General features: G+C 36.7%; 2 protein-coding genes and 2 long non-coding RNA genes across 4 annotated transcripts; all 4 read right to left on the bottom strand.

Annotated features, from left to right (window-relative positions):
• Positions 1-207: 207 nt before the first annotated feature.
• On the bottom strand, positions 208-864 carry LOC147479565 (uncharacterized). Its single transcript, XR_015203913.1, has 3 exons — positions 713-864; positions 438-543; positions 208-278 (listed from the first exon to the last, which is right to left on the bottom strand). It is a non-coding gene; the product is annotated as an uncharacterized LOC147479565 (long non-coding RNA).
• A 14,719-nt stretch (positions 865-15,583) lies between these two features.
• On the bottom strand, positions 15,584-17,448 carry LOC147479564 (uncharacterized). The gene is made up of 3 exons (XR_015203511.1): positions 17,037-17,448; positions 15,839-15,871; positions 15,584-15,637 (listed from the first exon to the last, which is right to left on the bottom strand). It is a non-coding gene; the product is annotated as an uncharacterized LOC147479564 (long non-coding RNA).
• Positions 17,449-17,699: 251 nt separating this feature from the next.
• Positions 17,700-29,729, bottom strand: LOC147479563 (KH domain-containing protein At4g18375-like). Its single transcript, XM_086576335.1, has 8 exons — positions 29,575-29,729; positions 28,171-28,884; positions 25,424-25,849; positions 24,982-25,227; positions 24,645-24,848; positions 21,665-21,720; positions 21,463-21,562; positions 17,700-18,743 (listed from the first exon to the last, which is right to left on the bottom strand). Exons 2-8 carry the CDS (start codon positions 28,828-28,830, stop codon positions 18,111-18,113), a joined length of 2,325 nt encoding a protein of 774 aa, XP_086432461.1. The 5' UTR covers positions 28,831-28,884; positions 29,575-29,729; the 3' UTR covers positions 17,700-18,110.
• Positions 29,730-45,650: 15,921 nt separating this feature from the next.
• On the bottom strand, positions 45,651-48,801 carry LOC147479562 (NADH dehydrogenase [ubiquinone] 1 beta subcomplex subunit 10-B-like). Its single transcript, XM_086577134.1, has 3 exons — positions 48,483-48,801; positions 48,364-48,407; positions 45,651-45,849 (listed from the first exon to the last, which is right to left on the bottom strand). The coding sequence occupies exons 1-2, from the start codon at positions 48,766-48,768 to the stop codon at positions 48,382-48,384; spliced, it is 312 nt and encodes a 103-aa protein (XP_086433260.1). The 5' UTR covers positions 48,769-48,801; the 3' UTR covers positions 45,651-45,849; positions 48,364-48,381.
• Positions 48,802-60,948: the final 12,147 nt, after the last annotated feature.

Raw genomic sequence — 60,948 nt, 5'->3', positions numbered from 1 at the left:
AACAAGTAAGACCTCCATCAATACATCCATGACCTTTAAAAGTTTAAAGTGTTTCAGGTAGGAGGGACATAATTCTGCCTACATCCATGACCTTATGATTTTCTACTAAGGGATACAATTTCCAAGAAAATGATAACACAAAACATTTAGAGAATAATTTATTCAATCAAAGACATGAGAGGTCATTATAAGTGTACGAAAATGCCTACCTCGAAAAAGGTGTCACCGTATCTTGAAAAGTTAAGGTCTGCAGATTCGATGCTCTTGGCTGTAAGTTCCTGTATATAGAATACCGTTGGTCAAACATACGATAACTACTGAATTACAAAATGTGTTTTAAAACCACCCAAAGACAATAATAACAAGCATATGCCCATATCATGCACTAAACCTTAAAAATAGTTATATCAATTAAAATCAGAATAATAGGAACTCACCAAATCACCAGCATTATCCAGATATACCTGGACCACTGCATCTGCAAATGAGGAAGGGTCCAGAGGAGCTGCTATATTCCATTTGCGGGTCTTGATCCGCGTGCCACTAAATATACAAGAAAAAAAAACACAGCAAATCATTACCTAATTTGAAGAACGAAAACATATAAAGAACAACAAAAAAAACATTAATATAGTCACTTCTATCTACTCCGACTCACGCCATAACTCTAACCATGGGACACATCATTCTTGAGAAGCAACAGAAGACTCACCATTAGATGATTCTGAATCTGAAATGCCAACCATCTTCTGTGACAGGTTTAGCACCATTAGATACAATGCTAATCTCGGGCCATTTTCCAGCAAAGGACCATACACTGTAACTCCAAATATCTCCTTGATGATTAAGGAGCTCTCCCTTGAACAGAATTCTGGCAGCTGATCCACAATCCCCAACAAAAGGAATAATTTCAATATGTGATATAAACAGAAGATGCTTTTCAGTTCAATGTCGTCCAAAATAAACTAAATCAAGCAACTCAAATTTGAAGTGTGAGTGTGTTTGTGTATAAGTCAGTTAGTGTGTGCGTGCATGCACCAATGGATGTTCTATAGTCTCTCTACCCCTAGACTCAACTTGAGCTCCAATAAGAAATTCCATTTTTCTCCAAAGCCAACCAAATTTGATGTGTTAGTGTGTTTGTGTATAAGTAAGTTAGTGTGTGCGTGCATGCACCAATGAATCTTCTATAGTCTCTCTACCTCTAGACTCAACTTGAGCTCCAATAAGAAATTCCATTTTTCTCCAAACCCAACCAAATTTCATGTGTGTGAGTTGTTTGTGTATAAGTAAGTTAGTGTGTTGCGTGCATGCGTGATAAGAGATGATCGGATGTGGGCTACTTCATGTTCTAATCTTTGCCATGAAAGGGTGTCTGGGTAACTCAGTGTTTGTATGGAAACAAGTTACGATCTATCATACATTATTATTAGTCATAGACTTATATCCATAAAAAAGATATAGTTATTGGTTTATAGCAGTTCCACAACATCAAGCCATATATACAAGATAGAGAATAGAATCAACTTCCAAATGTATCAAATAGTGATCAATCTATAAAGACTGTGGTAAGCATGAGGTTGGATAATAGAAGTGTCGCCCGACCGATGCTCACAAGCCGGATTAATCACAAATATACAAGGCTCATATATGGCATGGAAGCACGCTCGAGGTTCTACACACAATTGTTTCAGAAGGTGAAGGCGGTGTTGCTGTTATACAAAGAGGCATGTTTCTAAATTTCAGGTGTACAAGCCAAGGTGGAGTCCCATGGTCACCCGGCACTTGGGTTCTCCATGATGTGTGAGGAAACGCAGAAGACTTTATCGACGCAGGTCATCTATCAATTCAAATTTTAATTTTGTAGTTAGAAAGCACTTTTCAATAGAAGATAGTAGAACTTCTCAATGCAGGTAGAGTTGGTGAGCAGGAATTCAAACGACATGGTCGAAGTTAAATACATTGTGACCCTGCATCCAGATGTGTTAAGCTTAGAAGTGGTGATTACAAACTATAGATCTTGAGCTCTAGAGGTGACTGGGTCTTTGTTGAACCATTTAAGCATGAGCAGCCCCGATACAACTTATGCTGTTGGGCTAGAAGGTTCAAATAAATTCAGCAAACCGCCTTTTGTGTCTGATTACACCATCATTCCTCCAAAGATCGAGCGAGAACAACGGGAGCCTTTCAAGGACTATTTTCTAGCGGGGAAAGAAGGATCAAAACAGTTTTCTTTGAACTAAACAAAAACACCGAAAACGAAGAAGAATTGGAAGGGTAAGAAAAAGATAATTATGGATGTACCGACCGAGGAAATGAGCGGGATATACACCCGGTGCACCTCGAAATTCACATTTATTGACAAATTATACTCATCCAATAAATAGGACTTCCCTTGATCATTTCTTATTCAACTTATCTTGGTAGTACACAGGACAAAGAAAAAAAAATTAACCTAATGTGTGTTAGCGATAATGTTCAATATAATCGAGAAAACGGCAAAGACATTTCCATAGTTTATTACTTTGACCCAATTCTTCAACAGAAAACGATGAAAAAAAATTTAACCAATTTACTTTTGGTCTTAGAAGTTCCTTTAATCTGAATACGTTTCATGACTTTCATCTATTATTTATACGATAAAATTTCAAATCGTTTACTTCCTAAAATGTATGTGGCCTGCTATATTAAGAGTTGTCTTTCTACTGTAATACAACAAGGTAGAAGAAACTAAGTTGCAGTGGGGAGTAGTGGGTTTGAAGAACTATACATTTTCAGTCTGGATCAAATTACTTAATTGTATGGTAACTATCGTACACATGCATGTGTCCATCGGCTTTGCTTTGAAACCAATTGTCTTGAATCCTAAAGGTGTATGGAGGGGCTAACACTTTCTACATAATCCAAACCTCTAAATCGTATAAAAGGAGAAAGTCTTGTCGAGACCAAAAGTACATTATCTGTTTCGTTGTTGCAACTCTATCAATTAACCAAAATGTTGATTCTGAGTTATAAATTGCTTCAGAATTAAGAAGGAAAAGAAAAGAAGGACCAGCATGTATTTGACACAAAGAACAAAGTCAAGAGAATCAACAAATAGATTGTATTAAGAACATGAGAACCGTCACAGAAATTGTTAAGCTACATTTCACACACAAATTTGTTGTGCGCATTTACAGTTGAGTAACAGTAACCCAGTTTATAGAGCTGTAAAATTGTTCGTGAAACTGGTACAACATCAACAAACCAATCAAGTAGGAATGAAATGATGTCCTACTTCATAAGTGTCCATCCATGTGATTGACAATAGGACTGCAACTAAGATTATGAAAAACCAGCAAACGAATTTCAGAACCACCTTCATAAAAGTATTTTGTTTGATACAACGACTTCCGACTAGATCCTTACGTCCAAACTCTATGACACTAGAAACTTGATCATTAACATTCGAAACAGAAGCATTCAGTACGTCAGACTTCCATTGAAATTGTTTAATAATGCTTTTTGGATATAGGCATATGTAAGTCGATTTTTATTTTCTAATTTTTAGTACTTGCTTTAAACTTGATTGGCCTTCTTCCTGTTAATAAGACTGAGTTCCCTTTTGTTCTCAGGTACTTACACTTCTAATATTTGGCTTTTGTAGATTATTTATGTGATTGTTGATATGCCAAATAGTTTTTCGCTATAAACATGTTACTTTTTCCTTAGTTGCTATACTCTAGATATCCAACTCATATCCCTATCTGCGCCTGCAAATTCTACTATCAGTATAGACTAGATTTTGGACCCGGGCATACGCCCAGGATCTATTAAATATTTTGTGTGCTAAAAAGGCTTTACAAAATGTCTCACACAAATTTTCGAATAAGAATATATTTTTATTGAAAATAAACCGAAATACGTTAATGAGCAGCGATTATAGTGCATAAGTACTTAGAAACTAAGGGATCAAATTGAGATAGCCTCTTTACTTTGTGGTTTAGAATATTAATCTGTAATTTTCAAATGAAATTATCTTAAACTCAATTTAGCTTGTATAATAGTTTATTAGATTTATGGTGATTTAGCGGTAAATCATCACCGTTCGGCTTACATACTAATGTGTACAAATCACTAAAACAGATTGATTGTTTCTATATCCTCAAAGAATACACTACTCCCACTTAAAAAGATTTATCACATGAACGTGTCCTACGAATGGGTGTCGTTATATTAAATTATTCTAAAAAATATTAGTAACTACGAATAGCTATGAGATATGAAAATTATATTAATTACTCATTTAAATTTCTTTCACCACTCTCTATAAAAAAGAAGCATCAAACCTTGATAAAACTCATCGACTTCCTTTTATTGTTATGTTTAATAATAGAAGTTTGATTGAAGTTTTGTGAGAATGTCCAATGTGGCGAAGATAATATTGAAGCTACTTGAATAGCAATGCATTCTCAATCACAATAAAAGAATTATAATAAACACTATTTGAAATGCAAAACTATATTTGTCGAGACATTTATTCCCCCTACATATAATACAAATATGTTTTAGGGTTATTAGTTCAATGCATTTGCATCAAGTTTATGATTTTCATTAATTATTCTTTGAGGTTAGTTTAATGTATTACGTTGCATCCAGTTTCCAATTTCTCATTAATTATTCTTTGAGGTTAGTTCAATGCAGTTTCATTAAGTTTCCGATTTCTCGTTAATTATTATTTGAGGTTAGTTCAGTGCAATTGCATCCACTTTATGATTTTCCGTTAGTTATTCATTAAGGTTAATTAAGTACAGTTGCATCCAGTTTTTGATGTTTCGTTAATTAATCTTTGAGATTAATTCATTACATTTGCATCCAGGTTCCAATCTTCCGTTAATTACTCTTTGAGGTTAGTTCAATACATCTGCATCCAATTTCTGATTTCATGTTAATTGTTTTTCTAGGTTAGTTCAATAGTTTGCAATTTCTATACAATTTGCATACATGTAAGAGTCTATTTTTATAAACGCACTTTCGTTTTGGGTTCCTAATTACTCGTAATTACTCATGTGAGAAGGCTAAAGAAGTGGACATTTATGCATTTATGTTTTGAGGTCAGTGCGATGCAGTTACATCCGACTTCCGATTTTTAGTTAACTATTTTTTGAGGTTATTTCAATGCATTTGCAACCAATTTCTGATTTCCCATTAGTTAATATATGATTTAAGTTTAATGCAGTTGTATCTAATTTTTGGTTTTCCGTTAATTATTCTTTAAGGTTAGTTCAATGCAGTTGCATCCAATTTCCGATTTTATGTTAATTGTTCTTTGAGGTTAGTTCAATGCATTTGCATCAAGTTTTCGATTTCCTGTTAATTATTTTTTGATGTTAGTTCAATGCAGCTACATCAAATTTATAATTTTCCGTTAATTATTCATTTAAGTTAGTTCAGTACAGTTTCATCCATTTTTAAATGTTTCGTTAATTAGTTTTTGAGATTAGTTCATTGCATTTGGATCCAGTTTCTGATTTTCCATTAATAACTCTTTCAGGTTAGTTCAATATATCAGCATCTAGTTTTTGATTATTTATGCTTTTTGGTTAGTTCGATATACTTATATCCGGTTTCTGATTTCCCGTTAACTATTCTTTGAGGTTATTTCAATACATTTGCATTTAGTTTTTTATTTCTCATTAATTATTCTATGAGGTTAGTTCAATGCAGTTGCATTCGATTTTTGCTTTTCTGTTAAATGCATTTGAATCCAGTTTCCGATTTCCCATTAATTATTATATAAGGTTTCTTTGATGTATTTGCATACCATTTCTAATTTTCCATTAAATATTTTTCAAGGATTTGCATCTAATTTCTAATTTTCCATTAGTAACTCTCTGTCGTTAGTTTAATGCAATTTGCATAAAATTCGATTTTCCGTTAATTACTCTTTGAGCTCAGTTATGTATTTGAATCTAGTTTTCGATTTTCTTATAATTATCCAATGTAGTGTATAATACCAATTTCTACTGATCCATCTGTAGTGTCCTTGCAAACATGACATAAAAAGTAAATTATGTTTAATTTACTATGTGGGATCATCGAAGATTATCCAGTTCCCAATTTCCCGTTAATTATTATTCAAATTATGCATGACTCACTATGTGGAATCTTCAAAGATTATCTACGAACGGATGTTGTTAGATTAATTATTCTAAAAAATATTTGCAAATATACAGAACTATTATATATTAATATTATATTGATCACTCAACCAATTTTTTTATAACGTGAAAACCTCACTGTCTATTAAAAAAAAAGAACTCACTTTTGATAAAACCCTTCAACTTCATTTTGTTGTTTAATAATAGAAGTTTGATTGAAGTTTTGTGAGATTGCCTAATAAGGCGAAGTTCATATATATTAAAGCTACTTGAATAGTAAGGAGTTCCCAATCATACTGAAAGAGATAAGATAAACACCATTTTAAATGTAAAACTATACTTATCGAGACATTCCCACAACATATAACCCAACTATATTTTGAGATTAGTTCAATGCATTTGCATCCAGTTTCTGATTTTCCGTTATTTATATTTTGAGGTTAGCTCAATGCAGTTGCATCTAATTTAATTCCCGTTAGTTATTTTTTGAGATCAGTTCAATGCAGTTGCATCCAGTTTCTGATTTCTCGTTAATTATTCTTTTCGGTTAGTTCAATACATTTTCATCTAGTATCCAATTTCTTGTTGTTAATTGTTATATTATTTGAGGTCAGTTCAATGCATTTGTATCCAGTTTCTGATTTTTCGTTAATTATTCTGTAAGATTAGTTTAATGCATTTGCATCCAGTTTCGGATTTCTCGTTTATTATTTGATAAAGTTGCATTTTCATCTAGTTTCCGATTTCCCATTAATTGTTGTTTGAGGTTAGTTCAATGAGTTTGCATTCAGTTTCCGATTTCCCGTTAATTATTTCTTGAGGTTTTGCATCCAGTTTATTTTTTGAGATTAGTTCAGTGTAGTTGCATCCGGTTTCCAATTTTTCGTTAATTATTTTTTAAGATTAGTTCCACGCATTTGCATTATATTTCCAATTTATAATTAATTTTTCTTTGAGGTTAGTTCAATGTAGTTGTATCCAGTTTCTGATTTTCCGTTAATTTAATCTTTGAGGTAGCTCAATGCATTTGCATCAAGTTTCCGATTTTCCGACAATTATTTTTTTATGTTAGTTTGATATATTTGCATCCAAGTTTTAATTTTATGTTAATTATTCTTTGAGGTTAGTTTAATGCAGTTCTATCCATATTCCGATTTTCTATTAATTACTTTTTAAGATTAGTTTAATGCTTGCATTTGCATCCAGTTTTCGATTTCCCGTTAAATATTATTTGAGGTTAGTTTGATGCATTTGCATCCAGTTTTCGGTTCCCCATTAATTGTTTTTTTACGCTAGTTTCAATCAGTATTATATATTTTTTTAAATATTTGTCATTATTGCTTTGCTGTTATTTTTTTTTCATTTTCTATTATATATTTTGTGATGTTATTTTTTGTATAATTGTTTTAAGTATGTTTTGAGGCCGTGTTAATGATATATTCGAAATAAGTCGGTGCTTTATCATAGACATTAAAATTTTATAATTTGTAATAGGGAATTAGTTTATACAAATCACCTATTTTTTAGCAATATTTTTTATTTGATTAAATATATAAGAATTTGAACACTAAAAGTGTTTGATTCGTAATAGGAAATTACTTTATACAAATCACCTATTTTTTAGCAATTTTTTTTTTATTTGATCAAATATATAAAAATTGAAAATACACTCAAACTCTCTAAATATAAGAATTAGAAATACACTCAAACTGTCCAAAGAGATTCAATGTACGTGGGATTATAAGCTATTAGAAAATATTATCTTTCATATTAAAGTGACACATAGGATAGAGAAAAGGCTAACTCTCATATTAGAATGCCACATAGGAGAGAGAAAATCCTCTTTTAAAAGTCTCTGCTTTAGTATATAGATAGTAGATGACTACAAGAAAGAGTCCCACCATGCTTTAACTTCTAATTGTCAAACAAAAAAAAATTTATAGATATGCTCAAAATTAGAGTCATACTAATACTGGAATTCTAATGAAATAAGAAAACCTTTTCTTATATATATACAAAACATACGATCATATCTCCCCACTCCTAACGATATAAAAAACACAGTAAACTTTTGGTTCTCAATTATTTTTTCTTGATATACATGTTGAATCAAATATTACATATCTAATTGAATTGCTCTAAATTTTTTCATTGTATAGAATAGAAGATATTGAATTAAGGCTACAAAAAGAGTAACACAAACGGTTAAGGTAAACAAATTTTTATTTTTACATCTACTTCAATTTTATTTATTAGTATTAATAAACATGTTTTATTTAATCAATGAATTCAACATCAAAAATATATGTTATTGCCTTCTATTAGTTTGTGTTCAAGTACTACTAGAGTTATTGTGGTTAGTTAAGGTAAAAAAAACATGCACATAAACTAAAACCTAGGACACCAATGCAAATTGATACAAATAAACTGTTAAGCTAAAAGTTGTGTACCTTAAGCCGAGCATGCAAAGTGAGCAAAATATCATTTAGTAGTGTTGAAGCCCAAACTAGATCAGGATGCTCAGATGCGATTATGGATCCCAATTCATCAAAAGATTCATATAAACTTTGCATCCAGCTCCCAAGTTACTATTCCCATCATGTAGTTAGGCAGCTCTACAACAAAGAACGCAGCCTAAACGCCTTAACATAATAAGAATGGCGTACACAAAGTGAGAGAATCCGTAGTCAAATTTCACCATATAATACGTTATTGTCCCTAAAACAACTGAAATCACGACAAGAAAAGGGAAGGACAAAAGGAAGTTGGATATGGTGAATGCACCAACTCCATAGTATCCACTGGGCCTTTCGCGACTAAAGAACTGTATGAAACAGAAACTTCAAGATTTTAACAAGAGCTACAACCTTCAGAATTTGTCTTAAAACTATTTCGCTACGATAGAATGTTGTAATGTTTGCTGTGTCAGCTAAATGCATTAGGCACACTTAGGGTGTGATGCTTCTATAGCTGGATGCCTCATGGGACGTAAATCATCTTAGTAAATTCTGCTTAATTGAACACAAACTGAAACTACGTCAATGTGGGATTTATTCAAGAACTAAAAAGTAATTTAGTGGAACCAGGATTACTGATCAATTTTGATTTTTTCATTCATAAGAAGGGTCTGACTGATTCTTGATACAATCTCAAGAGGAGAGGTCGGAAAAATGGGATAAAGAAAGTGAAGAGTGAAGTAAAGATGCCATTAATGTAAGTATTTGACATATACAAGCTACCTATAAGTTTTCAAAACAAATAAGTTGTCCGACAATAACCAGTCTCCTCAAGAAGTATCATGAAGGATTTGTCCGAGCTTGAAGCTTCCAATCTGATTTTCTACACTACTGAAAAGCATATTTAGGAGGCAACTTACATGTAATCCATTTTATAAAATTGGGTATGGCTCGAGAGGGTTGAGCATTCTATATCTATAACAGATGGAGCATTTCTCATTGAAACACTAAACTTGGCGGGACTAACTATTTACATTATACAACTATTAAAAAGAAAAGATTGTCGAGAAAGACATAAGTAGAGTAAATCAAAAGAACTATGGATAACACACCAAATTTTACCCTGACCACTTCTTAGCCCTCGACTCCAACAAACTCACCACTTTTCAACAACAATATTTTCTAGATGAGTTCCTAGAGAGAGCCTACCACCAAATTTTTGAATTCCCCGACAAGAGAATCAACAACTCCCCACTTCCATGAAGAAAATACTCGAAAGTTAACAACCAAGTTTATACCATTCTACAAACATATCGATAAATGGTGAGACTAGATATCCCAATTGGTTGACAATTTGTAATTGTTCCCGTTTATACTATAAAACATTTTGTTGTCGTTACTATCACATTCCAAATCATTAACTAATTTAATTTTTAAAATGCAGCTCATGGAGTATGAAACCAAACTCAATATTTCACTCAAGACAGCGTTGAGAGAAATTCTCATCAAGGAAAAAATCCAGGGAGAACCAGTTTACATATCAAAGATTGAAAACAACCGATACGCTGCAGATGTCATAATAGATTTGCCGATAATGAGAGAAATCTTCAAAAATCCAAATTATCCTATAAGCCAATCATTTCCGGGAACGTATCAAACTAAGAAAGTGGACTGAAAAAATGCGGCTGCAGGAAACGCTATCCGCTTCTTACAGCAGATATACAAATTTGAGGTTTTAGACATCAACCACAAAGAAGTCATTACTAAACGTGAAGAGCTACATGAAGCAAATACTAGAGAAAAACAACTTCATCAAGATATTGAAAACTTGAGAAAAGAAAATGCCTATTTGAAGTCAATAAATGAAGCATTGCTTATAGGAGGACCAAATTGGGATATGGACTACCTAAGCATCCCAAATAATTCATCGGATGAGGATGAGGATTAGCGTAGTGTTTTTCAAGCTGAATTCTATATTGGATGAGGATTAGCACAGTGTTAGATACATCAAATTTATGTTTTTGTTTTTTCAATTTGAATTATCTATAGTTCATCATAACTTAATGAAATATTTATTTTAGGACATATACAGAGTCGTTCAGAATTTTCTTTTGATGACATTAAGAACCTGTTTTGGCTTGAATCCACATAAGGTCATCTGAAACAAAACCTTTTGCTCCTCACGTGTTAGCCTACCCCCATATGTATGACCCCTAAGTCAGTCTTTGAGATACATGATCTATGTAAATAACAACATTGCCGATCAATTGTCCCTAGCATAAATTAGAACACAATTCGAAACTCTTATGATTTGCCTTTCAAATTAACAATAGATATTTACCGTTTCTATAAAATAGTTACTACATATCTTCAGTTTCATGGGTACTATCTCTATTGTCCGAATTGTCGCTCTATTGCATATAGCTTAGGTTTTTGTATTGAGTTTTCAATTGGTGTGGTATATTAAGCTTCTTTTGGTATTGCAAGACGAGTGGGTATTAGGTGCATCTTCTAAGTGAAATGACACCAAATATTGGTTGTACTCTCAACAACATCATTTGGCACATAGTCAAAATCGACATGAACATAAGTATTTCTCCAAAACTTTAGTTTATTGTTTTGTCCTGATGCTACTAAAAATATATGATGAATAATAACAAATACCTTCCTCGAGACGAAGGAACTACTCCAAATGTCACCCGTATGCCTTGAACAAACAAAGAAAAAGCAATCATCATAGTTACTGAAGCCTCCAGTGTGGTCACTCTACCAAGCAACACACAAACTAGACCTCCAATTGTTTGCACCACCTAGAGGCTCCAGAGCCTACCTCTCATCCCATACCTCTTAGCCATCATATCAGAGATTAATCCTCCACCGTGTCAAGAAATGAAATTCGCTAGACCAAAACTTGCTCGCAATGATTCCGCAGTTTCACCTTTAGATTGAACCCGTCATAAAAGTATTGTGCAATTATGTTGTCCAATCACGATTCCACTCCAAAACAATACCCATAAGTCAAGGCCAAAATCCACCCTCAGAATTGGTGACCCCGTGGTTGAACACCGCGACTATTTATCTTTTGGTCTCTCTCCTCGACTTCCTCGAGCGCAGCTTGAATGCTTAACCGCATGTTCAAAGAATATCCTAGCAGCTGAGGATCCCAAGATCCTCACCTTCACTACAAATCTATCACCACTCGGTAGAGCACAAAACAATGTCGAGAGAGCAGCTTAGCATCGGAATTACGATTCTAACAAAGATGGTATGATGTTTAAAGCATTACTCTTAAGGGTCCAAGAAACTTCAAAGACATTTATGATAATGCCAAAGCGCCGCCATTACAGAATTTGCATCTACGCTTTTGAAAGAAAGCGTGGGAAAAAACAGATAGCGATTTAAATTTGAATTGAATTTTAGATTCAATACCAAGAATTTGTTCGCCCAGCCCAACACTAATAGTATACTTGTGGGTTTCTAAACCCAATAGCTTCTACCTAATTAAAAAAAAAATATATATCTAATTTAAAATAAGGTGATTTAGCTTTAGGGCGTCCCAATAATATGGGTATTTATGTTGGACCCAAAGTTTTACGCTTCGAGCTTTAGGTAACCCTATCGTTAGTTAACGATTCATTTACCAAGTTTGACTGCCTATTGTGGTGTGTCCGGTGTTATGCCATTTCAAAATGCAACAATTACCCCTCACACGCTTTGCACGCGCTGCACACCATAAAACTCAAAAATTATTTAACTAATTATTTCATTCTTCCTCTTCTCTATTATTTACAATTATTTATTGACTTCATTTTATTATGTATATTGCAGATAATGGCGTATGAAAATTACAGTTTATGTAAAAAAAAATGCTAAAGGAAATTCTAGAAGCAGGATTTAACATTCAACAAGATCCAGTCTACAACACAGAATTAGAGAGCAGACGATTCAAAAGCACTGTGACATTAAAGGTACCAAAAGACTTATTCTTTAACAGTGAAGACGTCATAGTTAAAGAAATTGATGGAAGCCCAACATATTCTGTTGCAAAAGCAGAGGATTCAGCAGCTTTTCACGCAATACAGTTTATAAAGGATGAACGTGATATAGAAATTGAAGACTTCAATTTCAAAGAACTTATGAAGAAAAGAATAGAAGTTGAAGAAAAGCAAAATCAACTCGATATCCTCAAAAATATTATGCTAGATTGTTTGGTTGATGATAAACACAACAAAGATAAAATATATTATCTTGAAGAAAAAATTAAAGGAATGAAAGGCATGTAGAGTTTTATAATAAAGAAAAGAAAACCATGAGGATTAGTACTTTAATACCAAAACTTTATTATGTTGGTCACAATATTTTTTTAATGGCCGAGGTTTAACGCTTTTTATTTATGAAAGTTTGTAACTATTGAGTCCGTTAATTTTTAGTTTAAATTTATAATATTAGCTTGCCATTCCTGCATAACAATGTGGTCAATATCTTTGATCACCCATTTCAACATGAACATTGGTTAAATAGCCATTCCTGCTCTTTGTACTCCCTCTACATTGCCCAAAATCCATTTCCACAACCTTGACATTGTCTTCAATCTGTCTATCAATGTACATGCAGAAAAATCATATTGCTGATTAAAGGGTGAATAATTTGTATTTCTTTTATTTATAAGAGAGATTCTCCCATCATAATAGTGGATATGCTCTTAAATAGTACAAACTATTTTCAGTAGGATGCATGTGGTCATTTTATTTATATAGAAATAATTTCATATCTGAGAAACGCCAAAAATAAGTTCATATCTGTGTTATAATTACAAAGCAAATACAAGAGCTTCACCTTCGTTTACAACAACACAGTCCATATCCACATCTGTATTTAATTTAAGAGATTTAGACGTGAAATCAAGTGGTATGTTGAAATAACCCTTTCTCAAGCAAAAGTGATAGACCAGTTGACCGAACCCCAAGCATTCTCATAGCAGATATAGCAGCAATTCCAAAATTTGCTGAAATTTGGGAAACAAGAACTCGAAAAGATCAAGAAATATACCGATCTAACACAAAAAGCTACTTCGGCACAAATTTTCATACATTTAAAGACATCGGTAGGTTAAAAATCCACAAAGAAGTTAAAAATTTAGTTTAACCAAAAAAACACGAAGATATCAATAGATGCCACAGTCTATATAGTCAATCTGAAGTTTTAACCGGGTCAAAAATCGAGTTACCACCGTGAAGATACAAAACTTCAAAACAACACAACTATCCAACCGGAAGTCAAAACCACACCTTAATAAGTTTCTTAGACAAATGAGAAAAAAAATACCATACCTACCTCGATTTGTTTTATTCTCTCCTATAATGCAAACCACTTCAATAAGTTGGTATTGTATTCTCGCACTTCCTAAACTCTCAAGTTGAGAAATCATCCGCTCATTTGCTTGCGACTCTCAATATATTGCTATGAATCAAATGAGTACATAGGTGTAAGACATTTCAATATCTCAATAAGAGGTAGCAACTCAAATTTGAATTGAATTTGAGATACAATACCCGCTTTAAAACATATGTTATACTTAGAGGTTTCTAAACCCAATAGATTCTACCTAATTAAAATAAATAAATAAATCTAATTTAAAATAAAATATGGTTATTTTTACATTTCTTAGCTTTAGGTAATCCTATCGCTAGTTAACCAAAAGTTTGACTTTCAAAAAATCTCCAAATTTCAAATTACCCGACACATCTAAGAAAAAAGGAGAAGCTCGATGTTCCAAAATATCAAAATTTAAAGAGATATACAAACTAAAACCTATGAAAAGTGAACTTCCAATCACTTAGTAAAACATAATCTATTAACCTAAAAAAACAATTTAACTACACATATCCAAAACCGGTGTGTTTTTTACAATTATTTATTGACTTCATTTTATTATGTATATTGCAGATAATGCCGTATGAAAATTACAGCTTATGTAAAAAAAATGCTAAAAGAAATTCTAGAACCAGACTTAACATTCAACAAGATCCAAATCTACAACACGTAATTAGAGAGCGGACGATTCAAAAGCACTTTGTGACATTAAAGGTACCAAAAGACTTATTCTTCAAACAGTGAAGACGTCATAATTAAACAAATTTATGGAAGCCCAACATATTCTCATTTGCATAAGCAGAGGATTCACCAACTTTTCACACAACTTTGAACGTCCATATGGTAATGGCAAGGTTTAACGCTTTTTTATTTATGAAAGTTTGTAACTATTGAGTTTGTTAATTTTTAGTTTAAATTTATGAACATTTCGCTTTCGTTTTATAAGTATTTGGCATTAGGTATTTATTTAGAAAGTTTTAACTATTGAGTTTGTTAATTTTTAGTTTAAATTTATAATATTAGCACACTTGAGTTTGTTAGCTTAAATATATTTCAAGTTATATTGTGTTCACCAAAAAAATTTTTTGTTTTTGTCACCTTCTAAAAGAAATGAGTAATTGTAAATAAGTGGATGCACTGAACATTCAACAATGTAAATACCTAATGCCAAATACGATGAACTTAAAAAAAAAAACACACCATTGGTAGTCTCGAAAAGAATTTAGGCAACAAAGAACATTCTTAGATGTCTAGATTTTTTATTTACATTATTATAAAACTCTCCTAAATCACCAAAATTACCACAAGAGCATAATCGATTATGAAAATGGTGAGCTAGAAAGCATTCTTATTATAATAGCTTTGACCAAAACCGAAAGATACTTAATAAACTTGGATCGGGTTTTGACACACTTAAGTTGTGACAGAACTACTCGCTTCAGTACTCACCAATTATCATCAAAATGTCTACTGCAAGCATTAGGGCTCATCTTTACTAATAACATGTGGCGAGGACAGGTTTGCTTTAGTTCTACATAATAATGTTCTCAATATCTTTGATCTCCCCTTTCAACATGAACATTGGTTAAATAGCCATTCCTCGCTCTTTGTACTCCTCTACATTGCCCAAAATCCATTTCCACAACCTTGACATTGTCTTCAATGTGTCTATCAATGTACATGCAAAAAAAATCATATTGCTGATTAAAGGGTGAATAATTTGTATTTCTTTTATTTATAAGAGAGATTCTCCCATCATAATAGTGGATATGCTCTTAAATAGTGCAAACTTATAATTTCATATCTGAGAAACGACAAAAATAAGTTCATATATGTGTTATAATTACAAAGCAAATACAAGAACTTCACCTTCGTTTACAGCAGCACAGTCCATATCCACATCTGTATTTAATTTAAGAGATTTAGTCGTGAAATCAAGTAGTATGTTGAAATAACCAACCTCAAACATGAAAAATAAAATAAAATCCTCAAGTCTATACGTGAAAAATATAATGGGCTTAAGCCCAAGTTAAATACACCAAACCATATTTGCAACATTAATCGAATAGTACAATTATAGATATACATGAAGTTAGAATAATAAACAAACTAAACTTTTAATCAAATAGGTAACCCTAATCAATTTAAATCTATAAATACTGCGCAGTGAGATAAACTTTGAAGTAGTAGACTATAACTACGAAGAAATAGAACAAATTTGGAACAAACTTAAGATTGCAGAAAAGAACGACATGCTTAGAAATCAGTGCATACAAATTCAGAAAGAAAAAATTCACAATCTGAAAAAAAAAAAATTATCTAAAGGCAATTATGAATAGGGAATGATAGAGTTATGATTCTATCTACATAACCAAAATTCTTTGTTAGTTATCCGAGTTTTGCTTTTATTTTTGTCTGCATAAGCTTTTAGACTATCAAATGGTTAACTATCAAGGTAGTAGATTGAATATTTCTAGAAATTTGTGTTTTTATCAAAATTTAAATTATTATAATATTAAGACATTTCAATATCTCCATAAGAGGTAGCAACTCAAATTTGAATTGAATTTGAGATACAATACCCGCTTATACTTAGAGGTTTCTAAACTACCTATCCTCCCTTACTATTATTACAAACGAATTTAGCAAAATAAGATAACAATTAACAAATATCGATACAAAAATAAGTAAAGAATAATAGGTAATCAGCTATTTCCATACTGCAATAAGTCGATGCCCTGAACATTCTACAATCTAAATACTGGACAGTGTCTTCCAAATATTAATGAGATAGTGAGTTTCTGCTTCAGTATTCTACTGCCAAATACAAGATGATCTTTTAATTTATTGTCTAAGTGAATATAGTTTGGAAGTAAGATTTTTGATAAATAATAATAAAGTGAAAAAAAAAATTATATAAAAACGGTCCCCGTTCGTTGAACGGGTCCAAAAATCTAGTATAACTATATAAGTATATAACTCTGGTATCTCTAATTTATAGATTATTCCATTTAATATACTGAAATTATTCCATCTAATAGACTGAAGAAACCAAGGAGGTCATTACCACAATAGTATTCCATTCTGGTACGGTTGCAGTTGTCCCTTGCCTAAGGAACTAGTAGCCATGGTAGACGATCGCACTGGCTAAAAGAGACCATCGGAAGGGTAAGTTATTCCCTGATTTGATACAGAAGAACATCAACAAGGTTGTGCAAATATTTTACGTACTTGTTTGTGCAAATAAATGGAGTGAAGAATGCGAAGTGTAGTGTGGTAGTTGGTGAATAATCACTTGCCCACGTATCATTACTATTTACTAAATGAATTGGGCTCTCAAATCAATGGATGAAAAGTGAAAAGTGAAAAGTGATAACTGCACCCTCCAAGACTACCCTCTGAAGAATTACTTTTGCTGTTTTCAGAATGATCCGTTCTCAAAATTTTGAATTGACGATCATATATTTTCATACAAGCACAATCTCAGTCCTGAAATACGAACATTGCACGAGAAGCTATCCAAATGGATGTAGTAGAAAATGAAGCCAGGAACAAAGGTTTACCCAATATCAGTCCACCAAAAAAATCTTGTACTGAAAATGAGCATTGAGGGGCTATTTATTAATCTGATTATCTAAAGTTCAAAGTTGCGGCAAAGAGGACATCTGATCAAGATTGCAGTAAATAATCCATGCACAAGAACAAAGACACATATTCTAACAGAATTAGATCTCCAAAGGCTAATAACAACTAAGAAAATACAGAAACAATTGATATGGTTCAAAATACCAACCGCCATGTCATGACTCGTGAGTTCGCCTACAACCACGCATTACATAACCAAACATAAAGGTACATTCAGTTCTGAGCTCGACATCCACAACCTAAATCACATTGCAGATGTACGCAAGGAGATTTAATCATCTAGTAAACCTTGCTTCAACAGTTTAAGAAAATGTAAAAGTTCCTACAAAGGATGATGTTACCAAATCCCTCAAAGCACTGCTATAAAAAGAATCCACAGGAATAGAAGCATGGCACATCAAATATATGGTACCCACAATCCAAATAAATATTCCTCGATAATTACCCACTACCTCATAAATCATGACATTATGTTACAAAAATGTCAAGCATTCAGTTAATATTGATAGGGGACTTGCTGTTGTTGTCCATCGAACGTCTGCTGGACAGGGGCATAGGAGCTTTGCTCCTGTTGCTGTACACTATAGTTCTGTGCAGCAGCAGCATATGGGCTTTGCTGTTGCTGTTGTTGTTGCTGTTGATACATGCTGAAATTCGGTACAGCAGAAGCATAGGGGCTTTGCTGCTGCGGTGCATTATAGTTCTGGACAGCAGATGCATAGGGGCTTTGCTGCTGCTGCTGCTGCTGCACATTATAATGCTGAGCAGCAGATGCATAGGGGCTTTGATGTTGTTGTGGGTTTATACTTGGCATAGCAGATGCATAATGACTTTGATTTTGCTGTGCATTTAAGTTATGCATAGAAGCATAGGGGTTTTGCTGTTGCTGCGTGCTTGAGTTCTGCAAAGCAGAAGCATAAGGATCTGGATCTGGCTGTGCACTGAAGTTCTGGACAGCAGAACTGTGGGGGGGTTGCTGTTGATGTCCGTTAAAATTTTGTACAGATGATGCTACGAAGGTCTGAAGGAGATTCTGTGCTGCATCCATTTGCTCAAAAGAACCATGGATTTCGACCACGCATTCTGAACCACCCTGGGAATCATTCAGCTTCACCTTTGCTCCAGACATCTGAGTAAGAAAAGATTTAGCCAACCTGAGTCAGTAAGATTCCTAGAATAATGCCAAGATTTTATTTTATTTTTTTAAGGGGCATCTTGAACTACATGACAACTGCAAGTCTGCAACCGTAAAACAAAAGATAATATGGGGCCAAAATATTGGGAACATGAAAACCACTAAACCAATACCTTAAATAATGAACAAAGGGGCCCTAAAAAACCTATATATCGTGTCATTTCTGAATATGCGGAGTACCACGATATTTAACACTTAAAAGTACTGTATTTCCTCTATGCCCTATAGAAATTCTGGAGGAGAGTTGAAATTACTTTGGGCGTATTTTGTTAGTTTGTTGAATTGCTCATCAGATTTTGAAAGAGGCCATTAACAAGCCATAGAGAAATTAAAAACTATTTATGCGATAACCACGAATGATAAACTTTTATATTTTGATTTCTCTGTAAACGGAGATAGGCAAACAATGCTTGAAGCAGGGCCATTGTATATAGCTGGAAGACTATTTTTCATTAGGCCATATAACAGAAGTGAAAGCACATAAAAACTCTCCTTGGGTACATTTCTATTATCTACCTAAGAGTTATAATTGGAGATGGTTGTATTATACTTATATCAGGTTATAGCATAGAAAAAATACGCTAATGTTTGCAAAACTACACTATCTTAAAAAGCAAGGATGGAAATGCAAAGCCACTAGTGACTTCCACTTAATGGTTAGGTAAGCGGTATTCCAAAATTGCCCCCCTAACCAAGCGTGCAACATTACATTTTGAGAATCTCATCTTTGCTGAAGTCTCATTATTTTAAAGTATTTTAAGTCTCTTTGTTAAAATGACACGTCTCAATTGTAATCCAAATAAAAATTTCCAACTGAAACTCTAACGCAAGTACATTACCCACCATGGCACCACCCCAACTTTGACATGGGAGAAGTGGAACCTGCTGTGGTGTGGGCAGAATACTATGGAGACCTCAACAATGTGCAGCCGGTAGTGCCTTTGGAGTTTGGATACACAGAGAAGAGGTGTGGAAGAACAAGTCAGATTGAGCATGTTTGGCAGCCTGTAGCAAAGAAGAAAGGCAGCTGACAGGAACAAAGGATTTAGATTGCTAAGCAGAAGAAACAATGTAATCTTGCCAAGGTGGTTAAAGGCGGCCTGAGGCGACCAAATGGTCAAGGCGGCAATTTATAGGGAAAAGAGTTGCAGTTCGTTGTCAAAGGCGTTCCTAAGGCAGGCCCAGACTACCTCGCCCTTGACAACATGACTCTCCAAAACCATTAGCAAAATGCTCGCCTCTAGATTTTTTTTTTTTTAAACTTCTATTCTATGGATAACAACTTTGACTGTCATAGACAAATTGATAAAAACGCTTATTTAGCCAAGAGGCTGCAGATTCAAGATGGCTCAATAGTAATAAAACAACAAATTATCCGGCGGTATTGCAGAGGAGTTTTCCGGTGTATGCCAAATTCCACGAAATACAATGAATTTCGTGATATATGCCGATAGTTTCATGAATCGCATTCAGTTCGTGAAGGTGTCCAGTGGTGTACTGGTCAAAACCTTGGGATGTTGGGCCCAAGGTCTTGGGTTTGATTCCCACCTTCATGGGAAAAGGTATATAACCGGTTATAAAATATAAGTTCGAAGTTCTAACTATCAAAATAATGTTCATGTATCGGCATTGAAATATTTAATGTCGGTACTTTTCAGTGTTACAATATTAAAGGCAGAAAAGTGTGATTCACCAAGAGAAGAAAATCCTGATGACACGGCCATCAAAATTAGAAGGGGATATGCAAAGGGATGTCCATCTTGCCTGAAACCCGCCCAAAACCCAAACAAAATACCCGCACCAAACCCTGCCCAAACCCGAACCCAAACCCAAACCGAAATACATAAGGTAGGGTTTGGTCACACTTTCTAAACCCGGCCCGACCCGAGCCCAACCCGATAATTTAGCCCTAAACCCGTTAAAAGGGCTAAAAAACCCGAAACCAAACCCGGACCGAAATCGAACCCCAAATCCGGTTTCAATTGCATACTACTAATCTCATATAAAAGAATGAGTTAGATAAATATTTGGATTATGATATCATCATGTTTACAATGATGAGTTATTTAATATATTGGATTATGAAAAAATTTATGTGGAGATTTCCAATTTTTTCAGTAATTGCACGTAATCATACGTCTATAGTTCATTCTGAGTCCATCTATTTTTAAATCATATCAAATAATTATGTCCAAGTATAGGTGATAATTACTTTCAAGTTCATTAGAAGTTTTATTTTGTTTAAAAGATTGGTGGATAGCCAAAGAAAGAATAAAATGTAGATATATATTTCAAATATAGTTTCTTATTGTCTTCTTTCTTCATTTATACAGGACTTTATCCTACCCGAACCCGAGCCCGATGGGTACCCGAAATATAAGGTTAGGATAGGGTTTGGTCACACTTCTCAACAAAATACCCGACTCCGAGCCCGACCCGCTGAAAACTGGTTCGATAACCCGATACCCATTCAAAACCCGAAAAGTCGGGTTCAGGCCGGGTACCCGTTTGGACATCCCTCATATGCTGAGATATCAATTTTCAAAATCTCAACAATACCCATACTTTGTTCTGTAGAGAAATTACTTCCAAAAGAAACTGACAACTACATTTTGTCCTATTCCGTAAGATTAAAGATCAACAATAAGCCTACCTGTCCGATATTCGAAATATTGCTTCCACCAGCTCCAAGAACAGAGCTTATTGCACTGTTAGGAATTCTAATCTGCATGGAGCTGCTAATATTTGGAAACCTGGATAAAAGAAAGAGAGAGATGAGAACAGCTTATCAGAAGATAGAAAAATAAATTTTCTGAGGATAGAAGGTTTGTGTAAAGAAACTGAAATGGCTATACCTAGAAGGAGTTGGCTGAGCAGGGTACCTAGGAGCTTGATATTCACGTCCGCCGCCCTTCAAGATGGAAATTATATGTTAGTTAAAAGAAGCATGAGTTTAGGTAAAGAAATAGCTAATAACGACAATCTTCTATAGAATAATAGAAAGGGTCAGAATGGAAAAGATGGACGCATTCGGCAAAAAATAATTAAAGAATGATAAAAATAGTAGCATCGATCAAAACATGTTGCAAGATGTCAACGGTAATATAGTCTATCAACTAAACTGAATTATTCCAATTGCGATTGAGTGATGATTAGGGTAGGAGAGACCTTAGGGTATTCAAGCAAAGGGAGCGGGAATAAAACAATATAGTGGAAGTGGTTAAAGAGGTTTTGTATGATTGGCTAGTCCTTGCCCAAGCTTTTGGGGAGTGGGTTGTAATTGGGATACTCTTGTAATTTGTCGGGTTAGTAGCATCTTGTTGCATAGGATCAGTACTTGTAACTTGTGACATGTTAACTTTAATATTGAGTGGAATCAGTTGAACTTTACTGACTAAAAGACAAAAAAGTGCAATCACATATTCCGTTTTGAAGTTCATAGTCTTCCTAGTACAAATGGTTTTCTACAGGGCGCAGATCAGAATATACATAACCAAGTAACTAACATATGTTCCTACTACAGATAATTTTGAATCAGCAAATTATCTCATAGCCTCAAAAGTTGCAGCTAAGATGAGCTCTGAAACAATCAACATAACTGTATCTAATGTCTGTAATTAATCCAAAAGGCAAAATTGAATATTGCTAAATATATCTTACATCACATATGAGGATACAGTACAAGACAGTTGGCAAACAAAAAATTAACACGCTAGTCCTTATGACGAGCAGTATAAAATTGGCCGTAACAAGATAAGACATTGCCACAGCAGATGAATTTGAGGCTGAGAAGAGGACCTTCCTAGGGTAAGAAATGCGACAAAAGACCAAACATGACTTGAAAACACTATTGTGATTTCACAACGATCCCACTCCCAATATTTCGAATTTTTCCACGCTCAGTACGTGCAATGATGCCTCTTTTGCTTATTCTATTCTTTTCAAATTAACCCTTTTAATAAGTGTGTATTGGATCTATAATATAGTGTGTATTAGTGTATCAGAAATCTGTTTAAAGGAAAAGGAAGGTCTCCTCAGCATCCTAAAATAATGGGAAACCCACCAAGCCTACGTATTTCAACCTATGTCAACAAAATTTCTATATATAATAGAGCAATACAGTGATAGTAAAGTGTAAAAAAAAAATCTGCGATTCTAAGCCAACAAACTTAGAAACCTTAATTTACGTGATCCAGAACGACTTCATGCTTCTGAAATCTTTGGAGCTTTGACCAAACTTTGACCCTATTATGTCAAAATATTAATAGGTCCATCTTGATGAAGAAAGGACTTCATTCCAAAAATAAAATTAATTAATGTGATTTAGCTATTATGTTTTAGGTCTCCATATCCGTTCACAAATCCATTCCAGAACTCCTTTGTAGATGTAGGTGCCCAATTACAGAACCACGTAAAATCACCGCATCCTATTTCTATTTGTTTAACATTATTTATATTTAGTGATAATTTTGATCTAGAAATTAAGCTTTTACATATTGGAGCCACCTGTCTCTCTTAAATCCCATTGTCTTCTCCAGTCTTTTGCCTTGAACTTATAATTTGATGTATTGTTAAATTCTATTTCTTGTATTCAGAACTTATAGCATTTACAAACTTCATAAGGAATATAGCAATATAACAAATCTATATCAGGTGGAGTAATAAAGTGTTAAAATTACCATATTTAAATCATTTTATATCTTGATGCAGCCATCACAGATAGTAAATTAAGGGGAACAACTAAATATCCCTACCTATATCTCCACAGTAGTAGACAACTAATATAGCCATGTAGCAATTACAAAAAGAATAACTAACAAACAAACTAACTCCCATCAAATTACCCATTCGAGTACATCCTAACCAACAAAAGTGAGACAGTAGAGGGTAATGATTTAAGGCTCGGTAAGGCTAAAGAAATTATAAATACTTATGAAGAGGATTCCATGCCTCATGACTAGAGTTGAGTGGATCTTTACGGAACCAGAAGGCACATGTCTATTGAAAAAGGATTCCACGTGCCTTTAAGAGGATTTGAATTCTCCTGCCCTAATACATAACTTCCTTGTGCAAATAGTGGGATTTTTTTAAGCCTATCTGAGTTCTTTATCACCTTGCCTGAATTACTTTGTGGAACAAGAGCAGAGCCATGCCTATTAGTTGAAAATCCTTCATCTCTGGACTGACAGCGATCTACGCGCTGATTATATGAGTAAATATTTGTTGACTTCCTCCTCGCATCTGGACACAGGAAATTTCAGATCTCTAGTCGTACTTTGTGGCAAGCTCCTGGAGGTAAATACAGGAACAAAAGGGACATGTTACAACTCACATCCATTGCCATTCACTATTGTAGCTTCACTCAATTTCTGATCACACCAGAGCGCCTGGTTAAATTGAAGTATCCGAAATAACTTTTACTTGGTTGAGGCAATAAGCATGTGATAGCAACTAGCTGTTTCTACTATACTTCCAAATATCTGTAATCTCCTTAGGTCTAGAACGGTTAGGCTGCTGTCAGCTTAAACCACTGAATTGCACAATACCAAGTTAGCCAGGAAGTCGCGCCATGGAGATATAACTCAGCCATTTCAGGGATCATTGTAGAGTAGTCTTTGTGTTCATAGTGATTTCAGTCTCCTACTTACCTATTTTGTAACAAGCTCAACACCATGCATCGAGTAAAGTAAGTAATCTGATAAGCAGATATAGCGTGAATTGGGTTAAAATTGTCTTTCAAGTTTCAAATGTTTTATTATATTCCTACGTCTTGTAATATTTATTCCACAAGTACATTCAATACATGTATAAAGAGGCTAAAAGCAACAAAAATACCTTCACATGTTCGTAACTACCAGAGTTCCTAGCAATCATGCCAGATGGTGGCATCCTTCTATCAGGGAAACTTTCTGGATGACCAAATCCGCGCATGGGACCCATAGGGCCAGCATCACCATTTACACCTTCAAGACTTCTCATCCGTAGTCTTTGTGCAACTTCTACCAGCGCATCTCTAGCCACATTAACATTTCCAGACACCTATTATCAGAACAAAGAATCAATAGATAGAAATGAACCAGATATCCCAATAATACAGTACTAACACATTATCCAGTAAAATGGAGAGACCAATCCACAGCTGCTGTACAAGTCATGATGCTAACCACATCACCTGCACAAGTTCTTCATCTGCAGATGCATAGTTAGGCTTGCCATCCTTGGAGATAACGCGTATATCTGCTAGAGTTCTCCTTCTCATCTCATTAATTATATGACCTCCCTGTCCAAGGAGGCATCCGACTTTACTTGAGGGTACAAGAAGCCTTGTAGTGATGGTACCCTCCTCAGATATAACATTCGTTTTGACCTGAAGCTGAAGTATCGCCTCAATAGTTGGGGATATTGGGTTCCATGGTGCCTGAATATAAGTTCCACAGTTAAACCAGTTGTTGTCGTAGATATAAACGAAGATTTAATTTCCTAGTAACATTTAAATCCAAAAGCATCAAAAGAGAATTTATGAATATGCATACGGAAACTGTTTACTAGATAGAAATGGGAAATGAAGTAAGGGTGCAGTGCATATTATACACATTTTAAGGTGAAAACTGTACATCTATTGAAGAGACGAGAATCGCACGTTCCTCTGCTTCAGGTGTTGAGTCTTCAACATGAATGTCAGTTCCAGTCTCATGCTGAATCTGTCTCACCGTACTACCTCCCTTGCCAATGACCACACCTATTCTTTCAGCTGGGCACAGAATTTTCATTGCAAATTCACCAGATGCATTCCCAGGAGGAAATCTAGGGAATTCACTCCCATTACCCCCACCCCATGGCATTGGTGGTGGACCACGGAATCCAGAGTTACGTTGAGACATTTGATTTCCTAGTGGTGGCATATTTCCCATTGGAGCAGGTGGATAAAAACCTTGGCCACCATCATGGATAGGATTCTTCATAGGAGGGCGGGGATTCTGGTGCAGAAGAGTAGAAACTTCATACAGAGCCTTCTTAGCAATAGCTGATATTCCAGAAATCTGAAAGGAACCTTTCACACTTAGAGATTATTGTTTCAAGAAAGAGCTCACTAGAAATGAATCTCTAAAGCACATCCTTATTTAAATCTAAAAAGTATACAAACCTAAATTACATTGACACGGATAGGTGTGTCCGTATCGGATACAAAGTGTCTGACACGGCGAACAATAAAAAATTAGAGTATATCACATACAGTATGTGTCTGACACAAATTATTTTCAAAATATGGCGTGTCCATGCAACATAGATGCAAACTAAGAAAATTATGACAGGCAAAAGCATAAATTATGAAAGTTAAAACCACCTTTTAAAGTGTTTTAACTACTATAAGTTGTGTTGCATGGATGTGGGCAGGGATGTCCATCTCGCCAGAAAGCCGGAAAAAAATGGCACTGAACCCAGATCGAAATACATAGGGTAGGGTTTGGGCATACCTCTTCAAACCGTGACCGACCCAAACCCGACCCAAATTTTTTGCCAAAAACCCGTTAGAGAGGGACAAGACCTGGTTACAAGCATCCGAAAAAAAAATGAATAAAAGAAATATTATTAAGTGCTTGTGTTTTGATTTCACATTGTAATCATTCGTAGCATTGTTGCCAAAGCCAACAACATTTTTATCATTTGGTGGCATGTTTATCGTTGACTATGAGTTCGATTGCTATTGTCAATTTCTTTTTCCATAACAATCGGCCAATTGCTACTGACCACTTCTCTTCTTCTCTCTCTATTCGAGCCGCAACACCAAAACCACTTCTCTTCTTCATCTCTCTCTTACCAAAACAAAAAACACCAATCCAACGGGCACCGGCCAAAATACCAAACGTCCAACAATCCAACAGGCATCCACCAACACGTCAACACCCAACAAAAAATACCCACCCCCATTCTCTTCTTCACTCTTCAATTTTTTTTGGTAACTCTCTCTTCATTGATTTGTTCTGCTGATTAAAGTTGCTCTCTCTTTGTCGCCTACTGATAGTCACTGAGTCTGCCTATGGTCACCGAACAGCTATCAGTGAATAAAGTTGATACATGGATCTTCAACGGTGAACAAGAAGTGGTTTCTTTTAAGCCTAGAAATACATGGCTCTGTCCAATTGTGGTGGTGGTGGTGTGTGCGTTTGTGTGTAGGGGGGTTGAAATAAAAATTCAGTTGTGCTAGTAGAAATTGTGGATTCAATCGAGATTTCCTACAGTCCTCTTCCTTCTTTATTTATACTGGGTTTTATCATACCCGAACTGAGACCGATGGGTACCCAAAATATAGGATTTGGTCACATTACCCGAACCCAACCTGCTCAGAACAGGTGTGGTGCCGCTTCGACATCCCTAGGTGTGGGTGAAGGAGTTGGAGTCTGGCATGTGCATGGAAGGTCCAACATGGCACACGTTAGATAATTAAGATTCGGGGACTCACCAAATAATTGTAATAGTTTATATGTTTTACCTTTTAATAACAAAAACTATAAATTTTATCATGAAATTGCATAAAAATGTTGACATCAGTGACAGATTTCAGAATCGGCATGTTTCTCAATTAAGACGACAATTGAAGATGTGTTTCATCTGGGTACACAAAGTATACTATGTTCATGCCTGCTCAACACTTACAGGTTTTTTTCTTTCCAAAAAGAAAGGTTCAAAATATATTATACTTCTGCCCCACTAGTGTTTTTGTTAGATAATTGAGATTTAAATCCATTGTTTCTTTGTCTTCTGAAGGCTGGAAAAATCTCATTGCCTCCATGGAAATGTAGATCAATCTTGCAACAATGATAAAAGAAATGTATGAAAGACAAAATCATATATAAATTTTGTTTTTTCCTCCAAAATCATCTGCTTGTGTGCTGCAAGTTTAGTCTCTGTGAATCTGTTTATTTTATTCCGTCCTAGACGAATCCAAGTGGAAACCTTACACAAAACAACTAAGGACTTGACCATTCTCAGTGTAATCCATGCAACACAGTATAAGTATGTATATCGGTTAATTAGGCACATTGCCAGGCAATTCAATTATACTTATTTAACAAGTGTTTAGTATCATTCATTAAACGGCACAATATAATAAACTTAGATCCAAAAATGAATATCATGCCACAGAACACAGATACTACACTGTAGTAGCCTTCAATGTTCAGTACCAGATCTTATCCTTCAAATGAAAGATGCACCAAGATAAGAAGAGCTATGATTCAAAAAGAAAAAAACTAAATGAATGGTGTACAGTGTACTAACTACTAAGATATAAGCACATCAACAAAAACATACAAACAGGAATATATATAAATATATATATAATAAGTAACTATTTGATTACCTGCACTAATTCATCAGTGCTCATTGCACAAGCAGGAAGATGATCTGCAGGAAGAATACGTATGTTTGCACCAGTCTCAGTTCGCAGACTCTGTATTACATGCCCACCCTTTCCTATGAGACATCCTACTTGATTGCTGGGAACAAGAAGGCGTGCAGTGACTACATCGTCTTCATTATTATCTTCACGTACAGGGCCACCAAAGAGGCCATCATCCTCAGATATTCGTTGATGAACTTTCAAGAGAGCATGCTGGGCAGGACAATGTGGCTGCATTTCGTCATGTTCTTCTTCAGCAGTAACAACATTCTCAGGATTTTCTTCATTTTCATTACTATCAAGTATCTTAGGTTTCTCAGTGGAAGAGCTGAAAATAATGACTACTCTCTCATCTGTTCCAGGAACAGATTCACCCACCTTAATCTTCGAACGTGTCTCTTCTCTCAAGGCCTTGATAATGTCCCCACCTTTCCCGATAACACTACCAATCTTTTTAACAGGACACAGTATGCGATACACAGTTTCATCAGCATTAAAAGCTCCTTCATCACTCTCAAAGTTATTATCTGACCTTTTGCTTTTTTTGAAACTCCCCCTTCTATCAAATTGAACCCGAGAATTCCTCCGGAAAGAAGATTGCCTCTTGTTGTTCTTACCCATATTGCTACTGTAAAAAATATCTTAACACTCACAAAATTGGAGCAAAACAAAAATCTGCAAATAAAAGGAGTGCCATAATCAGTTAAGAACTAATGCACCATAACGCCTAATCTCCTAGTGGAATAGCTTTACAAATGAGAAATGCGTCTGGACTTGTTTGATAGCATATATGATTCAACTCCAATTTAGACTAACATGCATTCATCCAGAATTGCATCTCGTGAGGGACAATTTGGTCCTTTCTCTCTACACAAAATTAAAGGGTAAAACTGACAAACTAGGCTGACATTTCAGCTCAATGCTGAACTCTTCCAACTACCAAAAGCCACTGACAACTACAGATTACAGTGAAACATGCCAAAATTTCGAAACATGTGTCGGTAAATAATCTCATTCTAAATCAATATAAATGCTAGGTACATACAGACAGTAAAAGCAAAACAGACAATACCCAAAACTTAAAAGCTACTAAATGTCAGAAATTTGAGCCTTCGGGTTAAAAAAAAGATAATTCTCATTACTCTAAACTTACTAAACCCCAAAATTTTACTTATTTTTTGTGATTTCTAGTTGTAAGAAGCTCGAAACATAGCAATGTTTAGTTTGTAACTATAAGTTTCACACAGAAGATTTGCGGGATTTTGATTAGGGCTTTTTTTTTAAACATAAAGAGTGGTTTTTGAGTTAGCACAGTAAATGTTTGAGGAAATTGGAATGTAGAGAGATGAAAATTTGAGGACTTACCTTAATTTAAACAAGAATTGTAACGATAAACAGCCAAACCCATGCGGGAGTGTGTGTGGGTTGTTAAAGCTTTCGAGACATTTATTTTAGTTAGGGATTTGTTTTTGTGTTTCTGCGCGTGTAGATTTTAGAAGAGATTCGGGTCTTTTTCGGGTACAAAATGTGGATCACGAATGAATCTCAAGCCCAAGTCCACTAGTGGACTTTATTGGGCCTCTAAAACGGAAAGTAAAAAATTATGCGTATTTGCTAGCATAATCCAGCTTAAATCAGGATAAGTAACCAATTTAGAACATCACTTTGAGGTGATTCTATCCATCCAAAATTGCAACATAGTACAATTTATAAATGCCGACAATGGGGGAAACGAACCAACTTGTTCCTATAAACGATATCCCAATTCCCAAGTTCGGTTTACAAAGTAGCATAACTGATCCTACCATTTGTGAGCAAGCCAGGGAATCGTTTTGAGAATCAAAGAACACAGTGGAGACAAACATAAAGCTCCTAAGGCCGTACAGTGAGTCATGATACCACAAAGCTGTTATCCTGCTAAGTGGGTAAAGGTCATCTAGTATTGTACCATTTCCCTGATCCTAGATTGTAGGTTCCTAGTTCCTAGTTCCTATGTAACACAAAAATGGTACTCTAAATTCTGACATTCAGATGCAAAGGACAAAACTATATGACCGCTCTCATGTGAAATTGTGAATTTGTACATGAAATCGTGTACTTCAGAGTTCAGACAGCACCTATCTTCTGATCAGTTTATAACATATCGAACTTTGGTTTTGGAGATTGTGTATGAAAAGAAAATGGATAATTCATTCTGCATTTTCGATCATCAGAGTTAGGACTAGTGTATGGTCAATCTCTTTTAAAGATTTCATCGTTGTAATGGTTATCTGTTAGATATTGTGAACCTGAAATTTAATAGTCCTACATAGGAGAAAAAATGAGTTTATCATAGGTTGATAAAGTGAAAAGATCACAAACTAGTACTGAGACTTTTTCGGATGAAACCCCACACCCATGGCTCAAGATGTGGCCCACCGCCCAAGTCCAATAGATGGTTAAATGAGCGGTACTAGTTATCCCATGGGTATGGAGGCCCAGGCCTGGAAAGGGTGCCCAGGTCCTATCAATATCTTACCAAGCACAAGTGTGCCCAGAGTCGATCATTCAACTTCATCTACACACTGCAACACTCACAAATCATTACTATTATTACATTTTTAACCGTGCTCTCGTCATCATTACATCTTTAACCACACTTTTTCTATACCTACTCAAACAATATATATAATACCTAGAGTTACCGCGCACACGTGCAACCCGTGAGGACATATCGCTCATTCTAACAACACATATGTTCATACCATCACACATGTCTTACCAACTATTTGCTCACAACCTCTATAAAAGTCACTCCTATAACTACGTTGGTTTGATTCCAATACACTTGACTTCAGTCTCATCCCAAAGTGTTGGATAAATAGGCATCTTCTTATTCATGAAGAGCAGTCATTCCCATCAACTAAAACCATCTTATTTCTTCATATCTAAATTATAGCTAAATCATAAATACTTGGTGTAATGTCCTATTAATCTCTCGAGATAAAAATAGACATTTACAATCGTCCAAAAACAAAAGATGATAAAAGATAGGCACGCACACTTAAAACAGATGATTGAAGTCATTGACTGGAATTTGACTGGAATTTAAATTGATCAAGGGCCTTTGGGTGTGCAAAGACAACAAGGCATTGGCAAATGGTTGGCATAAAATCAAGTTTATTTGCGGAGAACAAACTAAATTTAGCACAAATTTCTTTGGATAATTCAACGAGCTAGATACTACTGGTCTACTATACCGCTACTGGCCTACTGCTGGTTGAAACCTTTGCTGCTGACAACAGTGAGTGGCATTTTTCCCGTGATGGTGGCGTTCGGATGTTAATCGTAGTTAGTCTTATGTATCTAAGTATCACAAATATGCTCAGGTTATGGGTTAAGAAATTAATATATTATAGAAACAAAAAATGAGCTAATTAGATCACGATGATACTTTACAAATAAGGAGGGCAGTGTAAACATTGTAAAAAGCAATGTTATCAGACCCAGCCCGGACCTCGACCTGGCAAGGGACCAGGTCACTGAGTTGGCGGTTCAACCAGTGGGTTGAATTGGGTCAGTTGGTTGAACCGCACAAATATTATTATATATCTACTATCTATATACTAAAGCAGAGACCTCTAATTGAGGATTTTCTCTTTTCTATGTGGCACTCTAATATGAGAGAGTTAGTTTTTTCTCTCTCCTATGTGGCTTTTAATATAAAAGATAGTGCAATAAATTTTACAATCTCACATCGTAGAACCTCTTAGGAGAGTTTGAGTGTATTTCTAATTATTATATTTGGAGAGTTTGAGTGTATTTTCAATTCTTACATATTTTATCAAATAAAAAATTGCTAAAAATAAGTGATTTGTAAAAGGTAATTTCCTATTATGAATCAAACACTTTTAGTGTTCCAATTCTTATATATTTGATCAAATAAAAAAAAATAGGTAATTTGTAGAATTCCTTATTACAAATCATACAATTTTAGTGTCTATGATAAAGCACCGACTTATTTCGAATATATTCTTAACACGGCCTCAAAACATAGTTAAAAACAATTATACAAAAAATAACATCACAAAATATATAATAAAAAATGAAAAAAAATAAATAACGGCAAAACAATAATGACAAATATTTTTAAAATTTGCTAAAAAATAGGTGATTTGTAAAAGTAATTTTCTATTACTTAATCAAACACTTTTAGTGTTCCAATTCTTATATATTTGATCAAATAAAAAAAATTGCTAAAAAAATATGTAATTTGTATAAACTAATTCTTTACTACAAATCATACAATTTTAGTATCTATGATAAAACACCGAATTTATTTGAATATATATCCTTAACATGGCCTCAAAACATAATTAAAACAATTATATAAAAATAACATCACAAAATATATAATAGAAAATTTAAAAAAAAAAAAAAAAAAAAAAAAAAAAAAAAAAAAAAAAAAAAAAAAAAAAAAAAAAGCAATAATGACAAAATATTTTAAAATATATATAATCTTGAATGAAACTAACGTAAAAAAACAATTAATGGGGAACCCGAAACCTGAATGCAAATGTATCGAACTAACCTCAAATAATATTTAACGTAAAATCGAACCTGGATGCAAAATGCAAACATTAAACTAATCTTAAAAAGTAATTAATAGAAAAATTGGAATATATATGGATGGATACAACTGTATTAAACTAACCTCAAAGAATAATTAACAGAAAATCAAAACTTGGATGCAAATACATCAAACTAACATAAAAAATAATTGTTCAAATCGGAAACCGGATGCAAATGCATTGAGCTAACCTCAAAGATTAAATTAATAGAAAATCAAACCTGGATGCAACCACATTGAATTAACATCAAAGAAAAATTAATTATTAATTGGAAACATGATGCAAATCGTGGAACTAATATTAAAAAATAATTAATGGAAAATCGGAAACCGGATGGAACTTCTTGAACTAATCTCAAAATTAAACTTGATGCAAATGCATTGAACTAACCTCAAGAAATAATTAATGGTAAATAGGAAACTGGATGCAAATTCATTGAACTAATCTCAAACAATAATTAATGAGAAATCGGGAACTAGATGCAAATGTAACTTTATCAAATAATAAACGAAAATCGAACCTGGATGCAAATGCATTAAACTAATCTCACGGAATAATTAATGGGAAATCGAAACTGGATGCAAATGTATTGAACTCCGACCTCAAAAAGAACAATTAACAGAGAATTGGAAATTAGATGCAAATGTATTGAACTAATCAAAAGAATAATTAACGGAAAATCGAACCTGGATGTGCATTGAACTGATCTCAAAAAATAAATAACGGGAACTAACCTCAAAATATAAATAACGGAAAATCAGAAACCGGATGCAAATACATTAAACTAACCTCAAAACATAGTTGGGTTATATGTTGTGGGAATGTCTCCTTAAGTATAGTTTTGCATTTAAAATGATGTTTATCTTATCTCTTTCCGTATGATTGGGAACTCTTTGCTATTCAAGTAGCTACAATATATATGAACTTCACCTTATTAGGCAATCTCACAAAACTTCAATCAAACTTCTATTATTAAACAACAAAATGAAGTTGAAGGATTTTATTAAAGGTACATGAGTTATTTTTTTTTAATGGAGAATAAGGTTTTCACGTTATAAGAAATTTGGTTGAGTGATCAATATAATATTAATATATAAAAGTTTTGCATATTTACAAATATTTTTCAAAATAATTAATATAACAACACCCGTTCGTAGATAATCTTTGAAGATTCTACATAGTAAGTCATGCATAATTTAAAGAATAATTAATGGGGAATCGGGAACTGGATAATCTTCAATGATCCCACATAGTAAATCAAACATAATTTACTTTTTATGTCATGTTTGCAAGGACACTACAGATGGATCAGTAGAAGTTGGTATTATACACTACATTGGATAATTAAAAGGAAATCGGAAATTGGATTCAAATGCATAACTGAGCTCAAAGAGTAATTAACGGAAAATTAGAAACTTTATGCAAATGCAATAAACTAAACTAAAAAAGTAATTAACTATAAATTGAAAACTGGGTGCAATTGCATTAAACTAACGTCAGATAATAACTAAAGGGAAATTAGAAATTGTATACAAATCCTTGAAAAATATTTAATGGGAAATCGGAAATAGGCAAATACATCAAACAAACCTCGATAATAATTAATGGGCGAAAAATCGAAACTGGATGCAAATGCATTGAACTAAACTCAAAAATAATTAACATAAAATAAAAACCGAATGCAACCGCATTAAACTAACCTCATAGAATAATTGGTGGGAAATCGGAAACTAAATGCAAATGCATTGAAATAATCTCAAAAATAATTAACGGAAATCGAAACCGGATATAATTGCATCGAACTAACCTCAAAAGCATAAATAATCGGAGACTAGATCTGGATGTATTGAACTAACCTTAAAGACTTATTAACGGAAATCGAAAACTAGATCCAAATGCAATAAACTAATCTCAAAAGACTAATTAACTAAACATTGAAAAATAGATGAAACTACACCTAACTAACCTAAATGAATAATTATCGGAAATTATAATGTGATGTAACCTGCATTGAACTAACCTCAAAAATAATTAACGAGAAATCGAAAACTTGATGCAAATGCATTGAACTAACCTCAAAGAACAATTAACATAAATTGAGGAATTGGATGCAACCGCATTGAACTAACCTCAAAGAATAATTAACAAAAACCAAAAACTAGATGCAAATTGCATTAAACTAAAATAAGATATTAACTAACGGAAATCAGAAATTGGATGCAAATGCATTGAAATATCTTCAAAAATAGTTAATCGAAAATCGAAAAGTCGAATGTAATTGCATCATACCTCAAAGTATAAATGTCGGCTTTTATCCTTCTCACATGAGTAATTCACGGTAATTAGGAACCCAAAATGAAAGTGAATTTAAAAAAAAGGACTCTTTACATGTATGCAAACTGTATAGAAATTGTAAACTATCGAACTAACCTAGAAAAACAATTAACAGGAAATCAGAAATTGGATGCAGATGTATTGAACTAACCTCAAAGAGTAATTAACGAGATATTAGAACCTGGATGCAAATTCAATAAACTAATCTCAAATACTAATTAACGAAACATAAAAAACTGGATGCAACTGTACTGAATTAACCTTAATGAATAAGTAGCTGGATCGAATTATAAAATGGATGCAATTGCACTGAACTAACCTTAAATAATAATTGATGGGAAATCGGAAACTTGATGCAACTGCATTGAACTAACCTCAAAGAATAATTAATGAGAATTTGGAAACTGGATGCAACGTACTACATTAAACTAACCTCAAAGAATAATTCATGAAAAATCATAAACTTGATGCAAATGCATTCAACTAATAACCCTAAAATATATTTGTATTATATGTAAGGGGAATAAATGTCTCGACAAATATAGTTTTGCATTTTAAGTAATGTTTATTATACTTCTTTTATTGTGATTGGGAATGTCTTGCTATTCAAGTAGCTTCAATATTATCTTCACAAAATTGGACATTCTCAAAAAGCTTCAATCAAACTTCTATTGTTAAAACTAACAATGAAAAGAAGTCGATGAGTTTTATCAAAGTTTGATGCTTCCTTTTTATAGAGAGTGGTGCAAGAAATTTAATTGAGTAATTAATATAATTTTCATATCTCATAGCTATGCATAGTTGCTAATATTTTTTAGAATAATTTAATATAACGGCACTCGTTCGTAGGACACGTTCATGTGATAAATCTTTTCAAGTGGGAGTAGTGTATTCTTTGAGGATATGGAAACAATCAATCTATTTTAGTGATTTGTACACATTAGTACGTAAGCTGAGCGGTGATGATTTACCGTTAAATCACCATAAATCTAATAAAACTATTATACAAGCTAGATCGAGTTTAAGATAATTCTATTTGAAAATTACGGATTAATATCCTAAACCACAAAGTGAAGAGGCTATCTCAATTTGATCCCTTAGTTTCCAAGTACTTATACACCATAATCGCTCCTCGGCTATCTCAATTTGATCCCTTAGTTTCCAAGTACTTATGCACCATAATCGCTGCTCATTAACGTATTTCGGTTTATTTTCAATAAAAATATATTTTGATTCGAAAATTTGCTGCTAAATCACCATAAATCTAAAAAAAACTATTATACAAGCTAGATCGAGTTTAAGATAATTTTATTTGAAAATTATGGATTAATATCCTAAACCATAAAATGAAGATGTTATCTCAATTTGATCTCTTAGTTTCTAAGTACTTATGCACCATAATCATTTGCTCATTAACATATTTCGATTTATTTTCAATAAAAATATATTCGATTCAAAATTTGTGTGAGACATTTTATAAAACCTTTTCAGCACACAAAATATTTAATAGATCGAGGTATGCCGAAGGTCCAAAATCTAGTATCTACTATATACTATACTATCACATCTCTATATTAAAGCGAGAGTCCACGAGGTGGCAATTTCTTATAACGAGCTCTCCCACGTAGACTCATCTCTCCACTAAAACTCGAGATAGATAACATCACAATCTATTAAATATTATTAGAACAAATTCTATTAGCAATCGAATCCGTGCGACAAATAGATAACAAATTCTATTAGCAATCGATCGGTTGTCTTTGCTCATCTTCTATATATTAACAATAATTTGTTCATCTGCCCAAGTTATCTCACGATCTATCCAGACTTGAGTCCACCCGAAAAGTATTTGCCTTAATCTCAATTCTTTTGTTAAACTTGAAAATAAATAATGGAACACCTACCGTGTTTAATATATGCCACCGTGTTTAATAGATAAAAATAGTTGCTAACACCCACCGTGTAGATCAACATGGATAGCTTGGACTGGCAGTAACTTCACCATCAGTCGATAAGAGGTTCACCTTAACCTATATACACAACATTGGTCGATAAGTCATTAAGTCAGACACACATATATAATGAACAACCATGGTGTACAATTAAGAATCAAAGAACCAAAGTTTTAATAAGGGTCCTTTGTAGTCTTTCCAAGGAAAGTTGTTCCCCAACATGATGGAATGCAACAAGACAACGAAACTAGCATAAACACGAAAAAGCATTAAAACTTATATCTACAGGCACAACAAAATCACTACACATAGAGCGTAAAACATCTAACATTTTTAAAGTGATTCAAATGTATATACACGGAATCTCCAAGCTTACGATTGTAATATGACTCGGAATACTTCAACGAAATAGCAAGATTCAAATTCGATTAGGAGCAACAACACGATCCTACATATTTTTCAAGTTCAATATTCTCTTTACAATTCAAGCCACATGACGCTTTGGGCAAGACATGATGATGGAAATAATACTCTTGGTATAATCGAAGTTAAGGTTATCGATATGTGAATCTGTTTCTTCATCAAGGTAGTACATTGTAACACCACCTATAATCTAATCCCAATACTAGCAAACCAAACAACAAGAAACACACATAAGTTGACCAGAAAAATCCCCAACAAAACCTCACCACCAACTTTAGTCCGAAAACTTTAGTCCGACTTTTTGATGCGAAACCATACCTGCGAATCGCGTGACATATGCAATTAGATTGGGGCACATTCAACATTGTAAGAATCCAAAGGTAGCACTAATCATAGCGTCCTTGATTTGTTTCATTAGATTTCTTTTGGTACTTTCGAGAGCCATTGAAGTGAATATGAACGATGAAATAAAATGGAGAGACTTCGGGAAAAAGGCAAGAGTAAAAATAACTGGCACTTTACCTGCACAAAATATTGTCTTTTGGGAGAAAGGGAAGTGAAGAGTTTGTTGAAGTCATCGAGACTTGATCACTAAAGAATACTTGAAACTTCGGGGTTTGAGGGCCAAGGCCTTCAAGGTTGAAATATGCATTATATGGCTTCTACTATGGTGCGTATTGCAAGGAATGTATTACGTCCCTACTAAACATCCCAAGTTTGCAATATAAATAATTGTGCCTGATGGAGAGGAAGAAAAACATGAAGCTTCTCTCCAATCGCTTCTCTTATCATTCCTTGGCACCATCCATTGCCCCTGTGTATTCCAATTGAATACCCATGTAGGCCTTTACATATCTGAGGCGAACATCTTGCTCCAAACACTGCACATTAGTACAGTCACATTAGTCTGCAAACGGGTATTCCACTTTGAAATGCTTGGGCTCTTCTAGCCTTCCTTCAAGGCTGCCTTCACCGAGGTAGGCTTCAAGTCGGTGGAGGCTCGATGACCTTCGACATAGTTAATACCAAGCCACGAAAAGGGGTTTACTCTTTCTCCTCTTTCATCTCAATTCTTACTTTGAGCCTGAAAATAAAGAATGGAACTGACTTACCTGTGAAAAAATAAAAAATGGAACAATATTAATCTCAATTTCATTTCTATCTTATTGAACTTTAACCGTTTATTTCCGGTTCTTCTACGTCCATCCTGTATAATAGACGTCATGGATTAGATCAAGGAAGCTAATAAGTGTTTTTATTGTAGTCTGACCAATTACCATACCCTTATTAATAGAAATAATAGTCCTAGAACTGAGTTAACTCCTAGAACTACGAGTCCTCGAACTAGAAATAAATAGATAGACCTATATCCTCAATTACACTTGAATAAAAATTCCATTCCGAACCCCAACTCACATTGATTTTTTGTTCAAACAATTAGAGAATCCAAATTTGATTGTCACGTCATAAGAAACAATTAAAGTAACTTCTGTAGATAAAGTTCCGGAGAAGAAAAAATCAACATGCACAAATTTTACAAACGAGACAAGGTAGGAAATGTAACAACCTGATTGGTTTGACACATAGCCTGAGCTTCATAACATTTGGAAAGATTGGCAGTGAAACCTACGCTTACGATTCATAACAAATCCACAAAGCTTCCTCCATCTCTCGAATGCTTCATCTGATGAGTTTTCGTTGCTTATTCCTTATATATTAGATTGTGAGGCCTTCATAAGCTGATCTCCATTATTCATAGCACAATAACATTCATAGTAGCACAAGGAGTCACCATCCCTCTTGAGAGCATGCCATATTAGTTTGTATATATTTATTTTATTGACTAATTTATTTTCTGATCTCTGAGAACTAAATGGATATCTCCAAAAACTGAAGGCAAAACAAGCACGCATCGAAAAGAATGTTTAAGTTGAGAGCAAAGGGAAACCATACACCACGAAAGAAGAATGCATAACACACGAGACAAAACTCACCCGCCGGTCAAGCATTTGGTAATTCTTATCACATTCATTTATCTCAACAAGACAAGCACGCATACAAGCACATGAACTAACATATCTTTATCTCAACAACACAAGCACATGGATACTTTTCTTCATATCCATTATTTTTTCGATACAATAGCAAACGTGCAATCATCCCCGTGATTTCACATTCACAATACCAATACTTTCCTTATGTTCAATATTCAACAAAGACAAGCACATGGATTCTTTCCTTCCATTATCTATTATCTTTTCAATACAATAGGAGCGTGCAATCATCACCTATGATTTCACATTCACAATACCAATAGTTTCCTTATGTTCAACATTCACCAGGTAAAAAAAACTCATATTTATATTATATTTATATATCGTTTATGAGAAGTTAATTACATCATTATGTGTCTTTTTAGCAATTGGATATAACAATGTGCACCATCACATCCAATCTCACAATCATTATTCCAAAAAAACTCAATATGCAAATCTTACTTAATATCAATCAGGTACAATATTGAAAATATGATAATATATTTATGAAATAAAACTTTTAGGAATCTTACTTTTCTCATCTATACGTCCAGATATTGGCTCTTGCAATACATAAAGGTCACAAGAGGTTTTATTTGTATACACAAATGCCACAACCTTGGCAAGCGATGATCATATGGAAATTGATTATGATACAATTGGTAATACCTTATTAATGCATTTCTTAGTGTATATCACAAAATCATTTGTTAACACCTTATTAATGCTACTGATTTTTGATGACAATTTAGCGGGCGAGATGTTTACGGATCAACGAACAATCAAGACAAAGTTGTCACCAATAGTAAGTTCTAATTGTATTATTGTTTTGCTAAATTAATTTATATTATTAACATGTGTGCATTTTCATTTTCAGGAAAATTCTCTACGTCGTGGAATTTCGGAGGACCTTCAAGTGTCTACTCTCACTGTGGTGCTATACTTTGGTATGAGGAGAGGAACACAAAATATAGGAGACCCAAGAATCCAAAGTTCACCATCTGTTGCCAACAAGGGAAGGTAAAATTGCCATTACTAAAAGAACCTCCGAGTTTTCTAAAGCAGCTCATGGACTACAATGGGAGACCTAGATCAAGAAAATTCAGAGAAAACATACGGTCATACAATACGATGTTTGCTATGACGTCTATGGGTGGGAAAATAGACAAAGATATAAACAAAAAAGGTTGTGGACCCTATGTTTTCAAATTGACTGGGCAAAAGCATCATAAGATAGGTTCTTTTTACTCGCCAATGTCAGGCCAGAAGCCAAGATTTGCTCAGTTATATATACATGACACAGAAAACGAAGTTCAAAACCAAGTGGATTTTTTGAAAAGAAAAGAAAAGGAAGATCCGAAAAATATAGATAAAGAAATTGTTGACGGATTGATAAAAATGTTCAATGTTGAGAATAATCTAATAAAATCTTTTAGAACAACAAGAGATAGATTCCGAGAGTCTGATTTGATCCATGTGCGCTTGAGAATCATCGGAACACGAAACAAGGATGCAAGGCAGTACAACATACCAGAGGCAGCAAAAGTTGCTAGATTAATTGTTGGAGACGGACATGAAAATAATAACGGTAGAGAAGTAATTGTCGAGAAAAGATCAGAAGGCTTAAAAAGGATGAATGAGTTACAACCAAGCTTTATGGCTATGCAGTATCCTATTCTTTTTCCATTTGGAGAAGACGGTTTCCATTTGCAGATTTAAAAAAATAATGTACGTGAAGGTAAGCTGACAAAACGCAATACATTAAGCATTAGAGAATTCTATGCTTACAGGCTTCAACATAGAAAAAATGAAGGACAGACATTGATGAGAGGTGGACGTCTTTTGAGCTAGTTAGTTGTTGATGCAGAAACAAGCGTGGTGGAACTCCGCCTACGTTGGATACGTGATAACCATAAAAAGATCAGATCAGAATTGTACCAAGGTCTCCAAGATGCAGTTGTTGTCGGAGACACAACACCAACTTCAATTGGAAAAAGATTAGTTCTACCTTCTAGAGTAGACTGTAAGATAAAAAAAAATAAAATAAAATAAACGTGGATAACTAGAAAAAATTACCTTGAATTTACAATTCTTCAATGCTTCCTTTCCAAATTTTGAGTATATTTATCATACTCAAAGTCGTAGCATTGCTTGATGAAATTATCAATAATGATCAACCAAACCAGAAATAGCAATCTTGCGAGTGCCAATGGCGAAAGTGTTTTTTGAATTGTTGAATAGTAAATAAATATCGCTATGTGGAACTCACGATATTTATTTAATATCGTGTACGTGTTTCTAATTAGTTGGAATTTGGATTACACGTACATGGAATTCGCATACTAATTATTATCATTGTTGAATATTAAAGAAATATCGCTATGTGGAACTCACGATATTTATTGGCATATTACTTTAGCAAATATAATTAACAAATATATTGGTAAATGCCACATCCGGAATATTGCATCGGCACGATAGTAGATATTATGCCAACATGTATATAAACTTATTCACAATTTAACGTACTAATTATGTTTAATTTTTTGTGCAGCAAAATGGATGATCATAAAATATTTCCTATTTCAAGGAAAGCAATATTGAATCAGATACTAATGCATAACGAAATTTATACACCACCAGTTTACAAAACGGAAATTATAGGCGATAGATTTGGATCTAATGTGACTATAGACGTTCCTATTTTACAAGGAATATTTAAAGAATATTGTGACGACTATGATAATTTGTCAATATTGCAAATATGTTATGGAACTCTAGAAGAAACACAAAATATAGCTAAAAATCAAGCTGCACAGGCTGCTCTCACATCACTTCGTGAATTGTACAAATTCGACGTCAGATATTTCAACTTCAAAGAACTTAGCCATATACGACAACAACTTAAAGAAGCAAGGAGCGAAATCAATCATCTGCGTCAGATTCATGAAGAAGCTACAAACGAAATCATACAACTTCAAGAAGCTAATGAACAGTTTCATGAAATAAATCAAGAACTGCATGTTGATATTATGCACGTTGGGCAAGAAAATAGAGAATTACGAACATCATTTGCTAATGTTGACATGACGAGTGATGAAGTTGTTAAGATAATCAACATTAGTGATGATGATGATCAGTAGAATAAATTTTAATGGAACTATTACTTATTTTAGGAGTAATAATTAGGTTATAGATTGTGCCAAGTTTTAAGCTTATCAAGCACGCAAATATATGTTTAAATTTATTACATGTTTGTGATTTATTACGCAATAATTTCTCAATTAGTTAAATTACATGATAATACACTTACTCCTATTACACAATGTTGGAAATGAAATTTCTCAATTAGTTAAATTACATGATAATACCCTTACTCATATTACACAATGCTGGAAATGAAAATTTCATAAAAGAACCCGGGCATATGCCCGGGTATAATACCTAGTTTCTAAACTAATCTACACAAATAGAAACAGACGTTTCCTCTTCACTGGATAGCGTTTGTTGCATTTTCTCGAGATTCCCAAGTTCAAACCACCCAAGGGTGACTAAGGTTCGAGTTGGACTGGTTGTCAAAATTGGTTTTGGAATTTCTAAGATTTTCACAACTGGGTTAATGGTTGGTCCACTAGTTAAACCATCCGGTTGAACTGGGTTTGACACAAACCGCCAGAGTTAGCCGGTTTGTAACTGGGTCATATGCTCAAACAATCTAATAATAGACCCAACCTGGTTAGAGAACCGGTTCACCAGTTATCGAGTCAAACCGTTGGGTCAGGCCAGGGTGAAAAAGATTAAGTAGTATTCCCCTCCAGATAGGAAATTAAGGGGAAATGTAATAAGACATTTTGTCATAATAAGTTGTACTTATAAAGGCCAAATATTTTGGGAGATATAACCGACCCTCTAAAACCGATATATATCGGTGGATATATAATTTTGTTGATTGGTCAAAAATTTGTTTTGTATGATGATATATCAAAAAATATCATAAATATAGCCGATATATACCAATATATATTAGAAATATTGTTGATATATTGATAAAAATCGGTCAAAATTAGTCAAAATCAACGTCTATATTGTATATATTCCATATATTCATATCGGATACCTCAAAAACCGATATATAGAAAATATCGACAATATTTTCTTCGTTGGTACTTATGACTCGTGACTAGAAAGATAATGTGATACAAAACTTTGGACGAAGACAAAAGCAATTTACCAAACTGAATCCGAGAAGAAAAATCCAAAAGAAAAGCAAGAGATTCTCCTGAATCATCTTTTGCCTGCAAACCTGCAAAATGGCACCTTAACACCTTCAAAGCCAGCAAAAGAGCAATATTTAAGGAACAAGGAGGGAGGGACCATTCTTCACAAACCAAAAACACCACTTCATTTCATCATTTCTTGTGGGGCTGAAGAGGAGCTCCATTCAGTCCAATACGGAGAGCCGAGGAGTGCTTAGAGCTGCCATCTCATGCATTAGGCTAAACTTACCATTTTTCTTCAAAAGGCGCGACAAGGAGCAATGCAAATGAACATAAGTTTAGCCAGTTGCATGGTGTGGGAGCAACTCCTTTCACTATCTTTGCTCACTAGTTGGACTGAAGGGAGCTCCTACTAGTTCACCATTTCACTAACCATCGATCTGTTGCACAAAATAAAAGGAAAAGAAATCTTTGGAACTAATTGGAACATTCTTTTTTTCTTTTTTTCTTTTCTTCTTCTGTAGGTAAAACAAGCTTGGAAGACTAATAATGTGTTTATTAATTATTTGTTTACTTGTAGGAGCTAAGTGGATTTTATGGTTTCCGCAGAGACTTGGATGCTTTACATATGGAATGAAGCTCCAAAGATTTGAAACTTGGAGGAGAAACATAATCGGCAGTTTATCTATTTGTTTGATTAGTATGCTCACCACTTCGATACTGTTTTAATAATAATTGTAAGACTAGTTAAGGAAATCTTCTGTTGGAGTGAGAGCTTACATGTACAAGGGTATAGAGATCAACTAATTTTTGTCCTACCTTGATTTCATTCTTACTTTTATTTCATGATCACGAGGATTTGAAAACTTAACACGAAAAGATAAGAACAAAGAAGATAGTTTCCCATTTTGGGCCCTCGTCTGTTGCTGTTTTTAAAATGCTGGTATCTTCCAGAGCGTACAAGCCAGTAGCCTCAAGCATTCAACGAAACAAACGTGAATAAGAAAGTGATTGATGTAAAATAGTATATTAAGCTTCATCGAACTTCAGCAGAAAAACTTTTTTAAAGCAAAAAAAATATTAAAAGGTGAATGTCGAGGTTGATTTAGGTAAGAAAAAAAACCCTTAAAACCATGTCAAAGTACGGATCGAACTGGCTTAAAACAATTTGTTTAGTCCAATACTCCAGCGTTATTGCGTTAACGTGAATGAAAATGTGCAGATGAATATAAGTGACTGCAACCTATGCACTGAAAGAACGTTGCAGGCTTGCAACCTGCCGGTATATTGGCAAAAATGTTGAGTGCGTAAATGAAAGGCCTCAGAATTATCCCACACTTGCAATATTTTAAATTGATGCTGGTGATGCAGTATGGAATAACGTAGTTCTGACGATATCCTTTTCAAATACCGTTCAAACAGTCGATCCAACTGTCCCGGAACACACAGACAGACAGACAGACACAGGGACCAAGTGGATTGCTTCCCTGGGTAAATTTTGCCAGAAAACAAATATATCCATTCCGATATATCAGCTGTAGTCCATTGGTATATCGATCTTTTGGGACTTATTCAAATAGGTTTTCTGGGAAAACTTCTTGAACTGATCTTAATTTTTCTGACCCATGCTTACATTAGTTTTCCTTAAGAGGGTTGGGCAGAGATGCCTGTAGCATACTAAATTTTTTGCACAGTTAGTCCACCTGCAGATTGGTAAGGCCTGTTTTCTGAGATATGGGGAGTTAAACCCCAGAGAATGATACACACCCAAAAAAATGGCCTCTGAGCATGAATTACACTATATATACGAAATTCAAAATGATGTTAAGAAATTCAAATTATCTTGTGGCAGAGGGGACAAGAGACTTATTTCTCAATAAACTGACATCCATTATCTTAATCCACAAAAGGTCTGATTCTGGATACCAAACCACTGCGGTCTTAATATGAAAAACAACACAAAAGAAATAAAAAAGCAAATGAGAATGCTTAAGAGTTTGTGCAACTAATCTGGCATACAAACTTTCTTGGGGATTGAGGCCCTCTTTTACCACTCTTGCCAACTAACCTACATAAAGAAAAACAAACCTGTTAATTCACCACCTACACCACGTTGAAAAGATTTATGTTATCATTCTGTGAGGCATGTAGGAACACTTCACATCATGATGTTTATGCAGGTTGACGAAAAACCTAATAGCATCCGTCAGTTGCACATTAATGCCCATAAAACTGCTGTATACCTCCAGCATGAACAATACAAAATGGACAAATTAAATATAATCAGTTTTTAAATCCAACCATGAACACCATCTAGAAATATCCAAACATTACTCTATTCATATTTACCTATGATATGTATACTGAAGTCAGTTTCCAGTGCAGTGACCATGTCAACATGTTTATTGATTGAATTACTCAGTAAATTCACAAACCATATGCATTACCTAAGTGTGCCTGTGTATGAATCGTTGAATAGAATGATACAAAATGAAGTGCCATTGTTAAACTACATTGATACTCAGAAGAACCAGTGATGCAGTGCTCACTGATAAATCAAATATTAACCATTCACAAATCAAATGACTATGAAAACATCTAACAGCATACACCAATGTATATTATGCACATTTAACCAAGTGGAGGTAAATGAGCTCAAATATGCGGCTTTTATACACAGTACAAGGGAGAGGAAACACCAAATTGGCGATATGTACTACAAACACAAATCATGGGTTCATGGTCAAATCCCCCCATGATGCATTTTATTACAATTTTTTGGCTGAGAGAGGGATCAAATGGTGTATAGTTTATTTGTTGGTAGCTTGGAGGATTAGAAGCATGACTATTGCTTTCCAATTGGCTGTTTTGCATTAATTGCTACTTCTAATTGAGATGAGTGTCCCATACGAAGGCCTGTAATATTTTGTGCTGGAACTCATGTTCAGAAAAAGAAAAAGAAAAATTGAATTGATGGATTTATAAAGTAAGATATTAGAGACAGCTTAAGTAATTAATAGAATTTCATTGAGAGTTATTGGTAGCTACATAGGGATCACATAACAACCAATAAGGGAGAGCGGTTTTAACTTGCTTAGACAGTAACAAAGTTTCTTACTTTCGAAACCTGAATTTAGAAGCGTCATAAGCACATCCAAATATATCACCTTTGAATGGTTGGACTGTACGCGTTATATTCCATTGGCTTTGAATCCAGTTGGGACCTGGGACGTGTACAGAAGAATTTGTGGACTCATTGGGTTAGCCAACCCCGAGTCATAGTTCAATGAAATCTAAATTGGTTTTTTAAGGACTTGCAAAATTCTAGCCTCTAGGTCTCTTTCAAGCCCTTCTTACCATCGGGTACGCCAAACTTCACAACCTCTTGAACCACACTATAGCAGTAGTACCAAAATACTAATAGCTGGTTCTAGTTCTGTTGAGTTACCCAACCAGAGTCACAAGTAAAACGGGAAATCAACGCAAATCTTGGGAAACGAATTTCATATCAGACAAAGAGGTCCTCAAGAAGAAAATTTTCAATACTAAGATCTAAAGGATTACTAATTTCAAACCAATAATCCCTTAAAACCGGTCAATGGGATATGGTATTGCAATATCTATCACTAAGATTTTTTTTTTCTTCGGTTCTTCAGCTTTTCCTTTTCTTCGTGCCCATATCAGTGGAACGTGTCGATCAGATCCACCAAAAGAAAGAGCATGACCATTACAAGTTAATTTCCCCACTAAAGGAATCGTTCCTGTTCCAGCTACCGCAGTTTTGTAGCCAGGGGACCATGGAAATCCCTTTCTTGACTGAGCTGGAGCACAGCCATCTTACCTAGCTTATTGGGATATCTTCATCATTATAAGCATCATTATTTTTCATATGACTCTATCTAACATTTGTGTGTAAGCCGCATATTAATATCTTCATTATTTCTTACAACAAATCCCTTTCGGCTAGTTAAAGTAGCAATTTAAGTACAGTCTTCTCAACCTCATGCTAGGCAGCCTAAACCACTTTTTCTTACTTCGCTCTTTGGCAAACTGGATACCATATCACCGACCACAAGTTTCCCACTTGTCCATATATTCAAGTTTGTTTTGACATTGACAACAGCTAAACTACTTTCTGGGTTGTTCAGAATTCAGACATGTAAACCAAATTATCGCTTCACGTCCTATATTGATAAGCACATACACTATAGCAAACTGCTTCCCATAAATTATGACTTCAGACAAGTCGATCAAATTACGTCCCCAGATCCTATTGTCTTATTACTAAAAGAGTGATGCAACTAATGACATTTTGAGCTGAATCGTCGACACAGAGCACTTGGTAAGTTTAAGTTATAATTTATCTGATGAAATACAAGAACAGCTGAAGCAGTCGACATAATACTGATCAGTGTTTGCACCTACCATGCAATGTAATAACTAATAAAGACATGTCAAAGGAGTCCACGTAGATATTATATTAATATGAACTTGAACTAATTAATAATTCAACAACCGATTCATGAATTACAAACTTTATTCTAAAAAATTAAAGTAATAAATTGAAAGCAACAAACATCACCTGAAAGTGAAACTTGAGTCACTCGGCGACAGCAGGCTTAGGACCTAAAAAAATAATAAAACCCAAATTAGTCCAATTATTATAAAAGAAATAAAGAAAAGAAACGTAATTTTACTTACCATGGAATTCATGAGGACGATTGTCTTTACCCCAACCAACGCCACGTGTTGATTCAAGATACTGAGAAACAAGATGTTTACATTTCTGAAGATGATTAACACCTTCAACACGATAACACCACTTGACTTTCTCACCTAATATTTTGCATGTTTCGATTTGAATCCATTTCTCACGGACTAAATATTCTCTCATTTCTAACATTGCTACTGGATCTTTATATGGATTTTTTGGATCGAAATCATCTGGTGGTCCTTCATCGAATTCTACTTCCTTCTTCCTTACCATCTTTTTTTTCCCTTCTCTCTTTCTTGCTCTCCCTCGCTATTTCTAGTGTTTAATGGGCTCAAGTTGGAAATGGAGGCCCATTTATCCAGTCCAGTCAACACAGTTTTAGTTTTGGGCCCCATTAATTCGTTTGGATATCAGAGTCCGAAAGTGCGGACCCAGAGTTTCTGTATTTGGCAATCAGAAGAAAAAGGGATCTCTATATATATAGGCTAGTTTCCGTGTTTTTGTCATCAATTTTTTTTTATTGACAAGTTTGTTTTAAAGGAGAGATCAGTAACTATTGGATGGTGGCGGGTTTGAGCCCCATACCTCTGGTATCATTCCATACAAATATTTTTTTCTCTATTTAAATGTGTAACAATTTTTTTTTTTTTTTAAACCCAAAATATAAGAATAATTTACTGAAGCCCAGAAACTGCAACACAACCATCATCTGTAAGCCCTTTCAAATTGTTTTATGGATTTTGTAATAAAAATCATTTATTTTTTCTTAATAGATTGAAGTTTGGCTGTGTTTGATTGCATAGTTAAGGATAAATTTTTATTTTTGCTTCTAGTTTACTCCCAACTCCCAAATTCGTTTGGATTTTTGCCTGGCAAAATTTGCTGCGGCGGCACTTATGATTATAACAATTTGCTGCAGCAAAAAATGGTTATTGAAGAGCGCCTTAGTCTTAGACGCTATTCCACTAATATTTAATGTAATTTTTGGTGGGGATCGAAGGGTAGCAAAGTGTAGTAGGAGTGCTGACTTAATTGATGAATTTTTTAATTATTTTGCAACAAGGATGCATTAAGCAGATTAGGTTTGTAGGGAATGATTGATCGAGAGAAACTTCAAAGTTTATTTATGGGCTTAGCATATAAACCGAAATATAGTACTAGAAACCGTGAAGCAGTGAAGACCGACGTTATTAAAGATTGGTGACGAAAGAATGAGAGAGGTTTTTCCTCATCCTGTTTTATGAAAAAAGAATGAAGGTGGCTGTGAGGAGAAAAAGTAAATTCTTTTTGTGAAGAAAACTGTGTTTTAAAGGTCTTGGGTTATTCTGATTACAGCTGATCATCGAAAAATTGTGACACCAATCTTGTACGAGTGAGTATTACAGCAGGAATTGACAAGCTGATGAATTCTTTAGTTTTCTTTGATGTCCCTGGCTTCTGCCTCTATCAGGAGCCAGCAGCATGTCCCGCATATCACTAGGAAGATTGGGATCAGGCCGCCTCTGAGGCTATTGCCTCAAGGCATTTTTCTTTCTATGGCGCTCAGGCCCTCGATACATTTAAGTCGTTACCAGTCAAATGTCTTCTTCCAATATGAAGGTTGACCTCCCATGTAGGTGAAAAGTATTATATCTTGTTTTCATGGGAGCGACAATGAAGATATGAGAGCTTGAGTGGTGTAGGGGAGTAATATCCTCATTAAGTTATCACGCACGCGTGAAACATAAGCGAACTAAGGACATCGACCTCCAAGACCGACCTGTGAGCAGCTCCCTTGTGAAGATATACGTGCGCAGCATAGGTGAACTTAAGACATTGATCTCCAAGACCGATCTGTGAGCAGCTCCTTTCATGCAGGTGGTACGGACAAGGATGTCTCAGTATGAACACACGGCCAGAGACAGAACGCCTCAAATAAAGTCACCACCAGAGGTAATCATTACCCAAATCTTACTTGTACTTTCCACCACCGGGAAATAAGGATTACCGCGCCAACTCCCAATCAGCACACAACTTATACTACAACCAGCCCAACACTCATTCACAATCTCCACCTTACACGTGTGCAAGAGACACACGTGTCTCTAGGATTGACACTTCCACAAGCCTATAAATACCACCTACTTGAACTACGTCAGACCTGATTCCTCTCTCCCCTAAAAAAGAAAAACCAAGAGAGGATACGTAGGCAGCTTGCTCATTAGCGAACTCGGTCTTTCTAGAAAATCTCAACCCCTTTCCTTCTCTTCACAAAATCTAAAGGGAAATCGAAACTCCCCTTTACATTGGCGCCGTCTGTTGTTTCGATTACTTGAGAAATCACATTAACCCAACTCAAAAACCTACAATTCTCAAGCCCACGAAGCATGGTCAGCTTCGAAGCTCAAGTTCAAAACCTTGCAGAACAGCTGGGTTTAACAAGCGAGAGCATTTCCTTGCTCGGGCAAGAAAATGCCGCTTTTACGGGCCCAAGTAGGCGGCTTACCAACAACAACCCGGTCGGTAACGTTCTTTGAAAACGGCATCAACGAGGTTAATCAACAGATTAACGAATTATCACACATGATAGGCCAAAGTGCAGTCAGAAAGGATGCGACCCAAATTGTTCAAAAGATGTTTAAGACATACCGCGGCCCCCGATTCGGTCTTTGAAGTTCTCGATAAACCCTCTCCTCAAGATTTTGTCCATACACGCTTCCCCATGTATGATGGCGGCACACTTCCTTTCGGCATGTGGCTCGATACATTCAAAGTCCGCCCCTACGGTTCTCTTGAGTTTGATCATCTTCACCATCGACTATTTCCGGCCCGGTCTCAAGGATGGCGTGCTTGATTGGTTCTTCTCTCTTGAACCCGATTCTATTAAAACTTTTGAGCGACTTTCGATCGACCGTTTGCTAGTCAATACGTGCCGCAAATGCATCGAAAAGAAGGCGATCTTGATTCGTTGTTCGGCTATCATTCGGGGAAGATGAAACCATTCGCCAATTCTTAGGACGGTTCAAGGCTGAACTGTTGTGTATGGAAAGCGGACTGAAAGAGTCTTTTGCCACACTAGCATTTTTTAACGCCTGTCGAGTGCGTAATATCGACCTCTCTAGATCACTGATGAAAGAATGCCCAGAAACGCTGTCCGAACTGTACGCCCGGTTCGACAAGTATATCAAGTTGCAAGAAAGTTTGAAGTCCAGTGGTTTAGCCGAGGTCCAGGAGGTGGCAGCGGTCTCTGATCATACCCCGCGTGCCAAAAGCGATCCGTGTCGGTGCCGCAAAGCGGTACTTTCGGCAGGGATAACAACAGAGTTCGTTTGCCTTGACATCGCCCCTAGTTACATACTGGACAAGATCCAGCAAGCCTCATACTTCCGCCCAGATGTGAGGCAGCCAATAGATCGACCCGACAAGCCATACTGTGCATTCCACAAAGCAAAATGCCATGAAACCAATGCGTGCTGGGGGCTTAAGCACTATCTCTAGGACCTCGTTGAAGCTGGTCATATTAAACAGTACACCAACATTTCTGACGGTGATTTGCGCCATAAGCTCATGGTTCGCCGAGTGCGCAGTCGATCTCCACCTCGCCGTCACCATCAAGAGTTTCAAGCTCGCCCCCACAGTAAAGGACGTCTCAGAGACCGTTCTCGTCACGAGCGAAGACAACACTCCTCAGATCGTGACAATGCTAGAACAATTCACATGATTACTTTCCCCGATGATTCCGTCACCTCATCCAGAGAGAAAAGACGTCGTGTCGGCGCTCTTCAGGAAATGTATCATTTTACTCCCGAGGCGAAGATACGCTCCAGCGCGCTTCAGTCGCCATTCGGAGATATCATTTTCCGCGAGGCCGACCTCAACAAGGTCCCGCCTTCCTCTAACGACGACCGGTCGCCCCACGTCAAGATTAGCGACCGGATAAGTAAAGTCGCCTTTGATCGACCCGGGAGTTCGATGCGACATTTTATTCTATCACATCGTCCCAAGAAATGAGTTTACCTAAGTCGGTTCTTATAGATCCGATTGCTCCCCTTTATGGGTTCAATGGCTCGGGGCCGACCACATCGGGTGATATCATCCTTCCAAAGACGATTAGGATCTAAAGAGGACAAAGTCACCGCAATACACGCCAGCGTCTCGGACATCAAGTCGTCCTATAATGCCATACTAGGACGAACGATGGATCCACCAATGGCAAGCGGTACCTCCAACATTGCTTCAAGTTCTCCGTTTCCCGGCCCCAGAGGAATGATGGAGTCGGAAGCAATCAACTGGAAGCATATCATTGTAACCAAATCTTGACAGCAGGTAGAATTGACAGTGGACCAATCCACACAAGTAACGAGTCCACCAGTTATACCATGGCTAAAGATCTGATTGCCAAGGTCAGAACCAACAAATCAAAATAAAGCCGGCGGGGGCTCCAAAGAAGAAGATGCGATCCCTCATGTCCACTCCGTGTCACCCGACCATTGTCGCCCATCGGGGCCGGATCCCGAAGTCCGCGTCGGTTGGTGTCAATACAGCGATCCACCCCCGCAGGACACCTCCAATATTGTTACCTCACCAGTTAGCATTCCAATAGCCTCACCGCCATGTGTTGCACAACAAATCTCAATTCCGACAGTCACTCCAGCCCCTGCTATCATGACCACAGACGCCATTCCAGTCCCTGTTCTCGTCACCACAGATACCGATCCAGTTCGGGCGACTAAGTTCACTCTCCCTCAAATGCTAAAGTATCACCACACGAAGAAGCGTCGCCACCCAAGCCAGCACTTCAACAGGTTGACAGAAAGCGAGTGAACTTAGGAACTGATGATGATCCCAAGTTTGTATATGTAGGGGCTAACCTTGACCCTACACTCAAGGCCCAACTTGTAAACTTTTTGGTTATGAATAAAGATGTTTTTTTTTGGTTGTATATCGATGTGCCCGGTATAGACCCTAATGTAGCATGTCATCGATTAAATGTAAGTCCTAATGCTAAACCCGGTTAAAATGCGACCTGCCCGTTATCCCCTCGGTTTCGTAAAGCCATTAATGACGAGGTCGACAAACTCAAGCAAGTCGGTTTCATCGAAAGGTGGACTATCCCGATTGGATCGCCAACATCGTTCGCGGTCCCCAAAAGAATGGAACAGGTTAAGCCTGTGTGTCGATTTCACGAATGTCAATCAAGAAATACCGAAGATAGTTTTCCCCTACCTCGCATTGACCGACTTGTCGACCAGACTTGTGGGCATGAACTTCTTTCCTTTATGGATGCGTACAACGGATACAACCAAATCCTACTTGCTGAGGAAGATCAAGAGAAGACCTCGTTCATTACCGAACAAGGAATTTATTGTTACAACGTCCTCCCGTTCGGCCTTAAGAACGCCGGAGCGATATATCAGCGTCTGGTAACTGACATGTTCCAGAACGTGTTAGGAGAGACCATGGAGGTTTACATCGACGACATGGTCGTCAAAAGCAAGAAAGCAGGCGACCATATTACTCACCTTGAGCAAGCGTTCTCCGTGTTATACCGCGACGAATGAAGTTGAACCCAGAGAAATGCCTCTTTGGAGCGTCCTCTGGTAAGTTTCTCGGATATCAGGTGTCACAGCGCGGGATCAAAGCAAATCCAGACCAAATCCGAGCGTTCTTAGACATGCCTGATCCACAGACAAAGAAGCAGATACAGAAGTTGTCAGGCATGGTCGCTGCACCTAATCGATTCATATCCAGGGCGTCAGACAAGTGTCGCCTGTTCCTACAACTCCTCAAAAAAGGCGAGCAGTTCTCATGGAACGATCAATGCCACCAAGCATTCGCCACTCTCAAAGAATACCTCACCACGCCTCCCGTCTTAGCCACACCAATAGATGGAGAGATTGACCGGGCTATACAGCAATATCGGACTTAGCCATCGGCTTTCGGTTCTCTTCAAAGAGGAGAACAACTCAGAAAAGCCAATCTACTTTACAAGTAAGACGCTCACGCCAACGGAGAGGAATTATTCTTTCCTTGAAAGAGCCGTCCTTGCTTTATTGTAATCGGCAAGAAAATTCAGGCCGTACTTTCAAGCACATCCGATCAAAGTACTGACCGACCTCCCCTTGAAGAAAATTCTCCACAAAGAAAACAAGACTACTTATATGGCAGTATGGGCCGAAGAGCTCGGTGAACACCACATGGAGTTTGTACCTCGCACCTCTCAGAAAGGTCAAGTTGTCGCCGATTTCCTCGCAGATTTCCCTGTTAAGGACCTACACTGGGAACCAGAGATGGAGCTCGCAGACGCCAAGGAACGTGTGAAATCAATCTGGTCTCTCTTTGTAGATGGCTCTAGCAACCCTGGAGGGAGTGGCATCGGGCCTTAGTGTCCCCCGAAGGGATTATAGTCGAAAAATCAGTTCGACTCGACTTCGCATCTTCCAACAACGAGGCGGAGTATGAAGCGTTGATCATGGGCCTTTGTATGGCGCTACAGCTCGGTGTGCAAGAACTTCAAGTCTTTAGTGACTCGCAACTGGTCGTTCGCCAGATTGCTAAAGAGTACACTACCCATGAAGGTAACCTTTCGAAGTATCTTCAAGTCGTTCATCATTTATTGCCTTCTTTTAAGAAATCTACCATACATCATTTTTTGCATGATGAGAACCGTCACGCAGACAGTCTAACTTACTTAGCCACTCAAACACCGAGTTGCGTTCCACGACAACTCCTCATCGAGGTAGTCGACCGACCTGCATACCAGGTCGAGCATGCCCTAGTTATAACTGATCTGTTCCCTCTCTCCGAAGATCACCGAGCCGGACACGGATGCGACCCATCATGGACTACATCCACCATGGCGCTCCTGCCGAAGCGTGCCAAAGCCGGACAAATCCCATATCAATCCCGGCCGTTATTGCGTATTGCACAATAAGTTGTTCGAAAATCTGGCGGTGGATCGCTTTGCGATGTATTACTCGAGGCGGGGCCAATTGATATTTGCGAAATCCATGAAGGAGAATCACGGAAATCATGCCTGGAGGTCGCTCTTTAGCCCACAAGGCAATTTCCCAAAGGCTACTTTTGGCCCGTATGCGGATCGATGCCAAAGCATACGTCCTCCCGTGCTTAAAATGTCAAACATTCGCCATTAACATCATTCAGCCCGGCCATGAGCTGATCAATATAACAAGCCCATGGCCATTTCATATGTGGGGTATGGACATCATGGGACCATTCGTCCCCACGTAAGAGAGCAATCGGTTTTCGATTCGCCTTAGCTGCAATGAGACTATTTCACCAAGTGGGTCGAGGCCATTCCTTTAGCACATGTCAAAGAATCACATGTCCGAAACTTCATCTGGACTCACATCATCACCAGATTTGGTTTTCCACATACGCTAGTGATGGACAATGGACCCCAATTCAAAGGCGAGCATCAGTTAAAGAATTTCTAGCCAAGTGGAAGATAGTTTATGCATTTTCTACTCCACAATACGCCGAGTAATGGTCAAGCAGAAGCCAGCAACAAGGCCATCTTAGAGAATTTGAAGAAAAAGATTGAAAGGAACAAGAGCCAATGGCCAAATCAGTTGGAGAACATTTTGTGGGCTCATCTCACCACAGCGCGGTCCAGTACAGTCGAATCTCCATTCTCCTTGTGTTATGGCACAGAAGCTGTCATTCCCACCGAGCTGACAGTCATTACGACTCGATCCGAGCTCGTTGAGACGGGACACAATGATTCTGTTTTAGCACGAGAGGTCGATTTGCTAGAAGAACGACGTGACTTAGCCGCCATCAGAGTCGCATCTTATCAGCAAACCCTGAAGAACTCCTACAATAAACGGGTGCATCCTCGATCTTTCCAGCCTGGCGATCTAGTGTTAAAAAAGACACAAGACGACTCCAAGTTTGCCCCTACATGGGAAGGCCTATACATCGTAGAATGCGTTGTAGGCAATGGAGCATACTGGATAAAAACTCAAGAAGGGAAATTGTTACCTCGCCCATGGAATACTTATCTGCTGAAAAGATTTTATCAATAAAACCATTGTTGTTGTATATTCTGTTTTTCAAGTACTGTAAGTTTAAGGTTAAATTTTTATGTTACCTAGTATAAGGTATTCCATTTACTTGCATCAAAAAGTCCTACAGCTCGCATCAAACGCACGACTAGTATACTTCCCTGATCCAACACGCTTAGCGCGCCATACGCTCTCATAAGCATGAACGCTCTCCGCGAGCAGACAACTCTCTGGAGCTTACATGCTACATAGCCTCTCCAGTTCTTGTCACGTCGAGGACCTATATTTCTAGGATCGACTAAACGAGAACGCTCTCCGCGAGCAGACAACTCTCTGGAGCTTACAGGCTACATAGCCTCTCCAATTCTTGTCAAGTCGAGGACCTATATTTCTAGGATCGACTAAACGAGAACGCTCTCCGCGAGCAACTCTCTCTGGAGCTTACAGGCTACATAGCCTCTCCAATTCTTGTCACGTCGAGGACCTATATTTCTAGGATCGACTAAACGAGAACGCTCTCCGCGAGCAGACAGCTCTCTGGAGCTTACAGGCTACATAGCCTTTCCAATTCTTGTCACGTCGAGGACCTATATTTCTAGGATCAACTAAACGAGAACGCCTCTCCCGAAAGGGGGATACTCTCTCGGAGCTTACAGGCTCCATAGCCTCTCCAATTTTTGTCACGTCGAGGACCTATATTTCTAGGATCGACTAAATGAGAACGCTCTCCACGAGCAGACAGCTCTCTGGAGCTTACAGGCTCCATAGCCTCTCCAATTTTTGTCACATCGAGGACCTATATTTCTAGGATCGACTAAACGAGAACGCTCTCCACGAGCAAACAGCTCTTTGGAGCTCGCAGGCTCTACAAACCCCAGAGCATCGGTCGTCGACGATCCTATACTCCTAGAGTCGACTATACGAAAGCGTTCTCCATGAGCTTCACGCTTATACAGGCCCACACGTTCGGTCTGACTAGAGCATTCTTTTGAGTCTTACTTCTAAGACTCAGCGCAATGCACTTAAGGAAGAACTCTTAGTCCTAGACTCAGGGCATCTAGTATACTCCTAACGTCTCTGCTCTTATAACATGATAAACAAGAAAGACAGCGCTAATCACAAGCAGATCATGTTTCTAAACTAAATCTCAAGCTCCTCAGTTATTGCAAGCCACATGCATAATAAGCACGACGCTAGCTACACACAAGTAAGCAGCAACATGCATTCGGAGCATAACCAGTAGCAATATGTGACCAACCGCCACAACAACTACATCCACCGATCTCCTGGGATTACCCAGAAAATCCAGATCGGTGTCTATTACAAAATTAACAAAGTATCGAACTGCCACTTCCGTGGAAACCAGTTCTCTGAACTAAAAGGGCGAACTGCTCAGGCAAGCCTGAAGACACAGCTCTATTGTTAACTCTCATATAAGAGAGGAGAACGTAAACAACACTTACAAATTCTTGCTGACAGAGATAAAGGTAGATCACATCATCAAATATCAGTTACAACATGCTTATCTTCTGGTGCCGCGCTAGTAGAAGCAGTGTGCCGGGAAGATCTCAGCATCACACGCATTCCCTGCCCTTGTTCCTCGCCTACAGTCGCTTTCTTCAGGGCGTCATACTTCTCGTCCAGAGCGGCGTAGGTGACACAGGCTTTGGTATACGCCTTCTGTGCTTTGCGTGCCACCTTTTAGCATTTTTTAGCATAAGCAGTCACTATAGCTAATTCCTTTTCTAGCTCAGTCACGTCAGTCACTAATACAGCATTCTCAGCAGCAACGTTCTGGTACTTGGTAGTCATCACTTCCAACTTCCTCTTGTCAGCCCCCCCACGCAGCTCGCATACACCCCAGCTCGACGTGAGGGTTATCATCAGTCTCGGTGTTTTGCCTGACATCTTTCAACTTATCATACCCCGCAAGAAACCCGCGAGCGAACGGTTAAAGAATCGATTGCCTTGAAACCGACATAACAACCTAGTGTGTCATGAACTCACCAAACAAGCGGCCATGCATGTCTATCGTCCCCAGCAGCGTCTCCATGTCCTCATCTTTCACCTCTGCCTTGTCACCATCCAAAGACGATCCCTTCAACGCTTAGTCGCTATGGCGCCGTGGAAGCTACTGATCCGGCGTTTTCACCATCGGCTTCTTCCCCGTCTTCCCATGTAGTAGAATTAAACTCCCCACATCCCCACATCGCGGGGGCGAACTCTCACCAGCGGCCGGGCGACCTTTGCCTCGTTTTGCTCCACTCCAAAGATGATGATCGATCGTAAGCCTACCACCGTGGCGACCTAAACACAATGCCGCCAGCCGGACGACCAGCCCTCCTAGGTCGTTTATGACCCTTGGCTCCTACAGCAGTAGCTTTCCTCTTACCACGATCACCATGCACATGAGGATCAAACTCCATCTTCTCCATTATCAGCGGGGACATTTCCCTCATACTTCCTTCTCCTCTCACGTATGGGCGACATCTTGCCATGATCAAACTTAGGAACAAAGATACTGTGGCATGAGTTAAAATTTTACTCCAAGTCCTTCTCAACGAAATAACATTCACAAATGAGAATGAACGTACCTGAAGAAGCAGCAATGAAGGTAGTGCACAGCGATAGGGCAGAGCGAGAAGACAGAGTCAAGCTAAGACAAGAAGACGAGCAAATACCTTTTTGGTAGTCTATGAACAGTTTTATTCAATATGTAACGTCTTTTCCCTAAGCGCCTCATAATTACCTTGAGACGCCAAACGCCATCTGCCCGCCATCATTATGTTCCTTGAATCGCTCGTTTCCCTACACGTGTCACGCGACGCTTTCTTGAACACCGCCGTTCTTGCAATCAACACAACACAATTAGGCCCCGCCCATGAACGAGCCTAGCGATCTGGTGGCATCATTACGAGCGACACCTAATAGCTGAAAACAACTTAACAACAAGACGCTCATGCAAGCTTACCAGTCATTTGCAGGGCATTTATCACCGCAATACAGCCGCCATGCTTTGTTATACGCAGTATAATCATGCTCAAATATAATCAAGCAGGCGACTCACACATAATAGGAAAACAAACAACAAGCGTAGCATACAAACAAACAATGACTTGTTCTAACAAGCTTGAAACATAGTTCGTTAGCCGAGTTGCTGAGACTACTCAGGAAATCCAACCCGGCTAAACAATATTCGTCATCACATGATTACCCCAAACCAGAACGGGGTACCAGATCATTCACAGTAATGGCACATACAAATAAAAAGACGAACTACCCAGGTTACCCCAGGAAACCAGCTCTATTGTATCACAGCTTATAAGCTGACAGCATAACACAACAAACTTACAATTCGCCATCTCTGGGCTCAACAATTAATTCTCCAGGCACGAGCGACTCATCAATTTCAGCATTCCTCCCATCCACGACAATAGATACTCCATCCAAGTCTAAACTCATGAGCACATCAGACGCAGCAGCATCAGTTCGCGGTATCACAGCCTCCGGCATGACCTCTGAAGAAGCAAGAACGCCACTAATATCTCCTTGCACCTGTTCCACCACGATGCGAGACGTACAGCGTGTATGTTCCTCCTTCAAAGCATTATAGTCCGCTTCCAGGTCAACAAAGTCAGCATCCAGAACGTCATAGGCCTTGGTAGCGTCCTGAGCAACCTTCTTGCAGTGTACGACATACTAGTTCATCCTACCAATTTCCACAGTCGCTGCCAGGACATTCTCTTCAGCTCCCTGTAGTTTTTGCCTCAGATATTCTGCTTTGGTATCTTTCAGCATCTTGGCCAGACTCAGAGCTTGATGTGCTTTCTTCAGATCTTCCAGTTCCTCGAGTTCCATCTTCGCGGCCTCCTGAACATTTTTCAGCTTGTCAGACAGCTTCACCACAACTTCTTTATCTGCCTCCGCGAACTGAGCAATCTCCTTCAATTTCTGAAACCCACTTACCAGCTGCAATTACACACATATGATTAATAACCACAACATAGCAGCATGAATAGGTGAACAGTTACATCAAAAGAAGACAAACTCACGTACCAAACATTGTGCAATTTCCATTCGCCCGGGTTATCGGCTAGCCCCCTTCTCATCCAAATTTTCCTTCTACGGTTGCCGTCTAGAGCTATCTGTTCCAATAGACAGGCCGATACCTTACTCGATCTGAAGCTACAATCACTTCGCTTCACAGTACGTTGCGCCCCATGCTCATCCAGATACACAAACTGTGCCTCTAGGTCGTCAACGACCACAATAGCTTTTCCACTCGCTTTGTGCGAAGCCTTCGCTTTCTCCAGCGGACTGGGTTCACGCCCCCGTCGAGACGGACTAGGCCCTGCCCCAAAAGTGGCCAAGTCCATGACCTGCTCGGGTCGTGCCCGACTCCGGCGAGAAACCATAGCCCCAGCCGGACCACCATCAGAACCGCCCC

Source organism: Coptis chinensis, chromosome 8 (assembly GCF_015680905.1).
Source record: "Coptis chinensis isolate HL-2020 chromosome 8, ASM1568090v1, whole genome shotgun sequence".
Lineage (NCBI taxonomy): Eukaryota > Viridiplantae > Streptophyta > Magnoliopsida > Ranunculales > Ranunculaceae > Coptis > Coptis chinensis.
This window is presented reverse-complemented; position numbering and strand designations above follow the sequence as displayed.

What these genes read in the sequence shown, in the direction of transcription:
- LOC147479563 (XM_086576335.1), bottom strand. Translation starts at nt 28,830, where the DNA reads ATGGGTAAGAACAACAAGAGGCAATCTTCTTTCCGGAGGAATTCTCGG. An exon ending in TTCTCGTCTCTTCAATAGAT is followed by an intron (nt 25,228 to 25,423) that starts GTACAGTTTTCA and finishes ACTTATATTCAG; the next exon opens with GCACCATGGAACCCAATATC. An exon ending in CAGATGAAGAACTTGTGCAG is followed by an intron (nt 24,849 to 24,981) that starts GTGATGTGGTTA and finishes TTCTGATAATAG; the next exon opens with GTGTCTGGAAATGTTAATGT.
- LOC147479562 (XM_086577134.1), bottom strand. Translation starts at nt 48,768, where the DNA reads ATGGTAAGGAAGAAGGAAGTAGAATTCGATGAAGGACCACCAGATGAT. An exon ending in TCGTCCTCATGAATTCCATG is followed by an intron (nt 48,408 to 48,482) that starts GTAAGTAAAATT and finishes TTATTTTTTTAG; the next exon opens with GTCCTAAGCCTGCTGTCGCC.